At 39.3% G+C, this 72089-nt stretch overlaps 1 protein-coding gene across 4 annotated transcripts; it reads left to right on the forward strand.

The window, feature by feature from the left end:
* The first annotated feature begins 17015 nt into the window (after nt 1–17015).
* LOC114310352 (increased DNA methylation 3) lies at nt 17016–29671 on the forward strand. 4 transcript variants are annotated; one of them, XM_028256320.2, is made up of 3 exons: nt 17016–17249; nt 20228–20576; nt 29100–29671. In XM_028256320.2, the coding sequence occupies exons 1-3, from the start codon at nt 17166–17168 to the stop codon at nt 29336–29338; spliced, it is 672 nt and encodes a 223-aa protein (XP_028112121.2). In that variant the 5' UTR covers nt 17016–17165; the 3' UTR covers nt 29339–29671. The 4 variants fall into 4 exon arrangements, with proteins under 4 accessions (XP_028112121.2, XP_028112122.2, XP_082729429.1 ...); XM_028256321.2 differs by having other exon boundaries at nt 20264–20576; XM_082873303.1 differs by lacking the exon at nt 29100–29671 and adding an exon at nt 28470–28673 and having other exon boundaries at nt 17048–17249.
* Nucleotides 29672–72089: the final 42418 nt, after the last annotated feature.

The following is a 72089-nucleotide window of genomic DNA, read 5'->3' on the forward strand; positions in this document are numbered from 1 at the left end:
CTTGATGGAAAGCGATAGTGAGACAGAAGGAGAAGTTGAGCTAGGCCAAAGGAAAGAAATGGATAAAGATGAGATATTTGAAGCCTTCATGGCTGAACAGACCTTTTTGGTCGAAAAGCCAACAGGAGCAGACCACAAACAAGTTGATTCGAAAGAAGTCACCGGTACTGAGATACCAGAGTGCAGCATGGAAGATGCTTCCGAAACAATTAAACAAGTTAGTTTGGAAGAGAAACAAGTACAGCCAGTAGTTCAGTTTGGCTCATTTCCTCCAGTGTCAATAAACATGGTATATTTATTGCCACAGGAGTTCCAGCTTAAAGATGGAAACCAAGAAGGTTAGGAAGATGACCTTATTCCAGTTTCTAGTGAAGATTCACAGGTTAGCATAATTCAAGATGAGTTTGAAGTATGAAAGTGAGGAGGTGAGTATTAATCTCTCGTATCCCTTCAAATACCCTACAACATCTATGACGTAGCATGTTAAGCCCGTATATATCAAGGCTTATTTCGATGGGATACAAATGAACAGGGTGTTAGTAGATAATGGGGGTAGCAGTGAACCTGCTTCCGAAGTCCTCTGTGAAGAAATTGGGAAAAAAAATCCCAAATTAATCCCAACCAGCACAACCATTGCTGGCTTCGCTGGGGATAAACAGATGGCTTAGGGCATCTTGCCCATCAACTTGAGTGTGGGAACCAGAGATTGCATGACAGCATTCTTTGTTATAGATAGTAATGCCAAGTATAATGCTTTACTTGACAGGGAATGGATCCACACCAACAAATGTGTGCCTTCCTCTCGACATCAGAAAATAATGATCGCCTTATGCAATGAAGAGACAGAGGAGATCAACACAGACCCTCAACTCTTTGTCGCTTGTGCTGACTTTGCAGAGGCTAAGTCATATATTAAAGGAGTGACACCACTCAGTAAATTGAGAAAACCTGATGGAACAGCCGAAATGACGACTGATAAGGAAGTAACACACCTAAAGCATTTAGTACAGGAGAGTGCTGATGAAGAGTTCATCACCAAGGATGATAATGATGCCTGGTTGTAGGCAAGAAGATAAGACCCAAGAAGCCAAACCCTTGGCCTTAGTCAAGTTTTCAACATTAGACATAAAATCAATAGTCCAGAAGGTTCAGAAAGAAGAGAGGGAAGCCATGGTGGTTGGCTGTAATCAGGAGCAACAGAAAACCAGGCTTTTGGCCTTTGATAAGTACTGTGCATTGGACATCGAAACAAAAGTCCAGGAAATACAGGAAGAATAAGCCTTATGAACAAATTTTGTCTATGAGGAAGAAGGCAAAGATGTTAAACCAGAGAAGGTGGGAGCAGGGCAAAATGAAGAAGTTGCTTCGAAGGCAGAAGAAGTCAATGGAGAAGCATTAGTAAGTGCTCAAGTACAAGACCTCTTGGAAAAAGTCAATTTAGGGGAAGGTTCTACACAGTAACCCACTTATATCAGTGCTTGGTTAAGTTCTCTTGACAAGAACCAGCTGTTGGTAGTCTTAAAGAAATTTAAGGATTGTTTTGCGTGGTCTTATAATGAACTGCTAGGATTGGATAGGTCATTAGTGGAACATAGGCTCCTTATGAAGCCTAACTTCAAACCACACAAACAGAAAACCAAGACGGATGAGCCTTAAAGTGGTTCAGAAAGTAAAAGAGGAAATTCTTATACTTTTTAAAAGTAGGCTTCATTAGAACAGTCAGGTATGTTGAATGGTTGTCTAACATTGTGCCTGTGGTTAAAAAGAATGGCAAGATGAGGGTATGCATCGATTTTAGAAATCTGAATTTGGCAACTCCAAAAGATGAATACCTATGCCTATAGTGGATCTATTGGTAGACAGTTCAGTAGGGCACATGATTTTGTCTATGATAGATGAGCATTCTGGTTAGAACCAGATCTGCATTACAGATGAGGATGTCCACAAGACAGCATTCAGGTGTCCTGCGAATATTGGCACCTTCGAATGGGTAAAAATGCCATTTGGTCTAAAGAATACTGGGGCAACATATCAAAGGGCAATGAATAATATCTTTCATGATCTTATTGGATGATACCTAGAGCGTTACATTGATAATATTGTTGTAAAGTCCCAGTCTATGGAGGAACACTTAGTTCACTTGGTAACAGCTTTCGAAAGAATGAGAAAGTTCAAGTTAAAGCTTAATCCTCTCAAATGTGCTTTTGGTGTATCAGCTAGAAACTTCTTGGGGTATGTTGTACACAAGAAGGGAATACAGATTGATCAGAATAAAGCCAAAGCCATCATTGAGACCAAACCTTCATCAAGTAAGAAAGAAGTACAAAAGTTTCTTGGTCAGGTTAATTTTCTTCGAAAATTTATTTCCAACACTGCAAGGAAAACTAAGTATTTTCTTCTTTGTTAAAGTTGAAAGATGAAGAGGAGTTTGTGTGGACAGTAGAGCATCAAGCTGCTTTCGAAAGAATTAGAGCCTACTTAGCCAAGCCTCCAGTGTTGATGCCGCCAAGGAGCGACAAGCCCTTGAAGTTATACATTGCTACAACAGAAGATTCATTAGGAGTTTTCCTAGCCCAGAACAATGAAGAAGGCAAGGAGCAAGCAGTTTATTACCTTAGTAGGTTTTTAAATTTTTGTGAATGTAAATACTCAGTAATAGAAAAGTTGTGCCTTGCATTGTACTTTGCAGTAATGAAATTAAGATATTATCTTTTGCCTACTGTTATCTTGGTAATTGCAACCACAGACTTGGTTAAGTACATGTTATCTAGACCTATGTTGAGAGGAAGAATTGGCAAATGGATATTAGCTTTATCAGAATTTCATTTAGAATATGTCTCCCAAAAGGTAGTAAAATGACAAGTTTTGGCTAACTTCTTGGCAGATAATCCATGTCAAACAGAAAGCCAAGAGATAATGGATATTGGTATGGTCAATGTTGAGCCATGGCAGATGTGGTTTAACGGATCAAAGGCCAATTGTCTGATTAGAATTGATGTTGTAATTAAGTTACCACAGGGAGGTAGAAACCACACATGGTTTCAGGGTTGATGAAACCACTTGTTCCAATAATCAAGCTGAATATGAAGCATTAATAATGGGACTGGAAATGCTTATTGGATTACAAGTTCATGCAGTTGATTTATTTGGAGATTCTCATTTGGTAGTCAACCAAGTGAAAGGAATTTTCAAATGTCAAAGTGCAAGCATGTTACCATATTATGTTGTTGCATTACATTTGCTTTCTCAGTTTCAAATAGCAAATGTAGCTTACATCCCAAGGTTCATGAATAACAAAGGCAATGATGTAGTTCGGAAGGTTTCGAATTTCAAAAGGAGGAATGACACTCAATTGAACATAAGTCAAGCAACATATTAAAAATTAATACCACCTTTAGCTAAAAGGAATGTTGTGTTGGAAGTCAATCATAATGACTTACAAGATCAAGATTGGAGGCATCCAATCATGCAGTACTTAACTGGCCTATCTTCGAAGGCCAACAGAAAGATTAAATTACAATCTATGCAATACACAGTGTATGGTAATGCTCTTTACAAAAGAGGAGCAAATGAGTTATTATTAGAATGTCTAGGGCCGAAGGAGGCATTGACAGCCATGGCTGAAGTACATGAAGGCATTTGTGGTTCCCATCAGCCTGGTGTGAAGATGAGATGGTTGCTTCGAAGACATTCCTATTATTGGCCTACCATCCTTAAAGATTGTATAGAATATGCTACAGGTTGCCAGGCATGCCAAAAGCATGGCATGATAAGACATGTACTAATAACTGATTTGCATGCAGTTGTGAAGCCTTGGTCATTTAGAGGTTGGGCTATGGATATGATAGGGAAAATACATCCACCCTCTTCGAAGGACCATTGTTTTATCTTAGTGGCCACAGATTACTTCACTAAGTGGGTCGAAACTAAACCATATAAAGTTGTGGATCAAACTAAAGTTATTGGATTTATTAAAGATCTGATTCATAGGTTTGGCATCCCACAGACCATAACTATAGATAATGGGATTGTATTTGATGGAAAGATGGTAAAATCTTTCACAGCAAAATTTGGAATTAGTCTTATTAATTCCATTCCTTATTATGCACAAGCAAATGGTTAGTCAGAATCATCCAATAAATCCTTGAAAAAAGGAATACAGAGAGTTGTGAAAAACAATCCTAGGGATTGGCATAACTTGTTGTTGGATGTATTGTGCGGTTATAGGATTTCTCCAAGATCAAGTACAGAGTCACTTCTTATGCCTTAGTATATAGGCATGATGCAGTGTTGCCTGTGGAGATTAACATTAGGTTCTTGAGGGTGAAATGCCAGGACTAGTTAACTTTTGAGCAATACCATCAGAGTATATTCTTGGAATTAGAGAATATAGATGAAACTAGAATTTTAGCATTAAATAATATTCTGTTCCAAAAGACAAAGGCAACCAAAAGCTATAATAAGAAGGTTAAGCATGTTAGCTTCGATGAAGGTGATTTGGTGTGGAAAACAATACTCCCAATAGGAAGTAAAAGTCATAAATTTGGTAAGTGGTCACCTAATTGGGAAGAACCATATCAAGTCCATAGAGTTTTGCTTGGGGGAGCATACCATCTAAAAAATCTAAATGGTTATGTACATCCTAAGAAAATCAATGGCAGATATTTGAAGCCTTATTATCCAACTATGTAGGAAACATAAGAAGTGTAAGAGATGCTAAACAAAAGAAGCACACTCAAATAATAAATAAGGATTTCATTTCATAAAGATTTAAGTACTTGCAACCATAGATTGGCCCAAAAATCAATACAATACTTCAGTTGTTCCTTTATAATTGATTCTCTACTTCTATAGGATGAGAACAATTGAATTGTTACAGCCATGTCTTGCCTACTGTCAGCTAGCCTTTGATTGGTAATCTGCAACTTTGTAGTAATTCGATCCAAGGCTAGGTTAACTGCTGCTAACTCCTCTTCTAATTGGGCCTTTTTCTCCAAGAGCTGAATACGAAACTGAGAAGCAAATGAATGTTGTCCTTTCAATTCAGATATCTCAGTATGTATATGGGAAACAATTTCCTTGTCTTTCAATAGCTTCTCTTCTGCAGCTTTAACAATGTGGCAGATGTTGACATAGAAATCTATGGTAGCTGCTGCCTGAGATAAGTGGCTTGAAATGGCCATATTGGATTGCTCAATGACTTTATAGCATTGGAGGAAACCATTCTTAAGTATGGGTCTTTGTAAGGCTTCGAATAGGATCCTTGAAAATGATGTTAGCAATTCCAAACAGGTACCTAAGTCCAATGGAGGCAAATAAACTCTGCTGTTGGTTGAAGAGCTCTCAAAAATTTCTAAGAGGGAGTCAGCAAGGGCCAATAGCTCAGTTTCACTGCTGGTTACTGGAGTGGTTAAAGGTGTGTCAAAAAGGCTAGCCAGTCGGGCTTCAAAAATGTCAATTTCTTCCACTGACATTGAAGGTGTAGAAAGGTCTAGAAGAGATGATTGCATAGGGGTAGGAGAAGGGGTTGAAGTGTCCTTGGCAGTGTCTATAGTCTTGGCGACCAGTAGATCAAGGGAAGAGGGACTGGAGCTAGATGGTGGTGGTGGATAAGAAATTGGTAAGCTACCAGTATCTTCTCTAGGAGCACTAGTTATCACTGATGAGGTGATAGCTAGGGCCTTCTTAGGTGATGAAAGAGCAGCCAGGACTGTAGGGGGAGTAAATTGGGCTGAGGTAAAGGTTATATGAGGTAGATGTGGAGTTAAGCCCAGGCATAAAGAAATAGGGATGCCTTGCCTCAAAAAAGGTATGGAAAGTGTAGAGTTGAGAAGTGGAAGTATTGTTTGGATGGGCTCTACACTTAAGGGCACTTCGGTGTTGATTTTCTTCCTCCTTTTTGAGGCTGCCTTTAATGGCCTTTCAAATTCAGACAAGATAGAAGAAGCCATTTTCAAAGGAGGATATAGGGTAATTGTTACTGCAAGACAAAAAAATAAGAAGTAATGGTAAGTTTTATTGCTGAAAACTTGGGAAAGGAAATTACCAGAGAAACTAAAGGAAATTAACAACCTCGGAAATGGTGGCGGTAATGGTTGGAGAACTACGAAGAGTATAGTGCTCGGCAGTTTGTTGCTTCCTTGCAGTTTCCCTTTGGAGTGCATCAGCAGCAGCGGTTTCATCCCTTAGTATCTGCTGCTGTCTCCTTCTCTCAGATCTCTGGAAGACAATTATTTCTTCGGATTGTTCTCTCTCCATTGCCTTAGCAGCTAAATTGTGAGTAGGGTCCTCAATAAAACCAGAAAAGGAGGCTGTCACCTTTTTCCTTTTCCTTTTTAATGGCACTTTTTGTTCCTCCTCTGCCTCATCTTGGTCCATATGAACTGCAGATACTTCTTTTTCTTCAGGATCAAGTAGGAGTTTTCTCTTCTTTTGCTGTTGTTACTTGTCTTTAAGAATGCTTAAGGCTTGAGCCCTCTGAGGAGAGTCTACTTGTGAAGCTCCTGCATAAAAAAGAAAGCTATAAGTAGATGATCAAGGCATTACAAAGAGAAGATAAAGGAAAAATGGAAGTGCATGCCTCTCTTTGAAGCAGCCTTGGTGGCTCTAGGAGGAAGAGGAGAGGCAACAGGAGCAGTCTCTGTGGCAGTAAAAGTAGGAGCTGGGATAGCAGGAGTAGTAGAATGAGTGATGAGCCCAGTCCCTTTGGACTTGGCCTGAGACACATCTAATCCCACTAACAAATCTTGAGGAGGCATGGCCAAGTGCACCTCCATATTGGCCATCCACCAATTCTGGTATCGTTTCAATGTGTTGCCTTGAGAAATGAAGGGTAAGTATTCAAAATCAATTAAATCTTGGATCAACTTGGAGGTTGCTTCCTCCAATATAGACCTTGGAACTTTTAGTTCTTTGCTTACAAGATTTGAGTTGGATTGGCTGCAGAGAGGAATAGGAATCCCTTGAGTAAATCCAAATTGCCTAGCAAATTGGGCAACGCAGTAAGGCTCAGAAATACATTTATAAGCTCTAGGATTTATAGTGCCAATGAAAAACTCCCTCAGAATCAGAATGGAATCCCAAATATTTTTGTGTTGAGGCCTAGAGCAGAACTTGTCACCCAAAAAGGCCCTTAGCTAGGCTGGTCAAATGTCTAAGATTTCTATCGCTAGACCCTACCTCTTATGGCATGAAGTTTGCCAGGGTCTCTCTTTACCCTTACAATTTTGCCTTCATCTTTTCTTTTTTCCATCGACTTCCAGCTTCCCTTTCTAGCCTCTTTTCTGTCCCTAGAGCAGGACTTGTCACCCAAAAAGGCCCTTAGCTAGGTTGGTCAAATGTTAGCTTCGAAGGGACAGAAAAAGAGGCTAGAAGGGGAAGCTGGAAGTCGATGGAAAAAAGAAAAGATGAAGGCAAAATTGGAAGGGTAAAGAGAGACCTGGCAAACTTCATGCCATAAGAGGTAGGGTCTAGCGATAGAAATCTTAGACATTTAGAGTGCAAGTCAGTGAAGTATGCAAAAAGCTAGAGTTGGAGTACCCAAAATGGGCCTCCTTGATTGGCATCCATAGGTTTTTCGCAAAATTGGGAGCAAGTTCTAAAGATATGACCTAAGACATATGGAGCTAAAGGTACCTTTTGATGCAAAACAAAAGCTTTGGCGAGGGGGGCAAACTTAGGCATAATCCTCTGAGAAGAGGCACAGAAGAGAAATTTACAAAGCCAATACAATAAAAAAGAAAAGAGTTCTCTATCAGTTACAGGACCTTCCCTTTTGTTTTCAGATATGACAAAGTCACTATAGGATAAGTTCAGAGGAGGGATAGAAAAAGAAATGTTAGGGTCAGGATAGTCTAGACCAAAGAGAGTGCCGATAGGGGATAACCCTAAAAGGTGGTAGATGCCAAGGACAGTAGGGGCCATCACACCACATCTAAATTGGAAGAAATTAAAAGCAGAGTTTCAAAAACAAAGATGAGTAGGTATTAAAAATGGATCCTCCGAAATAGTGAACCTGGATAGTTAAAGGGCGTCAAAGAGGCAAAGTTTCTGGAGATCCAATAACATAGCGGGAATAACTCGATCGTACTATTCCTCCAATTCTGGCCTTACTATGGGCCAGCAGCGATGGTGTCGATTCATCCTCCAACTTCCCCAATCCAGACCACCTTCATAGAGGAGGTAGTGATTCTCCAAATGCGGGTATAAAGTAGGAAGTTGAGCAGGGGCCTCTTTAAAAATGGGCCCAAGCATATATTCTTGTTGCTCATGACGACGGGGAATGAAAATGTGCCCATCGATAGCACTTTGTTTGCTAGCTTTGTACATCTCACATTCTTCAGCAATAACCCTCTTCAAAGCTACGGATGGGCTCACACGCTCCACAATTGGTACTTTTAAGGAGGAAGAAGCCATTAGCAGAAGTTTTCGAAGGACGAAGCTGAAAAAAAGAGTAAAGAGGAGGAGAAAGCAATAGAAATGAAGGGTTTGTGTTTTGGGCGAGCAAGTAAGTTAAAAGCGCGAAGGGAAAGGGTTTTTAAACCTTTTTGTCCGAAAGATGTTCAATCAGTCTAAATGGATAAAAAGACCCGAGATAATTGTTTGACTGATTTTGGAACCCATATGAGTTTAAGCCTTTGTCTTAAAATTCAAAGGAGTCCTGAAAGTATAACATGAAAAATTTCTTTCAAGGGTGATTGTTTGGGAGGGAAACGTATCTCAAACACTCAGATTGGTGTAGACACCCCATTTTTGACCGGCCTTAAGACTCAGACGTCATCGATTGAGCGCTCGGTGATGGTGCATGTTCCGCTTGTTCTGAGATTTCGAAGTTTTGCCTGAGAGCCTTGCCTCCGAGCCTCGGAACTTTTTGTGCTTTAACTCGGTCCGCGGACCAAGTTTTGTTTTCTCTTCTCGGAGGGAGGGAGAGGTCTTGTAGACAATCTCTCAGTGGTCATAGACTACTTTTCGTGGTCGTAGGCCATTGTTCCCGTTTGGAGACTAGTTTTCGGAGCCGTCGGCCGCGCGTCTCGGCTCGGGACCGCTTAACATTCTCCGTTTGGCACAGTTTTTGGAATACACCTTGTTTCCTCTGTCTAGAGGGACACTGTGGTCCAGGAGACCACTTTTGTGGTCGTACGCCACTTTTTGTGCTCAACAGCCAGTTTTCGAGGCCCCCGGCCGCGCGCTTTGCCTCCCGAACTCTCGTTTTGTATCCGTGTTGGTTCATTTTTGGCATGGACCTTGTTTTCCTTGTTTGGGAGGTGGTACAAGGGTGGGAGACCACCTTTTCTCCTTGGAGACAACTTTTCCCCGCCAGTCGATTTTCTTGTCGGGAAACTGGTTTTCTTGGTCTTTGGACCACATTTTCTGGTTTCCCACCCCATCATTGGCTTTCTTTCAGTGTGGAGACCACCATTTCTTTTGACCGACCACCTTTTATCTGGGAGACCACCTTTTCTGGTCGGCCAGCTCCCTCCTGTTTTGTCTGTTTGAGTGGGTGCCAGCTGGAAGGCACAGACTGTATCCTCCATACATGGAGGATCTTGAGCCTTGTTTTTTAGCTTCTTGAAGAATCTTTGGCCTTGTTTGTCTATAAAAGAGGCCCTCCACCTCCTTGAACCAGGTTCAGAATTTCTCTAAGGCAAAATAATACATATCTCTCTATATCTCTATATTTTGGCTCATAAGGTGCATTGTTTTTGACCCTTTTACACTACACCTCATAGCCATACACTTCCACCATTGATTTGAGGTTCTTGGAGGTTGTTTTCAGAGGTTAAGGAGCTGGTTTTTGGTCCCAAAGTTTGCTGGTTTTGCTGAGCTTCAAGGGTAATCACTTTTCCCTCTTTTAAGCATTATTTTGATCCTTCTCTTAGCCTCATTTGCATGCTTATTTGAGCTTTGTTGTCAACTGAAAAAGGTTCATATTTAAGTGATTTTCATGTTTGTTTAAGGCTCTTTGGTGTTGGGGGTCATCTACCTTCTTGCATGCTCTATTTAGCCTTGTTTTGAGCCATGCCATGAGACCTTTGTATTGAGCTTTGCTTGGCCCTTTAGCCACTGAAATCCAACAGATTTTTAGTGGTTGGCATGTGGTTTTGAGGGCCAAAATCAAGAGGGGTGACCCTCTCTCTTTTGGCCTTGTTTGCTTACATTTTTGGCTTTCCAAGGGAGCATATATTTCCACACTTCCTAGCCTTGGTTTAGGCCCTTTTTAGTGACTTTTAGGACCTTTCTAGACTCTGTCTATGGCTGGTTTGGTCATCTTTTGTTTGCCTCTTGCATGTGTAGAACAATCCCTTGCATAGCCTATCAAAGTAACACCTCATTCTTGCATGTATTGGTCATGTTTCAGTGGGTTTTTGGCCATCATTTGGCATGCCATGATTCTGTTTTTGGCTAATTTGGTAGCCTCTCATATCCTTCACATGCTTGTAGTGTAAATCATGTTCACTAACTTATAATGCATGTTGTTTTGGCCCTCTATGCTAGCATATTTTGGCCATGCTCCAAACTGATTTTGTTCATATTTTGGGCTTTCTTAGCTCTGTTTTGAGGTCCCTTGGTCGAATGATGCTTGCCATGTATGGTTGTAGTGTAATAGCCTTGCTTAGCCTTGAGTTTTGAATCCTCTTGCATGCTTAACTTGAGGTGTTTGCATGTTTTAGCATCATTGAGCATGATATTTGAGAGTTTATTTCTTGGCCATATTCTCATGTTTGTCACTCTTTCAATGTGTTTGAGAGTTGTATCATTATACCCCATTTATGAGCCTTTGCATTGAGCTTCATTCTTATGCCTTTCAAGCCACCATCTTGGCTCATTTTGCCACTGTTTTGGGCCTGCTTAAGGTCTGTTTGGAGTTGGTTTTGTCATTTGAGCATCGCCTTGCATGCCTCTAGTGTAATGTGCTTCACTAGCTTCGGTACTTGAGCCTTTCAACATGCATTGTATGAGTTGTTTGCATGATTCAGAGCCATTTTGTATGTCATTTCAGAGCTGGAACATGTGTCATTGTATGCCATATTTCATCCTTTCAATTATTTTGTAGAGTTGCATTTTATGCCCTTGGGCTTAGGTCCTTGCATTGTGTATGCTAGCATGAGTTTTGGGAGTCTTGTTTTCATCATGTTTGGCCACTGATTTGGGTGTGGCTGAGGCCCATTCATTTCAGTTTAAGTCCATTTTACATTAAGTATGCCATTGTATTCCATAGCATTGAGTATGCCACATTGTCGCATGATTGATCATTGCATTGTGCATGCCTTGTTCATCTCATTGTGTATGTTAGTTTTTAGGTGCATTGTGTATGCTAAGTACCATGTGCATTGAGTATGCCATTGTTAGTTCATAGCATTGTGTATGCTAGTTGCATGCTTGCATGTCATCCTTTGCATGTTTGCATCACTTAGTTGCAAAGTATTTAGGTTGCATACTTAAAGTCGCATTGTGCATGTCATTGTTTGTTGCATCGTGTTCGGAATAGGAGTTAGTCCGAACACGGGAAACGAGGGACGTTTCGTACTCAAAGTGACGAAACGTGCCTCGATTCTCGGTCGCTGACACTCTTGCCTACCCATGACGGAGTTGTTCGCTTTAGGTGCTTGTATGTGCATTCATTTCACATTGAGTCGTGCAATTCGACTCCTCGGCCATCATGCATCGAGATGCGCGACCGGTGGCCCGAGGGTCGAGGACTACACTCTCTAGAGCTTATGCAATGATGGGGAGAGTGGTCAAGCACACATGTGTTGCAAATACCTTGTCGTGCCTCTCTCTTTCCCTTTGTTACAGAAAAACAGAATCCAAGAGAAGAAACTGGTCGGCCGACCAGGTTTTTTGGCAGGCCGACCACCTTCTTTGGTTTCTACCACAAAAGGCGGTCGGTAGTTGGTCTCCCATGCCTATAAGCTGGTCGGCAGCCTTCCCACAGTTTCCCGGAGTGGAGTTTCATCTTTCTGGAGCTTTGTGCAAATTTCTGAAATCAATTGCAAACAAAGGTAAGCCGGGGCATCGCGATGGATTTCCCGACAAGGCGACTCGAGCATGCATGCATCATTTATCATTCAAGGCAGAGCTGAGGCAGTCCACATTCATATAGTTTTCATGCTAGTGTAATTGCTTACCTAATTAGTTTGTTAATTAATTAGAATTGTGTAATAATTAGCTGTAATTTATTATTCATTTTGGTTGTGTAATAACTAACTTAATTAGATTAGCTTAGTTGGTGTTGTATTATTTATTCAGACTCTCCGTCGAGAGGGCCAACTGTTGTAATAAGTGTGTGTGTGTGTGCTGCATGTCTTCCAACCCCACGTCTTTCTCTCTTTTATTTACCAGCTTATGATGGTTAGTTTTAAGGCATGTTTCAATTAGCATCCTTATGCTCGCATGATTGCATCCATTCATCTGTCTTGCATGCACCGGTCTCGGCGCATCATACTAACTGCATTGTATTTCAATTCCAAGTTGAATACATGTTATCTGTAATATCTCATATGCTATTTTAGAATAGCCGAGCCTATCTTAGTTGCATCCTGCATGTGTTGCATTAGGCATCTTAGCATAGTTAGGATTCATGCATGATTTCTAATTAGCTTCTTTCTTTGGCTCGGAGTACTCGGTGAGTATTTATGCTTTAGCATCCTTGCATGTGTGTGAATGATTGCCATGATAGCATGCTTGCCATGAGGCTAACTGATTATGTGATATACCTGCCTGAATGCCTGTGGGTGAAGGTTAGATTACTTGAATTTGAATAATTCATCAATTGCGAGTTTTAAGCCCACTTGAGAGTGGCAAATCACCCTGTTTTCTAAGCCTCCTTGAGGGTGGCAAATCCACGTCTTAGCCTACTTGCGAGTAGCACCATCAAACCATTTTTAAATAAACAAACATGAAATATTTTGTTCCAACTCAGGCGATCTAGTCTATACTTGTATGTTGTGTGCATCACATAGTAATCCTAGGCTAATAAACCGGAATAAGAACGCATGTGTTTTCAAAAACTCGATATCATGTTTAGTAGTGGCCGATCTTTGATCGGGCGAGCAGGGGTGCTCATTGCATGACCTTCCCCAATCGTACCCAAGTTCCCGAGCCGAGGCAACTTTGGTGGTGATGGACACGTGGCCTTAGGCACGAGTCAGGGTTTCCTAAATTCCCCCAAAATAAAATATTTAGGTGGTGACTTTGTATCTGGCAAAGCAGTCCATGTTTGGCATTTCTTTCTAAAAATCAGTTTTTCAAAAAGATTTGCCAGATTTGAACTCTTTGGTGATTTATCAGCCTCGCATTGCACTTTGCGGGATTAGATTCAGAATCGTGACATCTGAGTCTGAATTGTAGTGAGCCCCATGAACAAAACGGGATTTTCCCGGGACGTTCGGAGACGTCTACAATTGGCTTCGAAAACAAATATTTGGCTTTGAAGCCAGGATTTGGCTCCAAAGCCAGATTTCAAACATCCAACTAGGGCTTCAAGAGCAGGTAGTTGACTTCGAAGCACATTTTATGCCTAAGAATGGAAGAATGTTTAGATTTGATCTGCTTCGAAAGAATTGGGGACTTGCTCTTAGGTTTTTTGTAAAAGATAAAATCCTTCGAAGTGAACTTTGAAGTATTCTGTAGCTGGAATTTGATTCTTATTTAATGTTTTAGACTTCAAAGTTGCAAAGCCAGTAACAAGTCAAGTAAAGGATCAAAATCCAAAAAGACTTGCCTGAACATGAAAATTCCTTTTGGGATTTTCTGTCAAAATAAACCCTTTTTTGGAAAACAGGATTGTTACTTTTAAAAGTAGTTCTATATTTCGAAGCACTTAAAAGTAACTTTGATAAAAAGGTTGGTTAATTCAAAGCTGTTAAATTATGTTGACCATGTGATTGGAATGAGAAGACCTAAGGCAAAAATTGTCAATTGTATTCCATACTTTGGAGATATTCAAATCAGGTTCCAAGTATTCCATACTTTGGAGATGTTCAAATCAGGCTTCGAAGCAAAAATTGGTTAATTCGAAGCTCTAATTTTATTTGAATTGTGTGCATAAAATGGTCACAAGCATGCAATTGGAACATAAAATCAGATCATGCCACATAGGGAAAGAAAACCTTAGCTTTATTTATATGTAAGTAATTACATTAGAAAAGCCTACTTGGTTATGAATTCGATTTCATAATAATAGGGAATAGAAAAAGTAACACGTTCATTAAATTTAACCCAATTGTGTTCAATGAACTTATGTTATTTCTTTATTCTATCTTCTATCCTATCAAAGTTAGGTTGTTGCAGCTGGTATGCTCTTATTTGGTGAAAAAGCTGTTCAGCTTTCACCTCGAACTCTGTCTCTTTCAAGCCTTGCTCCATTTCGTCCATATTTAAATCATCCCAGTACGTGAATCCTTATTCTTGAAGTCATCATATTCTTCAATAAGGTTCTCTGCTTCGTACTGAGTCTGAATTCGATTGGCTGTGATTTTGTCCAAAGAGTCACTAGTAGTCAAAGAAATTTTGTACCAATGAAGAAAGAGTGGAAGTTGATCTGTGAAAGCTTGAAGCTCTGTCTGGGCAATGGGGTTGAGAACATAACCCCGAGTCATAACATCACATGCCCATTGGAAGTTCTTGAGAGGAATCTTGTCTCCAAGAACATTAAAAGGTAAGTAAGAGACGCAGTAAGCATAAGCTAAGCTTTGTATCACTCAAATGCAGTTGGAAAAGCTGGAGGTTGGTATGAAGGAAAAAACTGATTCTCGAAAAAAGTAAGTTTCAATTCCTTCATCCAATAAGGATTCTGAGGGAGAGGAGGTACAGAGGGATTCATCCCGAAGGAAGAGGGGAACTGGGGGTCATTCACGCATTTGAGCCAGTCAGAAGGGCAAAGTTTTTCCTTCTTAGCCAAGAATGACGAATTATGTCCTTGTGCTTCGTCTGGATGAAGAGTTTCTCACACTATCTTCGCTGGCATGGAAGACGTATACCACGCCACAAGCAAGTTGTCTTGCAGACTATGTTGGTGATCAATGGGTACACATGAGTAAACCACTGAGCTCCGAGCAGAAGGAGGAATAGAAAGGGGATCATTGAAAGGGGATCATTGAATTCAACAAATCAATGATGAATCTGTTCCCTTAATTGGGGTTCATCAGGTTTTGACCAACTTTCCCGGCCAGTGGACTGGGAGGAAAAACAGGCGGCTTTGTCCCGTGCGGAGAGTAGTGGGGCAGAAGAGGAGCTTCCAAGATCCATTCCTGTAAAATGCTTGGTCCAAAGGTTTGTAGTTGGTAGATTTTTGGTCTAAAGGTTGGTAATTTGCAAAAGTTTCCATGACTTGTATAAATGGAGGCGAAAATGATTACAGGCCTCGAAAGAACGTTAATGCATTTATTGTCCTCGTATGCTCGATCAATGTAAGAGAAGGTGTGATTGGCCATTGGGGATGTACTAGTCTTTTCGTTTACTCAAAGAATGAAAGTGCAAAGCACCAGGATTTAATGAAGTTCACTACTTCATTATTCAAAATGCAGTTATACTTCTAGAATATATAGAGTCCATGCACGTCCTAGAACGTTGGTAGGATACACTAGTCCACTAATATCACCAAGTATTGGGTACATTAGTACGTGGGGTAATGTTGGTCGTATAATTTGTAAAAGCCAATCGTAGAGTGACACGTGGCACGTAAAGGGCAATGGAGGGAATTAATGCAAGTCTCCAATCAAAGACAGACACGTGGCAGTTTGTATTGGTAGTATCGGATCTGCGTAACACTAGAACAGTCGAGAGATACAAGATGATGTGGCTTAACGGTTACTCATAAATTTAAATTAAAAATTCAGGAGGGAAGCCTATTTGCAAAGAGTGGCGTAGTGGGACTGACTGTGAGATAACATGTTTAGCAATCATGGGAGGACTATTCGACAGTTGGAAACCCACTTCGACGGCTATCATTGAAGAGTATAAATAGCAGAGAAGACCCCAGAATGAAGGACCCAGACTCAGATCCAGAAACCATTTTATTTACTTTATTTTCTTTCAAGTTTTATATTTCCAGCACTTCAATTCCTGTACTGCACTTCATTTCCTAGGGGTAATTTTTCAATAGTTTGTTGTTGTGAATCTCGTCGAAGCTGGGTCATTGTAATTTCATTGTAAGTTTTCATTTGCTTAATGAAATTCAATTTCTGAATTATATTTACTTGTTACTATTCATAATTTTCTCTTAGCAGGCTACTAATAAAAGTCCTCTTCATTGAGGCTGAAAGAACTTCCACACAATCGTTTGATAATTGGTTTAATTATAAATTTATAAGGATTAATTGATCCTTGCTGGCACAGTTAAATTTACATTACTAACTCTCGAAAGCCAAAAAAGCCAACATCAATTGATTTTGATCATCTTCATTCCATATATGCAGTGGAAAATTTTTATTACATATCTAATAAATATGAAATAAAAGTATAAATTTATAATTATTTTAAATTAGAAAAGATTATTACACCCACTATTGAATATGTAATGAAATTTTACCATTATAAATATACAACAGAGAGGGTCACAACGCTTACCGAATAACCATAGGTAGGGCTACATAAAATTCACCCAATTTGTTAAGATCACACACAATCCGTACTATTCTATCTACTAATCGCGAATTAAGCTTTAAAATTTATAATTCATCTTTGAAACAGTTCCGCTCTATTATAGTTAATACATATATATTTTTCGACCTCTAATGAAATATCAAAATAAAAATGAGTGTGAAAGAAATTTAAAAAATGAAATTTGTTACAAATTAATAGTTATATATATATATATATAATATTATGTAAAATAGTATTATATATTATATAAATATTTGATAATTACTTAAAAATATTCTTCAACCTGCCCCAAGCCGCCTAAACCATGATTTGATTATTTATCAATCTATCAATCTACGATTTTAATTAATAATTTTACTCTAAAACTGCTGAAATTGCACCAAATTCTAACAACTAAGTATACATTCACTAAATTTATTTAATCCCAATTCATAAATAAATATCTTCTTGGGAAGAGTCACTCACAAATTCAGATTCAGGTTAATCCAAAAATTATTGTTATAATTCTCGTTGATTTCTAATTGCCCCAAAAATAAAATTTAAAGCCTTGCTCCACAATAATGTGTACGTGCCCAAAGCAAAGACAGTGCAGCACAGGCAGAAACAGATCGATTCTTCCTTGGCTTTCGGAGACTTACGTTTTGGTAATTAATCTTTTCTCGTTTCCATTCTCACTCTCTGCCTGCCATATAGTTTTCATTTTAGTAGAATTAATTGTTTCTTTAACCCTCGTTGATGATCTCATCATACTTCAATTGTTCGCTACACGTCGCCATGGATTAGGGCTTTTTCTGTTGACAATGAACCAGATAACAGTTGAAGTAAAAAAAAAAAATCAACCAATTATACACACTTCTTTTGGTTTGAGTGATTTGGAGAGAAAAGAAATGAAATGGAGATAAATAGATTTCAATCACTTGTTTGGATTCTCTTATCAAATAGGAGAGAAATGGAAAGAAATACAATTCTCTCATCACTCTTTATTTTCAATCTCTAGGAGAGAAATGAAAACCAAATATTATTTTGTTATAATATCAGAACTAAATTTCGAAATTTAAACTAAAATTTATTATTACATAATCAGCTCGATTATTCGTTTGATTGTTTATAGATTGATGTAGAAGGTGATATATTGCACTCTTTTTATTTTTTTGTGAATTAACTCCATTAATTGTATATTGGGTGGCTGGGATGGGTGGAAATTTTGGTGACATTAGAAAAGAGAGTACAGAAGAGTGTTATGAGCAAGGATTTGATAATGTCCATGGTTCTTGATTTCATAATGTCCTTAGCGTGTTTGTTTATTTTAAACGACATTGAGTTAGATGGGTCATTCATGTGTCTCTTTATACTGTGTTTGGTTGAGAGATTTGAGGAGAGATTTGGAAAGGGAAATAGAAAATGTAGGTGAAATGTGAAAAAAATATACTTACATTTCACATAGTTTCACACACCTTTTCCCTTTCCCTTTCTAAATCCCTCCCCAAATGCCCCCAACCAAACATAGCATTAAGGTTGTGTTTGGATCATGAAGTTGAGTAGAGGTTTGAAAAGGGAAAGGAAAAATGTGAGGCAAATGTAAATAAAATGTAAGTCAATTTTTTCTTCATTTTCCTTTCCAAACTCTTATACAAATCTATGATCCAAACACAACGTAAAGGAATGACATGATTTCACCATTTTCTGGTAGTTCGCACGTTCCTATGCTTTCTATCGCTTGCGCTTGTGCTTGCTTTTCACTCTCAAGACAACGGTCTCTCTCCTCTAATAAAGGGAAGCAATTTGCATGGCTCTAAAGTAAAGAAAAGTTTAATAAACACACAAACACAATGCAAGGTATTGCATAAATAAGGCTGTGGAAAATATATCCTCTTTTGAGTATTGGACTGTCATCTCCATATTAGACTGAAAAAATTCAGAAGTTCTAAACCATGTTGATATGGACAGTCATCTCCATATTAAAGAACACTTGTAATTGGCTAGATGATCATGTGATTTTTGGTTATCCCTTTATTGAATTAGAAAAATTAAAAAATCATAGTACCTGGTCGTCGTCATATGTTACTTTATATGAGAACTATGATGGCTTGTGAACAATTTATATCTCACATATATTTGTACTTTGAAAAAAAGATGCAATATCCTATAATTTACATCATATAACCTGGATGTATATATATATATATATATATCTCTTTCGAATAAGCCTTTCCAAAAGTAATAATGCATTTGTTAAAAATGAATTCTTTATTGGTGTATGATTTTATCATTATATGGTATGCTGTCATAGTAAGACGTGGTTGAATGTTAAAATCTTTGGAAAATTTGATTTTGTTTCAAACTACTTATCTATTTGCATATCGTGAATTTAACCTACATGCTCTGAGTCTTTACACCTTCGTTATGTCTTCCTTTATATGTGCATCTGTGTATGCATGTATACACCCTTGTGGTCAAGTGGCCCGAGGTGGGGATTGGGCAACATATGTTGTTTGTCTCCAATTCCCCTTAACTAAACTCACATGCTCTTCTCTATGTGGTTTAAATATTTTTCTGCTGATGATGAGTTTCACTTGTTCAAAATTAAAAATTTCCTTGACATACAACGTTGTAGGGACCTGAGTTCATTTATTATTTTATTTCTGTATCTGTATTTCAGTGTTTGTATGTTGGCCCAAGATTTATGGCAATTGTTATTATTCATGATCAACTTATGTTGTCAGCTGGCCAAAATAATTTGAAGTTGAAATTCGATCCATTCCATAACTCTAGTCCAGAGATGTAGAGGTGGTGGAATGGATTATATAAAAAGGTTGTGTGGAGGAGAGACAATGATGTGGGACGAATAGGGATTACTTTCCCTCAAGTAGTGAGCACGGGATAAATACACTGGCAGCAACAACAATAGATTTATAGGGCTGGATTTAGTGGGATTTTGTGGCTGCAAAAGTATTAAAAATATAGGAGTTTAAGGGTTTGTAAAAAGGTAGGATTTTGGGAATGAAAACACAAATGTTTCGTGGCTGTTGTGTGGCTGTTGGGTGTCTGTTCTCGGTACTGTGAACAATGATGTGAGAAGAAAGAGAAGTATTGGAAGAAGAAGACAGAGAGAGAGGTGTTTCACCCTCACAAGGGTTAGGCCAATCACACACAAACACAATCTCAAATTCTCATAACATCAACTATTCTATTAAATCATTGAGATTATACATATATTTATAGGCTAAAGACTCTCCTAATTCTATAAGGACTAAAACTCAAATTTAGAAACTAAAAATATTTGGCAACTACTAATATTGTAGACCAACTATGACTTTCAATTCTACCTCAATCATAGTAGGAAACTTTAATGACTTATAATTCTACTTCAATATCAAAATAGAAATTTTGATTTTTTGACCACTAAGATTATTCTAGATATAATAAAACACATATAATGATCCAATTTAATAACTTGGCCCGAAATAAAATCCATGGGCAACCCTACAACCTATGTCCGGCAATGTTGAAATTACCATAATACCCTTAACTACTAAAACCTACTATAATGATATAGAGACTCAAAATTATTCCAAATCTTCAATTCTTGATGCCCTAAATTGTACTTCATGTGAAATTTCAGATTTGCTCTTTTTTTTCTTTCCATGATTTTCATCAGAAAATGGAAGGAAAAGATTCCCATGCAAATGGCAACTTGTCAGTGGAGTTTGAAGGTGAATTGGAAAGAAGGCAGCACTGTGAATCTTTTGAAATGTCACAGGTCCCAAGGACAGATGGTTTGGATGGGCCTTTCATGATGCCCCTTTTACCAGCTCCAAATGTGGATCGGTTTAATTCAAAGGCATCTGTTGTCTTGACTGGAACAGCTACAAGAGGGGGAACTGGGCCAGCTGTTGGAGCTGTGGACATTGGAGTCGGCAAATCTGCATATTTTTTTCGGGTTGCTCTGCCTGGGGTCAGGAAGGATCCAGGTTTGTTGCTCTCCCCCTGTTTAATGATTTTGCTATATAAATGTTTGTACTATTTCTTACCAAAAGGCAACTCCTTAAGTTGCATGGGATTAAAAACCCAAATTTCTCTGCGTTGCATACTATAATAGAACTGTGTTAGGGACATTCAATTCAAGCTAAGGATGAGAATCCAATTTAAGGATTCCAAAACATTGGGTTGCACTTTGTGTTTTTGTATTTTCTTGCATAAGTATTTGTGTCAATGAAGTATACATGATTCATTGATATTATATAATTGTTTTTGGTTATATTTTAACACCCTTGAGTAACTCCATGAGCTTTAAGAAGTACTAAATAATACATTATAGAGATATATCATTAGCTTAGAGTTACCTATATGACACATGAGTGGGGTACTGAAATGCATTCAAATAGACATCAGAAGGCTAGGAATTTGTGTTCATGTTGTAAACTGATGTGTGTATTCAAGATGGTGTGGCCATATGTTTTTTCCATCATATGACTTTTACTCACTCTTGTTACATGTAAATATTGATAAGCAACAATTTTGCTGAAGTTCTTTGGAATACTGCTCGTCTATCAGTTTATGATATTTATCTCTCCTCAATGAGATTTTGGGAATACCTTACTACATATGCATTCACACAATAGTATGTATTTTTTTTTAATGAAAAGACAGAATTGTCTTTTATACATGGTCCACTCACATATTGAACTCGTTTTATTCTCGATGTCTTAAATTCTTAAAATAAAATATGTAAATGATTTTTATTTGATCTTGGGACAAACAAGGAGCTATTCCTAAGACCTCTGCATTTGCGACTGCAAGCTTTGCAATAATGGGCAGTTGAATCCTAGGTGTAAGCCACCATAACTCGTTGCACCAAGTCACGTATTCAAAGAGGTGTGATCTACTCTTAACGACAATGAATACACATGCCTTTACCAATAAGTTTTTTTTTTTTTGTAATTTTTCATAGTTCAATTATTACAATTATCTATAGGATTTCATCTAATTTATATTAGTTATTTTTTTAAAATTTTTTTTAGTAATAATTCAAACCGCTGTTTTACTACAGTATGCATTATGTTACAGATGCTTTTCATTTTAACCAAGATTATAGATGGAGGAAATTAGGGACGGATCCAAGATTATCACTATAGGGGTGCAAAGTATGTTTGGGGGTGTAAAACCTTATAATTTTAAATTATTTTAAATTTTCTAGTATAATATATGATATTTTTCAAATTTTTAGGGGTCCCCTAGATCCATTCTTGGAGGAAATGGGTGCATGTCTGGGGATTTTGGCATTTGTTTGACACCAAGAGACCATGTACTCTTACACTTGGACCAATTCAATGTAAAGCTATTGCAACCAATGCATGTTGGCTGCAGCAGTATAATTCTTACAAGAGTTTTTATCTCAGATAATGTGTTTCCCTTTCTTTAAAGAATTGCCCAGTCCTAGAAGTTTTGAAAACTTAAGATTGATTGCCTATGAGGCATGCAAGACCTCTCATGCAACATAAACCTACACGTGCTGAACAAGTTGTCCAGGCAAACCATATCTGGGCCTGAGTATACCTATGCACTTAAAGGACCATATACACATTATTTTATGTGGTGTGCAACTGCATGTTATAGAGAACACCTATACATCTTGTAAAGGATCTTACAATTCACAAAATTACATGTTTGTCAAACATATCATATATGGAACACGCTTGTCCACATGTTGGACACGCCATGTGGCTTGTCAATTTTTTAAATTACTATTTATTTATTTATTTTTTTTTGCGTGACACTTTGGGGGACACTTCACGAACGTGTCTAGTGTTTGAACACGTCTCAGGACACCTTTGGGAGGGTTTTTTTTATATTTATTGTTATTTAATTTAAAAAGATGATTTGACTAAGGTAAAATATATGAAAATTAAGAGGAATGAAAGTGGAAAAATAAGAATACACCCACATATACATTGATGCTTCTTATTTTTTTGTGCCCTAAATTTAAATTCATATGCATAGGAAATAAAAATATATAAAAAAATTATTTTTTTGCTGTACTTTGCCGTCTCTATATACTTTTTTTTTTTCCTTCCAATTTTTCCGTGTCCTGGGCCCATGTCTGTGTCTATGCTTCTTAAGTCTAGAGCATGCTTATGAAAGGAACTTGGTTGACCCTATTGAACATTGCTTTGTTTTTTTTTTTTGTTAAATTATACTTTGCACCCCTGCATTTTGTACCAAATCTCACTGTAGTCCCTACACATGAAATCATGACAGTTAACTCCCTGCACTTTTGGTCAAATCTCACTTTAGTCCTTACACATGAAATCACGACAGTCAACCCTCTGCACTTTTACTCAAATCTCATTTTGATCCCTACACAAGTGTAAATGTCTCTCTTCTGTAACTTCATTTTTAAATCTTTAACAAAATCCAGTAATGTGACAAAAATGTGACTATGAAATAAAGGTAAAAGACGAAAAACATTTATGTTTCTCACCAATACACTTTGTCCTACGTGATAAGCACATAAGAGTTATATAATACAATATATATATATATATATATATATATATATATGTTGAATGTATAGATGAGATGACGAAGAAGAAGAATAAGAAGAAGGAATAGAACAAGAGAAAGCTACTGTAGATTATTGATTCAAAAACTTAGGGTTTCCCCCTTACACACAACTACTTATACTAATAAGAATAATACACAAAGACCAAACTACCCCTAACACTTAACACTCTCCCTCAAGTTGGTGCAAAGATGTTTCTTATGCCCAACTTGCAACAAATATGGTGAAAGACTTTACTACTAAGACCCTTAGTAAAAACATCCACTAGTTGATCTTCAGACTTAACAAAAGGCACACATATCACACCCTTATTCAATTTCTCCTTAATGAAATGTCTGTCAATTTCAATATGCTTAGTCCGGTCATGTTGAACAGGATTGTGTGCAATACTAATAGCAGCCTTGTTGTCGCAATACAAAGTCATGGGACCACTCCAATCAAGCCCTATATCACTCAACAAAGATTGAAGCCACATTAGTTTACATGTTCCATGTGCCATAGCCCTGTATTCAGCTTCAGCACTAGATCTAGAAACGACCCCCTGCTTCTTACTACGCCATGTGACTAGATTTCCCCCTACAAAAGCACAATAACCGGATGTAGAGCGTCGGTCATCTATAGAGCCTGCCCAATCTGCATCTGTGAATGCTTCCAACCTCAAGTGACCATGATTAGAGAACAAAATTCCTTTTCTAGGGGCAGATTTAAGGTACCTCAAAATGCGATAGACTGCATCCAAATGAGTTACACGAGGATCATGCATAAACTGACTCACTATTCCAACTGCATAGGCAATATCTGGACGAGTATGAGAGAGATATATCAGTCTTCCCACAAGTCTTTGGTACCTTTCCTTCTCCACAGGCTCACCAATTCCACTACAAAGATGATGATTAGTCTCAATTGGTGAATCAGCTGGTCTGCAGCCCAACATGCCCGTTTCCTCAAGAAAATCTAGAATGTACTTCCTTTGAGAAATAAAGATGCCTTTGTCAGATCTAGCAACTTCAATCCCAAGAAAGTATCTCAATGGACCAAGTTCTTTTATCTCAAACTCCTTGGCTAACTGCATCTTGAGATGGGTCACCTCCTCCTCATCATTACCTGTCACAACTATGTCATCCACCTATACAATAAGCACTGTTACCTTATGTACATTGCGTTTGACAAACAAAGTGTGATCCGCATTGCTTTGCTGATACCCAAATCCCAGCATTGCCTTGAGGAATCTACCAAACCAGGCTCTAGGAGATTGTTTCAAACCGTACAAAGCCTTCTTTAATCTACAAACCTTTCCAACTGTAGACTGAGATGAGAATCCTGGAGGTACATCCATATATACCTCCTCTTCCAAATCCCCATGAAGAAAAGCATTCTTCACATCTAGTTGTTGTAGAGACCATCCCAAATTAGCCGCACATGATAGAATAGCTCGAATGGAATTCATCTTTGCTACCGGGGCAAAAGTTTCTTAATAATCTATTCCATATGTTTGGGTAAATCCCTTGGCCACTAGTCTTGCTTTGTACCGTTCAATCGTCCTATCTGCATTGTGCTTAATGGTGAACACCCACTTACATCCGACTGGGTGTTTCCCATTTGGAAGTGACACCAACTCCCATGTGTTATTTTTACTCAAAGCTTGCATCTCTTCTACCATAGCTACCTTCCACTTAGGATCTTTGATGGCTTCTTTCCAACCCTGCGGAATACACACAGAAGAAAGGGACGAAACAAAAGCACGATACGTAGAAGACAACGAATCATATAACACGAATTTAGAAATAGGGTGTTGAGTATAAGCTCTAACCCCCTTTTTGAGAGCAATAGGAAGACTCAAATCATCCGTAATAGGACCATCAACAACAGGTGAAGAAATGAGATGAGGATTATTACCTGAAGAGTTAGTGGAAACTGGGTGTGGAACTGGCATAGGAGATGATGATTGACTTGGTGGCACAAGAGAAGCCGGCTCTTTCTGACGCCGTGAATAAGTCTTAAGATCAGCTTTGTCCAAACGACCACCGATATCCGACTCCTCATCAACAGAACTCCTAGGCTCCCCCTCACCACAAATAATGGCCTGTTGAGGAGGAAGGAAAAAAGACAACTCAACAGAACTCCTAGGCTCCCCCTCACCACAAGAGAGAGCGAGCAACCTCAAGTAGATGGCCATTCTTACATTCAGCAACTCCATTCTGTTCAGGAGTGCCAACACAACTAGTCTGATAAAGAATGCTATGGTCGTCGAGGTATGCCCGGAAAGCGCCATCAACATACTCAGTCCCATTATCATTCCTAAGAATTTTGATAGTAGCATTGAAGAGATTGGATACCATTTTATGAAAACTTTTGTAGCATGAGAAAGCTTCATTTTTTGTACGAAGTAAATAAACCAAGTCACACGGGAATAACAATCAATGAATGTGACAAACCATCGATAACCAGAGGTAGAAACAACAGGGGACGGACCCCACACATCGGTATGAATAAGCATAAAAGGAAAAGTACTTCTTTTATTAATTGAAGGATAACAAGTACGTTAATGCTTAGCAAGCTCACAAGCATTACAAACAAAGTTATTCCTAGGACAATCACGAACTAATAAAGGAAAAAGTTTCTTTAAAATGCTAAAGGAAGGATGCCCCAAACGGCGATGCCACTGATGAAGGAGACGAAGGGAGGAGCCAGAAGTGCATTGAAGAGCCTGAGAGGACAAAGGTGAGGCAGGTATGGCATCCAGAAAGTACAGACCACTTTGTGCTTTACCACTGCCAATCATTTTCCCCGTAGCCAGTTCCTGAAAGACACAATGAGTCGGAAAAAAGGTTATAGAGCAATTGAGAGCAATAGTAAGACTACTAACAGAAAGTAAGTTAGTTGAAAAATTTGGAACATGAAGAACAGATGAAAGCGAAAGTAAAGAGGTGCAACGAACAGAACCCTTGCCGCAGATAGAAGATAAAGTGCCATCAGCCACTCTAACCTTATCTCGCCCAAAACTAGGTGAATAAGAATGGAAAAAACTAGAAGTACTCGTCATGCGATCGGTAGCACCGGAATCAATGATCCAAGGAGACGACGAAGAAGCACTGAGGGCACTAGCAGAAATACCTGTGTGAGCAAAGTTGGAAAAGGCAGAAGAGGAAGAAGCTAAGGCAGATGAAGAAGCAAGTCGAGCCATCAAACGTCTGAGAGTGTGAAGCGCATCCGGGGAAATAGAACTAGCATCATTCGAGGCACTAGCAGTAGTCTCAGAAACATGTGCTTGAGGACAAACACCACCACCACGACCACGGCCTCGAGTAGGGCGGCCATGCAACTTCCAACAGTGGTCTTTATCATGTCTATCTTTCCCACAATACTCACACTTCAACCGGTCTCGATCAACCAATGGACCCTTACCACCACCTGGAGGCAGAAAAGGTGGAGTATCACGTGACTTGGGGCCGACAACCATCGCTGACCGATCCAGAACAGGAGCATGCACCATAGCACTACGACGACTCTCCTCCTGCTGAACCAGGGCATAAGCCTCACGCAATGTAGGAAACAGAGAGCGACCCAACACCTGAACCCGTATCTGATCATACTCCAAATTTAGACCAGCAAGAAAGTCATACACCCGCTCCTTCTCCACAGCCTGCTGAAACATAGTGGCATCCTTGGAGCAAACTGGCTGGAAACTCTGGTAGAAATCTAGCTCTTGCCACAAACCACTCAACTCAGCATAGTAGACTGCCAGAGAGCGATCCTTCTGATCCAAACCCCTAATCGTCTTACGCAATTCATAGGCCTGTGCATCATTCCCTTGTTGAGAATACATTTGAGAGGCAGCTATCCAGATCTTGTGAGCAGTATCCATCAAGAGAAAAGTCCGACTAATGGTAGGCTCCATAGAATTGATGAGCCAGGTCATAACTAAAGCATTCTCAGAAATCCATTGAGCAGATAAAATACTATCCTCAGTAGGTGGCTGGGTACTACTACCAGTAATATAGCCAGTCAAACGCCGGGCGGCAATGGCAAGACTACAGGAGCGGGACCAAATCAAGTAATTAAGACCATTAAGTTTGACCGGACTAATCTGGAGAGAAGGACTATCACCAAGAGTCAGACCACGACTCAGTCCACTCTCCTCCTTGACCTTAGAGTCCTGACCCAAGCTGTCAGCCATGAGATGAGAAAAGAGGATGCAAAAAACACAAGCCGGATATCAAACAAGTTCACAAATCACCCAACTAGCACACCAAACACCTTCTAAGGCTAAAACAGTCCAAAAGAAGCCCAGAACAGAGCAACCAGATCAACTATAAGTCAGAAAACCGAAGCAGAGCATCTGAACAGCGATAAAAATCCAAGATAGGGCCAAAATACATCAAACCAGGGACAACAAACCCCTCTAAGGTTCCAGTCGGCTCCCAAGGATAGGAGAAGAAGGGACAAAACCAGAAAAAAGAGGGTCAAACAGTGATTTTCGAAAAATCACCCAATTTTGACGAAAAATCAAAAAAATTAGAAAATTCAATCAATAATGACCAAATAATCAAAATGAGATTATAGGGTGATTACCCATTAAATTTCGAGCATACTGTAATTTTTTTTTTTTTTTTTTTTTTTTTTTTTTTTTTTGTGTGGCTATGACAGACGTACCAGGAACTATATGGGGCTGTAAGGAACAATCTTCAAGGAGGAAGATAGTGCTCTGATACCATGTTGAATGTATAGATGAGAAGACGAAGAAGAAGAATAAGAAGAAGGAATAGAACAAGAGAAAGCTGTTGTAGATTATTGATTCAAAAACTTAGGGTTTCCCCCTTACACACAACTACTTATACTAATAAGAATAATACATAAAGACCAAACTACCCCTAACACTTAACAATATATGTTTGTATGGTAAAAAATGGGATAAAAGGTAAGAAAGTAGAGCTTTTGAAATAAATAGAAAATTGTAACAAAGAAATCAAAGAGAAAGAAAGATGAATAGACAAAAGATTGTGTTACCGTGAAAAATTGAGCTTCGTGATTCTAATTTATACAAAATCCTAGTTCATCTTCTTAATTGTTCACAACCTGCATTTTGTTTTAGTTTAATACAATCATATTTTGATGTAAATTTTGGGATAAAGTGTGTATTGGTGGAAAATGTAAATGATTTTCTTTTCTTACCATCATGTCATAACATTCTTATCACATGCTAAAGATTTAAACAATTGAATAATAGAAAGGGGACATTGACACTTGTATAGGAACCAAATTGAGATTTATAGGGGATTGACGGTAACAATTTCATGTGCAGGGATTAAAGTAGGATTTGACTGGAAGTGCGGGGGATTGACTGTTATAATTTCATGTGTAGGGGCCAAAGTGAGATTTGGGCCAAAGTGTAATTTACCCTTTTGTTTTGGTTTGTTTTGTTCTTTGAAGAGGGTGGTAAGAACACTATGCTGCACCACATGGGCAAATATTAAGTAAAAAATGATGGTCTTTTAATGGATCTGCATTGTTGGAAATTATGGTGATTACCAATTAGTTATAGGTATTTTTTGGATGGTGGGCAATATCTAGATAACCTTTATAAAAGATAATCATGAGAGCTTGTTGTGGTCAGCTAGCTTCCTAAATTTTTTAAAAGGAAACTATAAATAAGATAGCTTGAAATAATTTGCTCAGAACATAATTGATTCAAATAATGTTATTGGTAGATCCCATCAATAATTTTCAGATATTGAATAGAAGTGCTCGAGTTATGGCATTTGTATTTGGAGTCAATACATGTAGTTAATAACAGTGACTATTGTTTTGCTTCAAGAAACCTGTGAACATATGATTTTCTATTTGTATTCTTTTTGAGTTAAAAACAGAACGCATCTTACATTTGGGATGGTTTAATTCTTTTTCATCTGACTGATAACGTTTGTTGCTGCAGGTCAGTTCAGCTGTGCTATTGAACGTGATGGAAAGGTCCACTTACGAGGTGTGACAACGACTGGTGGAAGAACTGTTTTCAGACATTCTCGTGTTTATGAAATGAAATTCCAGCAACAATGCCCACCCGGACCATTCACACTTTCTTTCAGTCTGCCAGGACCTGTTGATCCAAGGCTTTTTTCACCCATCTTCAAATCTGATGGAATTCTTGAAGCTATCATCATGAAATATGAGTAATACATCATGTTCAGGTATCTGTTGGTTGAGTCTATAGCTCGATGTTGTTAGAGCATAACCTAGTTGAACACTATGGCATACATCCCGATGTTGTTAGAGCATAACCTAGTTGAACACTATGGCATACGTCTCTCTCTCTCTCTGATCTGGGTGAACTACAATGGGGTTGCTGTCTTGACAGCCCATTTCAGAAAACATCTGAGATGTGTACATATTGTGTATGCTGCTTGGTCTGGTATGAATGGTGTTCATATTTTACGCAGATGATCTGTACATTGTAACATGCATGGATGCTGAATTTTGGAGGTTATTATTGTTTACAAATTTCCTGAATCAACTTCCATTAATTTGACAGGAATGTTGTGTTTGGTTGGGGGATTTGGGGAAAGATTTGGAAAGGGAAAGGGAAAAGGTGTGTGAAACTATGTGAAATATAGACATGATTTATTCACATTTCACCTACATTTTCTATTTCTCTTTCCAAATCCCTTCCCAAATCCCCCAACCAAACACAGCAGAAATGTCTCGATAGCATTTCTTATGATGTTTAGTTGCTGAAAGAAATTTCAGCAACAATACCCACCCTCTTTCTATCTATACAAATTAATTTATTTGATGAGATAAAAAAAGTCAGTTTGAGTCGGCTAAAATTTTACATGATACATGGATCATGAATTTTATGTTTTTCAGCTCACATTTTCCAAAATTTCCAACCAACCATTGAAATCCAGATGATGTGGAAACAAAGTAATACTGACATTAGAAATACCACTTTGCTAGACCCATATGAAAATGATTGTTTTTAAGGACGATATGAAAATGATTTATGGGTTAAACAATTAAATAGTATATATTTATTTCTCTGAGTCAAAAACAGAAAAAAAAAAGAAAAAAAAAAAGGTCAATTTATCATTTGAATTTTGAAATACTATATATCTATCTATTACTATTTTCAAAGTTTGAATAGTTTGTCATATTTTTTATTTTTTTTAAATCTTAATTTTATCCTCTCAAATCTATTATATTTTTTAAAAGTCATGAAGAGTTTTATATAAATCATCTCTTTGTTTTTGGAGTAGCAAATATGTCTACTTTCAAGAGTCTTACATAAATATAAATAACTTGTCTCCCTTCTTATCATAAATAATAATTTTTTAAAAAAAAACTCTATCTCCTTATTTTTTCCATTGATGATAATTGAAGAATAAAAAATAATTACTCTTTCTTATTTCCTGGGGCGGCTAATTTATTTTAAAGAGATTGTGGTATCACACAGGTTTCGGTTTGCACTTCTGTCCTTATTTTTCTTATATGTTTTTCTGTTCGTTAAATTGTATGTTATAATCCCATGATTTCATTTACTGTAAATCAATTTCATTTCATATGAATCGGTTTGTGTATTTTATTTAATTACGCAATTGGTACAACAAGTAGCTCATTTTTCTCTATTCTTTCTGGTTTTGGTTTATGAGTAGCTCAATTTTTTCTGGTTTGTTCAAATAGAGAAAATTATGAGCAATTCAGACAAAATTGGTCAAACCACAAATAAATTTGAAAACACATAGCAAATTTGAAAACATAGAAATTTCTTTGGTTTGAAATTTCTTTGGATTGAAATTTCTCTGTAAAAATTTAAGGGACCCCAACTCCTATGAAAATATTTCATGTCCTTTATGCTATAAAATCTTAATATAAGGGATTCTTTTATTTTTATTTTTATTTTTAAAGAAACTCAAATATTTTAGGAAAGTTGTAATTTTTTCCAACTAAACAGGGTGATTTTTAAATAGTTTGATCGCGTGACATCTTAGCATGCTGTCACTTGTATGAGCCAACAGAACAAGTGTAATCCATTTTTAATTTTATTTTCTAAAGCATCTACTATTTCAAAATTAGTGTCATTCATTTTAAGGAGAAAATTAGTGTGTCATTATAAGGGTTCTTCCCGTTATATTTGTGGGACTAGTATCCTCCCAAGGATGGACTAGTGACCAATTTGTCTTGTGAACTGCTATGATTACTTTTTTAAAAAAAATATATCACCAAAATCACTAATGTGAGAAAAAATATTTGCATTTATAGAGGATATCAGTGGTTTTGGAGCACAAAAAATTTAATTTTTGTATGTATATACACGATGTCAAGGAATGAAAATGATATGACTAGATTAGATTAGTGAAAAAGAGAAAAATTATTGTAAGATTGTTAAAAGTGTCATATACACAGAGGATTCAAGCATTTGGCACCTCTCCAGTTTGCAATTAGACTAGAGGGTACTGTTGGGCCGTAGTGAGTCCAAATGTGGACTCATATCGATAATCTAAATTGTTCAATGTATAAATCTTGTCGATTGTATCATTTATGCAAAAAATTACATTGGTCAGATATCGATAGATATTTAATCGAATCATATTTTAGTCAAAATATATTGTTGCTAGAAATGTGATATGATTAAGAAGCTATTGATATACGATTAAATTTATTTCTTGTAAAAATAATATACCCGATAATCTCTATACATTAAATGACTTGAAGTACCAAGATAGGGTCGAATTTGGGCCCACTATGACTTACTAGCATCCACCAATCTCATTATAAACTACAAAGAAACCGGACCCAAGATTCAAAATAGGGTCTTAATCACTGACTTGTGATTCTAAAATCTGACTTTTATATCATTATTATTAAAAGAACCGTAAAATATATCTATTTATTTACACTATAAAAATAAAAGACGGCATGTCACTGCTATGTGAGTCATTTTCCAATTTAAAAATAGAAGGTTACATATAGAGTGGCATCCGTGAATTTTTCATTTCATTATTTGTGTTAATCAAAGTATAAAACATGCAGCGGAATAAAATATTTAGATCATACCTTTTCTTTGATCTAAAACTTTGTGGATAAATCACGTGCTTCCTGAATCTAATCAATCAACCCAGCAGTGAAGTGATATTACAATATTGAATATCACCCACACAAACCACAGTGCAAATGGCTTTGATCGTTATTTTGGGAGAGAGTCAATATCTTGAAAAAAAACAAACATACGTTGTTTTTCCACTTAATCATCCATATCCCATATATCAGATATATAATCTATTTATCTCATTTATCCATTTGTTAAATGAGATAATATCTGATATCTATATCATCTATCCATATCATGATATGATAGATATATATCCTGAGTGGCTATCCAAATAGGTTTGAATTCAAATTCAAAACCCATCTGGATGAGGTTCAAAAGGTTCTAAGGGTCATGCCACATGGGCGCCCAATTTCTATCATCTCCCACTCGGACATGAGTTGGCATGACACTGCTACGTCTCAATCTCAATCTCCCAAAAAATAAGCAATCTCATACTAGCCACTGCACCGTGCGACTGCTGAGAACACCTGCATGTGGGAGCTCTATACTAGAAACTCAAAATGAGCCAGCATAGAGACATCAACCCAAAAAGAAAAGAAATAGTGTCTCATTTACCTCAGACCCATCTAATTACACCGGTCCAAAAAACATCTCTAATCCCTCAAAAAGAGCATGTTTGACCCTCTCAATTCTTTCAATATATTCACACTCAATTCGCCTCTCATACAGAGCGATGTGAGTTGCCGACAGTGAATATACAACAGTGGTGTAATATTAGATGATCTTCCCTTTGCACTCATGCCATTTAGTTTAGGATTGACTGCTTTCCCAGTGATGTCCCTTAAGGCCGAATCATGCATGACCGCAGGCAACATACCAAAGTAGCAGAACATCAACCCCTTACCTTATGACATAGTCAAAAGTCACAAAAGGGTACATAAATGAAAGTCATGTCAATAATGACACGTAAGACTCACACGGTGAGGAAGCAGGGATCCATTCTCTCACCTCATTACTCGGTCGCCAAGCACATATAGTATGAATACATGTTACGGTGGAGTAACTCTTCCATAAAGAGTGACGTCATACTCGATACACCGTACAGATATTAGTCTAGTCGCTTTCTAGCGCCTAACCTGAATTCTCTATTTGCTCGCCTTCTAGGCGTCAAATGAGATCTCGAATCTGGCTAATCATAACAGGCACAACATGGAAAGTGGGTACTAACATCCATGTTTGGTCCTTAACACGACCTCATCTTGGTTATAACCAAGGCGACATACATAGTGGATGATTTAAGCCTCTCTTGGCTCCGAATAAAAATAAACCACCAGTCTCATCCTTGCTCGCTCCCAAGCACCAAGGGCGATTGCTCGTGTGAGTGAGCCAATCTTGCCTGCTGACATCATCATTTGCTAATCATTATGACACAAACCATAATAGTGTCAACATCCCATCATCTCAAAATAAGTGATCGATTTAAAAAAAAATGACCACAGCTTGCGCAATTATAGATTCCAAACATAAGCCTTATCAGCACCTCTTGCAATAAGTATATACAACGGAATCCACCATGTGCACCTCACATGAAATGATTTAAGATCACTACCTCTTGCGCAATAACCTCTCTAAAGATATTTTTGGTGACTAATTTGCGTTCATTCTTAATGCGCCCAACTAGCGCAGATGCGCCCAACTAGCGCATTGAATTTTACAAGGAGCAAATTAATATGCTTCTAATAAAGCATTTTATCCACAGTCTAATGAGCAAGGTCAATGTCTAAACAACTCAGTTGACCATTTACCAAAGATAACACTTATCATGCCGAATACGCCCACATAGCGTACTTTAGGCTCCCACAACAAAGAAAATCAAGGAATATAGGTCCTCCCAAAGACAATCCGAGGATTCACTCAATAGCTAAGGCTCTGGCTTTTACCGATAGGTAAGTCAATGGATTTGCAATTTTGCATCTAGAATCATTCTAGGATATTCTCTATGTAAGTCATCGAAGACAAACCGAGAATTTTCCTAAAACAATCCCTAAGGATCGTACATCCGAGCATATAAATTACATCACCCATGTCCATCATATCTAAAATAGAGGACTGCCCACCCTAGGTGGCGACAACCTTATAAATTCCTGGCTTATAATGACTAAGTAAGGAAAAACTTCTTTTGGACCATTGATCATGCCTCAGTGGTCTTCATCGATCATCGTTGGCCTATCATGGCTTGACGAAATCTAAGAACCACTATTTGGATACCTGTTTTAGGCTGTAAAAGATTTATTAGAGCTAGCAACCTTTTTGCGCTCCTAACTTTTCACCATAAAAGCAGAAGGTAAATCCCTACGGATCTACTTATCCAATTCTCTAATGAAAAATCGGGTCACAATGTCCACAAATCAATGTTCCGAACTTATGTCAATCATAGCCTAAGTCAAAATAACCTCACTCCCCAGGAGGAAGTCTTCTTATGGTCTACACTTTCCTCAATGGTGCGACCATTCGGTATCTAGCGAGCCTTATGCCTCAACAATGACTATCCAAATTACGCATAACTTTATAACAGTTTTGCGTCATAATGGAAAGTCAACCAAATTATAAAAATGGTTAATCCTCAAAGACTTTGTCTTAAACTGCGCAACATTGATCCACTTTCTAAAAACAGGGGACTAGAGCCTTTGGCATTATCCTAGGCTCTTTATCATCTTGCGGAGCAATCATGAATGTTTCCCTCTCAATCACCCAGTGATGACGTGGAAAATTTTCACATTTGCTACCACGCAACTAAGAATGTAGAGTATTCTGTTCTAATGGAGTAATCCATTAGTAGGCATATCGCTCCCACTGTCCCTAGGATATTAGAAATTTCTTTCCATTCTCAACTAGGCTACATAGAGCGCTATGCTTGGAATTCTCCATCTTATAGAGTTCCAAAAACTCTATTCACGTCACCTTTACTAATAAAACTTTATGTGACTTAGTTACACTACCACAAAGCTGCTTACCTATATGCACATGACCCGGAGGGTTTGCATGACTGCATACAATAATGCGCCACACGACCCTTTGTGTTTACAAGACAGCATACAATAATGCGCTATAGAACCCTAGGTCTGAACTTCGCAATCTTATGAGAAGTAAGATAAAGATAAGCTGCTTAACGGTTACAGATCGCCCATAGATGGCTCTCCGCTAACCCATTACTCAAATGGAGTGTAAAATCTGATATGGAGGGCACTTAGTTAGGGATATAGGCAACAAACTAGTGCAATTTCCAATTGGGAAACATTTTGCGCCATTATCCACCTATCATTAACAATATTTAATTCCTTATTCTCTACTACACCATTGTGTTGTTGAGTACTAGGAATAATCAATTTTCTAAGCATCCATCTCTCTTCACAGAGTTTTCTAAAAATAACTCAAATAGATACTCGCCACCTTGGTCAAAACTAAAAGCACAAAAGCTCTTATCTAATTGATCTCAACCTCATATGTGCAATGTCAAAAATCATCTCAAAACCTTTGACTTATGGGAGATCAAATAGTCTTGACTCAGATGCGTATCGTGATCTATAAATATGTCGAGATTGAGACTTAGCTATCATACCCTTACACATATCTAGTCACAAATATCATAGTGGACTAAATGCGCCAAAACAAATGACCTTCTACGGCTTTCCTACTCACTTGTGCGCACCCATTGCGAACAAAGTTACACATTCACATGAGAGCAGGATGTCATAAGCGAGTAGGCTCGAGAAGGCCTACTCAAACCATCGTGTCATCATCTCATTAATGTGATTAAGTATAATAAGCCACTGGTTCATGACCAATGTCATAAACTAATTCCAATCATCTTAATGTGTGAGTTCTCAAAGATAAGTTTAAAAGGTTTAGGCCCAACTAGGTAATGACTCAGGACTAATTCATTTTCATTAGATCATAAAAAGATGTCATGGAGATATCAACTGCACCTAAGTCGCAAATTTAACTAGTAAGTGCTAATCCCCTGCACCTTCAAGTCAATTTTATTCTCCATTCACTTTAATACATCTAGTTGAAAGATGACGATACTCCTCTTGCCATATCTATTTCTCGCTTCATAGTTACTTGCAATTAATTCTACTATCCACAAGAAGGAGAGAATAAGCTATCAACTATGACAGCTACTGAAGTAACTTAAGCGCGAATTAGGCTAAATAGTCTAATTCAACACAATGCTCTTGCTCTCACGAGCCATGCGTCAAATTCTTAGAGTCATAACAACCTTGTCAGCCTTGACCTTTTCATTACTATGTTGCAACGTTTGCGCTTAGTGGTAAATGTTATTCAAAACGTTAGCCTAGTAAAGGAATCACACAAAGAAGCACCTCATCCATGTCTCACACTTAAGTGTGGAAACAAAGTGTCCAGACTTAGACAAGTTAGCAATGCTAATAGATTTTGCAGCCACTTGGCGCTAATCTTTTCACTTAGTGTTAATAGATTTTGCTGCTACTAAGCGCTAATCTTTTAATCTTCAAGTGATACTTCAACGCACACTATTATAGTGCATAAAATTTTTTTTTATCCACTCCCAATAATTGGGTAGAGAGCAAAACACTGCTTAAACTGGCTACTCGTCTTACACTTAATGACTAATTTATTTAAGCTCGCATTTCTTGGATGACGTGACTCTTGAATGTTACTTCATCCAATGATGTAACATTATTTACAAGTCAAATTACAAAGTCAATCCGCGCAGCTCATTAGTCAAGATCATATACAGATCTATTGAGGGCTTACTAATTTCATAACTCCAAAACTCGCCAACCAAAACTATGTAGCGTGCCGCTAACTATAGCGCACACATTAGTTTTTATTGTGCCGAACAAGGCAACAAAACCACGACGACTTTGAGTCATGTTTCCTTACTTTGGCTCAATTAAGGTTTGACCTAAAGTCTCCAAGACTTTTGCTCATCTAAAGAATGGGATTAGTTTGTTCACTTTTGAACATCTCTACTAAGTCTAGGTCAACCAAATTAACTTCCATAAGCTAAATCAATTTAGAGAGAAATTCGCATTGGGATTAATTTGATTAGCATAATATAATTTTGCCGCAAAAATCTAAATTAAATAGTGACAATATTACACAAGTCGCAAGATCGAAAATCTGCGATGCTCATAATCATCTCTTGCGCCACAAGTGACAATTATTCAAAATTTAGTTTAATTTATGCACAAAATATTGGTTTTCGGGAGTTAATCTACAAAGATTTCTCTCAACCGAATAACCTCCCACTAACTATGGCATATACAAAGTATGATAAATTCCATACAATAGCATTTTAATGTAAATATACAAATAACTCATGCTATATTTATTTAATAATGAAATTCTAATATATAAATAAATAATCATGCTCTTCTAATTTGAACATATTACAAACCCAAAAAAAAATATGCTGTATTCAATATTCAGATTATGCCATAATTAAAGTGTACATCATTTTGGAATTTTCTGGAATTTTTCTGAAATATTCTGGAATTTTAAATAACTAATAAACACACATAAAATTAGAAATAAAAAATCCAGAAACTGATAAACTGAGACAATATTACCAGTAGATAGTAAAACATTTCAGAAGTCCACAATAAAAATTTCAACCCCAGAAAATTATTTATGCAATACCAGAATCATTTTAAAGCATAAAAAATGAATTATTAACACAGAAAAAATATTTTTTATTTTCGTAAAATTTTCAAAATTTTACAGAAGATATAAAATTTAATTCTGAGTATAACGGTACCAACTATGCTTAAAACAAAGCTATAACGAATAAATTATGGCCAATTAATACAATTTAGAATTAAAAACAAACAAACAGAGCCTTAGAGCCAAGCCAGGCGTGAAAAACGGCTCGGCTCGGCTCACCGTCGCTCAGCGCAACTCGGCGCGAGTCGGCTCAAGGAGCGGCTCGGCGCGGCTCGGAGCGCGGCTTAGCCCGCGGCTCGGTGCTCGGCTCCAGCACGCGGCGTGCGTGCGAGGCACGGACGGCGCGCGTGGACAACGCCGCTGACGTGCGCGTGATGGCGCGTGCAGGCGCGTCAGCAGGGCATCCGGCGCGTGGGAGCGCGTGGCTGCGCGTGGTGGCGCATGGCGCTGCTGGGAGGCGTCATACAGCGCGTGAATCACACGCGCCGCCTTCCCGGGTGTTTTCTAGTCCGATTTTTGTACTGCCGGACTCCTTTTTTCAAAATAAAACCGTTTATGGTATGAAAAAAAGACATTAATGAACATAAAAAAAAATATTTATGCTCTTAATCTAATCAAAGTAGATTTTTTTTCTCCTTTACAAACATTCATGTATATAATGTAAACATACACATGTAAAAATATACACATGATTAAAGGAAACACGAAAATATCTATCAATGGCTCTGATACCAATGTAAATCAAATTATAAAACATGCAGCGGAATAAAATGTTTAGATCATACCTTTTCTTTGATCTAAAACCTTGTGGATAAATCACGTGCTTCCTGAATCTAGTCAATCAACCCAGCAGTGAAGTGATATTACAATATTGAATATCACCCACACAAACCACAGTGCAAATGGCTTTGATCGTTATTTTGGGAGACAGTCAGTATCTTGAAAAAAAACAAACATACGTTGTTTTTCCACTTAATCACCCATATCCCATATATCAGATATATAATCTATTTATCTAATTTATCCATTTGTTAAATGAGATAATATCTGATATCTATATCATCTATCCATATCATGATATGATAGATATATATCCTGAGTGGCTATCCAAATAGGTTTGAATTCAAATTCAAAACCCATTTGGATGAGGTTCAAAAGGTTCTAAGGGTCATGCCACATGGGCGCCCAATTTCTAACATTTTGAAAATAAAAAGTTATAAAAAGAGAAGTGAATAGGACTCGAAACCAGGACTTGAGTCTGGTAAAAAAATTCTTATTACTTAAACAATAAATATATTATAATATTAATTATTTTATTATTATTATTTTTGTACAAGTACGAAATGATCTTCACTCATATAATTTTATTGATCAAACTTGCGCTCCTCCAAACATCGTCATAACACGTGAAATCACAAACGTGAGTTGACGGGCGGGTGTGTACCGGAAACCTCTCCGATACCTAAGTCAACAAGTAGACTAAGGAGATAAAAGCTGTGTGAATTTAGGAGTAATCATTGCAATACCTGATATGAGGGTTTGGTTTGAACTTTTGTAGATTCTGCATGGCACCATCGTAGTGGGACTCTAACTCTCCTTTGTAGAGTCATCCTAGGAATCACATTCCTAAGGGATAATACTTATCCTTTAACTCCCTTCTCACTGCAAACCAACCAAGTGAGATGGCACGACTCTTAGCACGGCTTCCTGCCGAGTAGCCGAACTACTTTACTCTGTCTGCCACTGACTTAACCGTGTAACACATAGCTCCGTGCAGGGTTTGCACGGCACACCACCATGCAGATATTGCGCGGCTATTCTCCTAGCTCGGTCAAACCTTTACTTTTAGTTGGGTTTGACCATCTTTCCTTGTAGCTCAGTCAAAGCGTTGACTATCTCTAGGAGGTAGCTAGGTCCAAGAATATAGGCATTTACTAGTCCGGTCAAACATCTTTGACTGGCTTAGCCTTTGCTCGGCCCAAACCAAGTTATCTCCAAAACATAGCTCGGTCCAAACCAAGCTATCTTCAAAACATAGCTTGGCCCATCATGTGGCCCAAACCTTAAAGTTGCTTCCAACCAGCTCGGCCCAATTTAGTTACACAAATTACCCTCTTAATTCCATCTGCAGCACATGATTGGGATTACTCTCTAGAGTTGAGCTACAATACTCATTCCCGCCGAGCTAATCAAGGTTGCTCGGTCAAGACTCCAGCTTGGTTTAAAGCGGTCTTTTCCTCCGTACAACACATTCTCCAACTATTCTAACAACGCGCCTTTTCTGGGACACGTGGCTCACGATGATTGAACCTGTGCACTGCACTAATCGTTATGCTGGCTTCTAAATTTGAAATCATTGCTCCTTTTTGCCTCCATTATATATATAACTGATACACACAACTCTTGGCTTCCACTTTTCATCTTCTCCAACTACGAACCCTAAATCAGACTCCAAACCCTTCAGATTCCACCATTTCAACCCCAGATCGGAGCATACGCATTGCTACAATCAACTCGCAATCACACGATGACACTTTTCCACCGATTGGAATATGCTTTTAAGTCCCAATTCGTAAGTTTCTCGAACCCTCTTCTGCATTTTCCATAATCTTCGCATTGTTCTTCATGTTCCTTGCATTTTCATGTTGTCATACCAGTATCCATGTCCACGAATAACATTATAACACTTACAATCACTGAAATCTGTATAAAATTAGGCTTGGAACTGAATTAGGACTTTAGATGACCTTTAATATTCCATATTCTGAGATGAACACCATATAACTTGGGTAAGAACTGACTAAGGGTTGCGATTTCGATCCAAAACCCCTATGGAACTGAACAAGCCTCCTGTTTATGGTTTCTTAGAGAAACCAACCGAGCTATAGATTCGCAATAGAGCTGTAGCCTAGGTACAATATGTAATTGAGCTAAGGCATTGCTCAGACTTTAAATCGAGCTAAACCCTTGCTCGAATTTCTAGCCGAGCTAAAACTTTGCTCCTTAATCCAGTCGAGCTAACACCTTGCTCGCTTATTTCCGCTGAGCTAAAACCTTGCTCTATTTTGGGACTGAGCTTAAACACTGCACGTTTAGGAGGCCAAGCTACCATAGCTCAACACCCCCAACTCAATGATCGAGCTAAGAGCAATATTCGGGTGCTCTCTCAATCGAGCAGCCTGCTTAGAGCTTTATTACACTATATACTTAATTTACACTGTTGTTTTAGCTCGGTCAATCAGTTGGGCATAACACAATTCATTTTTGACCGTGCAGATTTAATTAGGACTTGTCAGGCACACCTTTGCAATTGCCTCTTGGTGAAGCCATTCGACTGAGCAAACACACACCAACTTGTGGCCGTGCTAAGAAGCCGAACAAACCTTTAAGTTATTAATTTAAGAACAATTTCCATGGAGAAGTACCGCTTTATGGTTAGCTCCCTAGGTGCCATAACCGAATTCCGTAAGGACTACGATGTCCCAAACGACGTTCGTTTCAAACTGGCCGAGCCAAACACACTGCCTTGGGACCAAACAGGGTTTTGCTCTTTCATCGTGCTATCCATAGTCGAAGGCGGACTATGTTTCTCGGTCCAACCCCTTTTATGTGAATTCTTTAGGCAGACAAGACTTTGCCCCATATAACTCTCCACAAATACATACTGAATAATAAACGGCATAGCCGAGCTTAACCGTTGCCTAGGCCTCAATTTAGGCCTAGCTGAGCTATTCCACCAATATTCACTCGGTCAGACAAACGACGACTGGTGCTATTACCTAAAAGTGAAAAAAGGCCGTGAGAAGATCGTCAAAAGAATGCCGAACAAAGACTTGCATGGTGACGACTTCTTATGGGTATTTGGCAACTATGAAGATGTTGAGACTCTGGTACTGAGATGGTACATAAATTGTAACGAAGGGATCAGCCGGTATGAATAGCACGATCTTCTTTTTCCTTAATAGCACGGTTTTCTTTCCTTATGCACACACCCCCAAAATTTTAAGCAATAAATTAGACATGATAAAGATACCCAATACATGATCCTTCCTCAACCAACCAACTTCCTTAATTAGTATTTCATTTCATAGAAGAAGTATACAAAAGTGTTCACATGGAATATATATTCAATCTCCTAAAATGGTGAATCTATAGCATGTGCAACAATAATAATGAGGAATAATTACAAAACATAAACTCAAATGCTACAACTTCCAAGGCTTAACCCTGGTTACACAAAAGGTTATCAAACTCAAACATAAAAACAATTTCTATAAATTAGTTCACATACCAACTGCAACATCCAACATTAGTGTTCTTGCTTTCTATAATTACAGAACAAGTTATGGCAAAGTATCGTCAGAAAGGAAGACGGGGGGAAATCATTTACACCTGAGTAAGATGTTGCAATCTGTAAAGGTTGGTTGTCTTTTACCCTAGATAGTGTAATAGGTAATTCACAATTTCGTGTTATAGGTAATTCACAATTGCAATCAAATTTTAGGAATTGAATTTTTCAAAATTAGGTTGACAACATGGATGATGATGTCCGTACACAAGTTTTTATTCTTCTCGTTGAGATTTGATCCTGCAAAGTTGTAACAAAATTTCTTGTATTCCTAACTCAGATAAAAAATTTACATAACTAATCCAGTAAACAGATTGTTAAATTAAATAATGAGGAAATATTATTTTGCCTCCCAAACTTTTACACTTTTTTTAAATTGATCTCCAAACTTCGATTAATATCAATTTTACACCCAAACTATCGAAATTTTGATCAATTTGGCCCCTGTCATCACATTCTATCTACAATTGGATGGGATATGTTAACGTGGTACCAAAATTCATTTAGAATTTCATTTTGATCCCCAAACTATACTTTAAAAATCAATCTGCCCCCTAAATATAAAAAACTTAAATTTAAATTTAAATATTTAATAAATAATTTTTTTGTCTCAATAATGAAAAAATTAAATTTTTAATAACATGTACTTTGCAAAAAAATAATAAAAAATATAAAAATCCTCATTTAGAATTATCTTGAGATTATGAAGCATTGATATTCGACACACATGCTGTACCTGTACTGGACACTTACTGATGTATGGTATTTCTACATACGTACCGAGTATACAAAACACGTACTAAAATTTTTCCTTCTTAATTTTTGGTGTACCTAGACATATCTAGTAAATACTCAAGCCGTGTTGTACCTCAGTTGAAATAATATTTTCTTCTACTACAAAGATAAAATTCTTTTTATTAGATTTCTTTTTTATTTTTAGTTTTGTACTTAGCATGGTTTTAAAATTAAGTTATGGTTTGTAAGTTATTTAATATAATGATATTTAATTTTAGTTTATCTCGTACAAATACTTTTGGCATTAAATGTCAATTGTATGTTGAATTTAACAAATTAAACTACTTAAATCAATTTTTGTATTATTTTAAATTAAAACAAATATTTTTTACAAACGTATTAATTCATACCTGTACTCTACTTTCTTTCTTTTTTTGGATTTTACCATGTCAACGTACCGTATCGTATCAATACTAATACTCATATATGTACCTGTGCTTCATAGGTCTCAAATTACCTCAAGTCAATCTTGGAGAAACTTGTTGAGCCAAAAATTTCTTGATTACTCTATGCGTGTGTACGTACACAATTGTAACTAGTTTATTATCTAAATTAATTCCAATAGAATTGATCAACTAATAGTAATTTTCAAATTGGGTGGAAATTTTTTTTCAAAATTCGACAATTACCCGGTACGGATACGACATGTTTGTCAAAATACCCATGCTTCATAGTCTTAAGATAATTATAAATGATGATTTTTATATTTTTTTTTATTATATTTTGCAAAGTATATATTATTTAAAATTTAATTTTTTTCATTATTGAGATAAAAAATTATTTATTAAATTTTTAAATTTAATATTTTTATATTTGGGAGGCAAATTGATTTTTAAGATACAATTTGGAGGGTAAAATAAAATTTCAAATGAATTTTGTTGCCACATCAGCACATTCCATCCAATTGCAGACGGAATGTGACAGCATGGGCCAAATTGATCAAAATTTTAAAAGTTTAGATATAAAATTAATATTAATTGAGGTTTGGGGGTCAAATAGAAAAATGAGCGAAAGTTTAAGGGGTAAAATGATATTTCCTCTTGAATAATAGTGATTGGGAGATTGGTAGTTGAAATTAAGAAATAAAATGAAAGAAAAGTTGGTTGAGAAAAAAGAAAAAAAAAAAAGTAATGGTTTAGCTAGTCACCACTAGAGCACCATTGCTAAAAAATAGTATTTTTACACAATTCATTACTAAAATATAACTGCATCTATTGCTTTTAGCTATTAACCACTGAAGATGCTGTAAATGTTTTTATATTCAACAAATATGAGCCTTTTAGACTAAAATGCAATATAAGGAGATTGTCATTCTAGTATTCTTATTTTGACAAAATACCAAATAAAAATGTTATTTGTAGTTCCCATTACAAGAGAGGGAGAAATAAAAAATTTTGATAAATTTTGACAATTACTCAATCATGTATTAAATTTGATACATAATTTGATAATGTTGTAATTTGACCGAAAGAATAACACACTATTCTTATGACACACCATAACAACTTCTCCAATAATGTTGTTTTTTTGTTGTTTGTTTTTTTCCTTTTATTGTATAGTTTGTGTAAGAGGAGTTTAGCTTGAACCCATTAAATTAATTGGGTCCAATCGGAGCTCAATCGAATAGTCCAAAAAAAATTGATGGGTCCAGAGAAATTATCACTAAGTGGCCTCAAATGAATTCTATTGAGTGGACCTGCAAGAAAGCCAACGAACTGAGCTGGAGAGGCCCAACAAGTTATATCTCTATGAAAAATCCAATAAGCCTATCTGAGGAGACCCAGATCATAACAGCGTTCGAGAAAGGTTAACCGTTACTTTTAGAAGAGATGAAATCCTCGAAGGAGATCCGTTCTCCGAGGTATTTGTTTAGTCTTGAAAGGGCTCGGAACTACAAACCTAGATACCTATTGAGCTTGGATTTGAAAGGGTTTAGATCCACGAACCTAGAGATCCAAAGTGCTTCGCTTCAAACGGATTTGAACGCAATCTAGAAGTTGCTCCGTTAATGAATCTCAGAACATTTGCGGGATCGGAGCTTTCCAGGATCGACGCACCAAAACCATGGGTATGATGGAGTCCGAACAAAGGACTGAATCCTGAGAACGGTGAGTGAAGATAAATTAACTCCTTGGTTAAACTAGCCTATACCTGTTGAAAAAATAATAGTTTTTTGTGACTTTAATGCAATATTAAAGTGGGTGCCAATCTTCAATTGAGATGGAGAAAATTGGATTTAGATTCTTTGTAATGAGGTCTTTACACCACAAAAAGAATGACTAAAAATCATTAAGAATTGAATGAGAAATTGACTCATTAAGTTGGCCTTATGAAAGAGGTGTTGGGAAATGTGTAAAATCTTGTATCCTACATTGATTGTAGAGGAGAGCATTGATGGGTATTGAAATCCCATTTTTTGCCTAAGGGTGTGAGCCCTTTAGGGTATCAAAATTTTTCGAAGGAAGAGAGTTATAGATGCTTTAAGAATGGACTTGGACTCAGACTATGGTCCAAGTTGGTTATGGAAAAATTGTCACACACGCGCGCGCCACCCGCCCAACTAGACCGGACCGGGCCGGGTCCTAGTCTGTGGTCAGTGGGTCGTGGGACTTAGGACTTGGGCTGAGGCTTGAGGCTTGGATTGAGTGTGGGGGATAGGCATGACCCACCCATCTTAATCTTTTTGGGCCAAGCTAGTGTTGTGGACCGCATAATTATACACATTACATAGGTATACAAAATGTGTGTAACTCCTCTATAATGATGATGAATTATTCTAGTAGTTTTACAAGTTTAACACAGAATTCATTTATGCATTTGTGATGGGCCTTGATGGCTGGCGACTTTTCCTCTCTCCCTCTATGTGTATAAAAGGAAGCCATCTCCTTCATTTTCATGCACTAGAATTTTGTTCTTCTTGTCTTCAATAGTTTTCTCCAATTTTATATTGTTGGAAATTGGGCCGGGTATTGGACCCGAATTTAGGCGCCCATGTGGTATGACCCATGACCAATTAAATTATCCATTTAAGTTTGAATTTGAATTTGAATTATTTGGATAACCCACAATTAATAGCTATATCTACCATATCTTATCAAGAGATATGGATAGATGGATAGATAGATATTGATTGTTATATATTTGATATATGTCATGTGTTTTTACCCATAATCTTTTTCTCAGACTCTCTCTCTAACTCTCTCCCATATTAAAAACAATAAGCCTTTGCACTGTGCTTAGTGTGGGTGATACTTATACTGTAGTATCACTCCACATGATTTACCCACAAGATTCTTCGCTTCAGGTTCTATCACCTAAGGTATGATCTGAATTTTTACCTGCTGTGTTATACTTGATTAACATATATTCTTCCTATTGAGAGACTGTTGTCATAGTTTTGTTCGCCATTGTTGTAGCTGGTCCAACCGTCGTATCTTGAGAGACAGACGTCGAGCAACCTCAGCACCTAACTGGTGAGATGATGAATTTGTTTTAAGGACACTGTCTAGTATAAGTTTCGGTTTGCTTTCCTTTTACCATTTTATTTTGTTATGTATTTCTGTTCTATCTATTTATAATTTTTAGCATGAAATTCGGATTGTTAAATATATGAATCTATTTATTTTATTTAAGTATACAATTTATACAACAAGCTTAAAACAGATTGATTGTGTTTATCATGAAATTAGATAATTAGATTCACATGAAATTAGTAAGAATTAGATTCTTGATTTGGTTTGTGTGTTATATATTAGTTATTTCATAATTTTGTTACCATCATAGCAGTAGGCTACTGTTGCTCATTCTTTATGAACAGTTCATGGTTTTACCTGTGTATTTAATTTTATGGTCTTTATCATGCTTGATTTGGTTTTTCCTCATACAAATATAGCAATGTCTGTTCAAATCAAATTGAAACCTTTTTCTGGATTGGAGTGATCCACTGCCTTTTATAATACATGATTGTAGATTAATATATGCAATGTTATTTACTTTTTCGCATACATGGAACTCATGATTAGGATTTGTTTTTTTTATAAAAATAAAATAAATTAAAAAAAAAAAACCGAAGTTGTTTCCATGTTTGCACAAGCCACTGTTTCATTTAGTTTGTGGATCCATTGATATTTATTTAATTAAATAGGATAATATATGGTGGTCAGCATATTCGTGCATGTCTTTTAATTTAATAATTTTCTAAAATTTGCATGCTCATAGATGTTGCAATTTTTGACATGCTAATTATTTTCTAGAATTTTAAAATTGTTTGCATGATTTTATTTCTAGATTTTTAGTGTAATTCGCATGATAATTGTTTTATAAATTTTTAGTTTAATAGAATTAGTTACATGTTAATTACTCTAGAATTATTTGCATGTTAATTGCTAAAATTATTATTGTGTAATAATTTCACATATAATTCTTGCCTATTAAATTGTTAATTGAAGTCTTTGGAGTTATAGAGTTTTGTAACTTGTCTAAATGTATTTGCATGTTTATTATGTAATAATTATATATATAACGCATGGCTATTATTATTTTTTTTAATTTAATTCTTGGAGTTATAGTTTTATTTTGTAACTCTTGCCAATTAAAAGTGTTAATTGTATATTTATTTACATGATTATTGTGTTATAATTTCTTATAACTCTTGTCGATTAATTTTATTTAATTTTTATAGTTATAAGATTTGCAATTTATTTGGGAGTTGTAAGTTTAATTGTATAACTTATCTAGCATTTTAATTTTAATTAATTTTGCTATTAAATTAATTTATTATTTTACAGTTTCTTTAGATTATTTGTTTTGTATGTTGTGTTTTTTTGCTAACCTTTTTTTACAGGAATACCTATACAAAAGTGAATGGAAACAAAAATACAAATCCAAATGAATAGAATTTGGGACTACAAAACAAAATTATGGACTACAAACCTTTTTTGAATAGAAATACCTAAGCAAGGAAAATAGTTTAAAAGATGGATAATCCTATTTGGATTAGTTTACATTTGTTTAGTGAAGTAATTTTTTACTTGGGTTTAGTTGGTTTTTATCAATTGTGTAAAGCAAGTTTTATTTGCTTGTATTATTAGAAGTATTTTATTTGCTTAATCATTGTTGTAACAATTTTTTACATTGCTTGTAATTTGATTATCAATTTTTAAATTGCTTGTAAGTTTGGAACTTGGTTTGGTTTTCTATAATAGAAATCAAAGTGTTTAGCCTTGGCTAAAGGTAGCTCTTATTTGTTCAGAAATGACAACTAAGATGGATTTGATTTCAAACTTTTGGGGTTTGAAGAAGTCATTGGGTTTAATCATTTTATTCCTAAAGTGTTGGAAAACCAAGTTTGGAGAAAGTCTTTGGTTATAATCTGATTATTTCCAAAGTGTTTTGGTATTGAGAAAAGAAACCAAATTTTAGCATTAGCTAAAATAGTTTTCATTTTTATTCAGAAATAATGGGCTCAGTTCCAGGAGTATCGGTTTACTTTTATGAGTGGTGTAAGTTTGGTAACAAATTTTATTTGCTTGGGAATTGGTTTGTTTTAACCTGGTTTATCCCTTCGAAAACTTAATTCTAAATTTGTTTCCCATAGATTAGGAGTCAACATGCTCTTGAAAGTTTTATCTAAGGTTAATTGGGTCTTAAGTGGGACCGGTGTGACCCTTTTAGTCTTCCTGAAAATTTTTCTAATTATGTTCAATTCTAGGGTAAGTGGTGAGATCAGTTTTGAATTAAATTTCAAACTTTGGATTTTCTAGTGTTAGTTTAGTTTCTGGAAAAACAGAATAGTGAAATTTTATTGTGATTTTTCAGAAATGGCTTCAAGAGGTGACAACAGAATTGTTGTTTTACCTGACAACCTTAAGCCTTATGAGGTTTTTAAAGGAAGATCTGGAGAGATCAAGTGTGATTAAAGGAAATCACAAGATTGCATGAAAATATCTTTGAATTAATCAAAGGCAATTAGTATGTTATTCTTGTGTCAATTATAGCATACATGATTGTTACGTGACTTTGCTTGAAAGCAAAGATGAGACAACCCGTTAGGGTGGGTGAATATATTTTTGAATTTTTTAAATTCGAAATATATTCTTAAATTGGTGATTCCTAATGAGTACAAGATCACTGATCATAGAGATAAAAAACTAGTTGTTCCTAGGAGGTGTTAGACCACTGGCTACACAGTTATGAGATTGTGGTTTCTAGTACTAAACAGATTACTGATTACATGTTAAGACATAATGGTTCCTAGTAGTGGAGAGTCTACTAGTCATATGTCAAGACATGATGATTCCTAGTAATGAAAGTGACTACTGATCACATTTAAAACATTGTGGTTCCTAGCAGTGGAGAGTCTATTGACCACATGATAGGAAATTAGTGATTTCTAGTGATAAGACTACTGGTCATGCTATGAAGTTTCGAATACTAGACTTTTGAACACTGGATCTGTGTTTCTTAATAGTAAGGCTATTGGCTTTAGAGTGACAAGTTGGATCAAATTTGTTTGGTGCTTTGAATTCGGAAAAGACCTAATTCGGTTGATAATGGTTTGGGAATGTGTTTTCTGTGATATGATTATTAGAGTCTCATAATCATTGTGGCACAAGGAATTGTTTAAAGACCCTGTATGAATTTTGGAAAGGCCGAAAGCCTTCGTATAAATTCTACAAATGTGGGGGTGTCATGCAAAAAGAGGCAAATGTGGGGGTGTCAAGTAGAATGTAGCAATACCTAAACCCAAGAGGGTTAGGATAAGCCTAAAAATTTGTTGACTTTGTATTCAACGGTTATGTACAATATAGTAGTGCATATCGATGTCCACATTTGATATTCAGATTTACACAACAATATTATATGAAATTGAGGAAATGGTTTTCATAAGAAAAAAGATAAGCCAAGAAGATGTTAAAAGGCTAGGACTTTAAAGTTATTCTATCTAAATCTTCTTAAACCTATGCAGTGGCTAGTGAGGCTAAAAACTTCTTTGAAACTGTGATTTCTCTAGAAAATTTAGCTTTATCTTGCATAGATAATAAGCCTTGGGATGCAAGTGAATGAAATTCAATGAGATAGGCTTGTTATCAAAGGATACTGGCAATGAGAATGCGTGGATTGCTTTGATACGTGATCATCTGTTATGGTGAGTGTGATCGCAATTGTGAGAAGTTTGGAGATACATCAAGATGGATGTTCAGATAGTTTTACTATATAAAGATTTAGTTGACCAAATCTTTATGGAACAACTCGAAGGGTTTGTGGGTTCCAGGACGAGAAAAGATTGTAAGCTTGAGAATCATTTTATGATTTGAAATAAGCACTGAAACAATGGCATAAGAAATTTAACTACACTATGTTGTCAAGTGGGTATTGACAAATGTGTTTATGTCAAAGACGCTGACAATATGCCATTTTGTGTCTGTGTGTAGGTGACATGCTCATTGTTAGTACTTACTACCAAGTGGATGTTGAACTCTAAGTTTGACATGGGCCTCTGAGAATTAAGATTTCCTCTAGTAGTGTACTTTTTCAGTCTCATTATTTTGATAAGAGTCTTGAGAAGTATAAGTCAGATACAAGTTTGTTAAAGACTTTGGTAGACTTTAGTCTCTGTTTGACCAAGAATATTGAAATATTCTCGAGTCATTAGAAGTTTGAAGTATTTGATGAGTTGTACAAGGTCGGATATAGCCTACTCTATTAGCAAGCTTAGTAGATACACGAGTAATTTGAATGCTACTCATTGGAAGGGCATTATACGGGTGCTAGGTTATCTACGCTACACTTGGGTTTATGGGCTGCATTATACCAGATACCCAGCGGTACTAGAAGGGTATAGTGACACTTATTGGATATCTGATATAAAAGACTCCAAATCCACTAGTGGTTATGTGTTTACCCTCGGAGTGGCAGCCGTGTCTTGAAAATCTTCCAAGCAAATGTGTATATCGAGATCAACAATGGAATCTGAGTTTATTGCTTTGGATAAAGCAATTGAAGAAGTTGAATGGCATCGCCAGTTCGTTGAGGATATTTCATATTGGTCGAAACCTGTACCAGCCATCTGTATTCATTGTGACAGCCAATCGGCTATTGGACAGACACAAAGTAATATGTATAATGGAAAGTCTAGACATATCTGTCGTAGACATAATTCCATACGACAATTACTCTCTCGAATGTAGTTGTCACTTTAGACTATTGAAAGTCTAAGGACAACATTGCGGATCCGCTAACCAAAGGGTTAAATCGAGTGTTAGTAGAGAAGTCGTCAGAAGGAATGTGGTTAAGGCCTTTAGTATAAGGTCTTACTGGAATGGAAACCCAACCTAGTTGACTAGAGATCCCAAGATCTAGGTTCAATGGGACAACCTAATTGCGTGTAATGGTGGTATGTCACTCGAGTGTAAAGGTTAAGCTAAATTTTTAATGACTCTGGTGTGTTAAGCTGTTGAGCTGAGTATAGCAGGATACTCAAGTAGAGTCATCTATGTGAGTGTGAAGTGGGGTCACTTCTATAAGAATTGACAAGGCCGAATTCTTTAAATCACTCACTGAACCAGGCTAGTGTTCTAGGGCCAAACCGGACACAATAGTGAGAACAGAACGATGGTTGGAGTAATACCTGTGTGAAGTCTATTGTCTTGGTTTACATAAATGGCAGAACAATTCAAGACTTCGTGTTCATTGGGCTGCCAGTAAATTTGATAGATTTCACTAGGAGTGGCTCAAAGCCAAAAGCTACATTTTCTGATGCAGGGGTTATTCTGTTGCACTTTCTCCAAGTCTTTATTGTTAAGCATTGTCCGTTTGTTGTTATTCGGTCAATTTTTATTCATGTGGGGGATTGTTGGAAAAATAATGGTTTTTTGGTAACTTTAATACAATATTAAAGTGGGTGTCAATCCTCAGTTGAGGTGGAGTAAAGTGAGTTTAGTTTCTTTGTAACGAGATCTTTACACCACAAAAAGAATGATAAAAAACCATTAAGAATTGAATGAGAAATTGACTCATTAAGTTGGCCTCATGAAAGAGGTGTTGGGAAAGGTGTAAAACCTTGTATCCCACATTGATTATAGAGGAGAGCATTGATGGGTATTGAAATCCCATTTTTTGCCTAAGGGTGTGAGCCCTTTGGGGCATCCAAATTTTCCAAAGGAAGGGAGTTATGGGTGTTTCAAGAATGGACTTGGACTAAGACTATGGTCCAAGTTGGTTATGCAAAAATTGCCATATGCACGCGCCGCCTGCCCAACCAAATTGGACTGGGTCGGGTCCTGGTCTGTGGGTTGTGGGTCGTGGGACTTGGCTTGAGGCTAAGATTGAGTGTGAGGTTAGGCTTGGCCCACATATCTTAATCTTTTTGGGCCAAGCCAGTGTTGTGGGCTACATAATTATACACATTACACAGGTGTATAAAATGTGTGTAACTCCTTTATAATGATGATGAATTATTCCAGCAGTTTTACAAGTTTAATATAGAATTCATTTATGCATTTGTGATGGGCCTTGATGGCAGATGGATTTTCCTTTCTCCCTCCATGTGTATAAAAGGAGGCCCTTTTCTTCCTTTTCATGTACCAGAATTTTGTTTTTCTTGTCTTTAATAGTTTTCTCTTTAATAGTATTCTCTAGTTTATATTCTTCTTAGTGAGAGACTGCTGTCATAGTTTTGTTCGCCGAAGCTATTCAATCAGTGCATTGTTGTAGCTGGTCCAACCGTCGTATCCTGGGAGACAGACGTCGAATAACCTCTAACACCCAACCGGTGAAGCGGTGAATCTGTTTTAAGGACACTGTCTAGTGCAGGCTTCGATTTGCTTTCCTTTTGCCATTTTATTTTGTTATGAATTTCTATTCTCTCTATTTAGAATTTTCAGTATGAAATTCAGATTGTTAAATATATGAATCTATTTATTTTATATAAGTACACAATTTCTACAATAATACCCAAGTCGATGTGGCACTATCAGACTGAGCAATATTTGTGTTAGAGTGTTCTCTTGAACTACCCTTGACCTTTTTGCGGTAGGGCATCCTTTGAAACTATCTCTGATCCTTTGGGATGATTGGAGATCATTGGTTAGACGTGGCTAGGAAGAATGGTTTACTGAGAGGTTAATCTTCTCTTCTGGATTTTTCTCATCCTTGGAGAGGTCGCCTCATTGGAAAAAATGGTTAGAGGGAATATTCCCCATGTACCTTGCACATGGGTTTCATCCTACATCAAAAGGTGTCTATAAATAACACCAACCCATAGCTTTACAAAGGAGTGGATTTGGGGGGAGAACTAATTACCCTTCTCCATTATCTACCTTGAGAGTGAAAGTTAGAGATCAATGGCAGAGCCTTGCCATTATTCTCTCTCTAACTATTTTTCCTTTTTCTTCACCCAATTTCTTATCCCCTAATCTCTTTGCTATTGCGTTTCTAGTTACAATCATTGAAGAATCTAAGCCTCTCATTATTTTTAGAAGATTCAAAGTTTTCAGTGACATTCGCATTTTTCGGCAAACATTTGAAGATTTCGGCAACCTTCGAACTTTCTGGCGACATCCCCAGACCCTCTCATACATTTTTGGCGACTTTGCTGGGGAGTCAAATGGTTATTGGTGGCAATAGGATCCGAAACACATACTACACTGACAAAAAATGACGGATAATAAGACCCACCAACAAGGCTCTTCCAATGGTGGTAATGGACTTATGCTCAAGACTCACCTCTTATCCTTGAAGCCATTCAAGGACTCCAACATACTCAACAAGATATTCTCCTGACCCTTCAAAATCTCACCCATACCATGTTGGAGATGGGTTCAAATTTCGTATCACCGTCAATAAATGAAGGTCAAATCAGTGCCGACAAGCATCAACAACTTCATGGTGATATTGGAAATGGTCAAAACCATCAAGACACACCCATAATTTGCCTTGAAGTTACTCAAAATGGTGTGCAAAATCAAGTGCTAGGAGGAACAAGCCATGGCCAACATGTGGCCCGCAAAGTGCAAAATCACGTACTTGGGGGATCGAGCCACAGTCCATCGGTGGTTGGAGGAGTCTTCGGCGCAATGAATAATGTTCCTGCGGCGGTGGGTGGTCAAGCAAGGCCCATGAGAATTTCTCTACAAAATGGTGCTTTACCCATATCTAATTTTGTTTCACTAGTTGTAAATTCTACCCATGTACCAAACGGTCTCCTTTGGTTTTGACAATGGCTTTCCAAGCCCAACACGGAGTACCAACTACGTAAAACAACATTTATGGACCCTAAGTCTACGTCCCTTCACCAAATGGTGTATCCATAGATGCTAACGATTAGTATCACCATGTTCCTACATCGGTGATAAATTCTCTACACCCAAATGGCCAAGTTGCTTCAGGTTCGATCTATGGGTCTATAGGTCAAGTCCCCAAGTACCACCTTCAAGTTCTCTCCCTTAACAATTTCTCACCCTTGTAGATATCCAAGCCATGTTCGATTCAGAACGGAGCAAGAGAACTCTGCCTTTTTTGCCGGACCCGAACATCCAACCTCCATACTCGATCGAAGTGTGGAATTGCCCACACCTAGAGGGGTACATTGTTCCGAAGTTCACCAAGTTTGACGGTAAACAAGGAAATACTCAAAAACATGTTGTTTAGTTCATCGAGACTTTGGGCATCCATGGTTCGAATCACGTCCTCCAACTAAGAGAATTCTCTAAGTTTCTCACCAAGCGGACGTACAACTATACGTCAACTTGGCCCCGAATTCTATCAAGAGTTGGGAGGGGATGGTCAACAAATTTCATGCTAAATTCTTTCAAGTAGCCGAGAATGTCACAACTTTCACTCTTTATAAGGAAAAACAATGGGAGGGTGAAGACATTCTCGAATATGTGAAAAGGTTCTAAGGCAAAGCTGTGGACTGTTACGAAGCCGTAGAGGAAAGCCACTTGGTTCAAATATGTGTTGAAGGAGCATTGAATGAGTACAAGATGTTTCTTGTTAATCACAAGCTATCAAACTTCTTGGCACTAATTGAAGCAACTCGGAACATTAAAATACCTCAATCTCAAGTGATCGGGTTCAAGACTAGTCAAGACTGTTACGAAGCTGTAGAGGAAAGCTACTTGGTTCAAATATGTGTTGAAGGAGCATTGAATGAGTACAAGATGTTTCTTGTTAATCACAAGCTATCAAACTTCTTGGCACTAATTGAAGCAACTCGGAACATTAAAATACCTCAATCTCAAGAGATCGGGTTCAAGACTAGTCATTAAACCAGCTTCAAGTCAACCCAAGGACCTTCTGCCATTGCGACTTCTATGTCCTCTACCCGAAAGCCACAAGGAGAGGGACTCAGAGCTCAGAAGAGGAAAAGCTACGAAGATGACACTCATTTTTCGTGTGGTATTGAGGAGGTGAAGGCCTTATGTAGACACGTCCGCGAGGGACCCCGCTATAGTTCGGACTCGTTTTGTGTCGCGGTTCTTAATCTTGAACCAAAGAGTCCAAATCTGGAAAATCGTTTTGAGAAACAGATTTTGAAAAGAAGTGCCAAACATAGACTGCTTCGCCAGATACAGAGTCGCCACCTAAATATTTTTTATGGGGAAATTTAGGAAACCCTGACTCGGTGCCAAAGGCCACGTGTCCGTCATCACCAGAGTTGCCTCGGCTCGGGAGCTAGGGTACGATTGGGGAAGGTCAGCTATGAGCACCCCCTCTCGCCCGATCCGAAGATCGGCCTCTACTAACCGTGATATCCGATTTTGAAATGTTATGTGTTCTTATTCCAGTTATTAGCCTAGAATTACTATGTTATGCGCACAGCAAACAAGTATAGACTAGATTGCCTAATTTGAAAACAAGCATTGCATATCCGTTTATTTTGAAAAGCGCTTTGGAATTTGCTACTCGCAAGTAGGCTAAAACACGGATTTCAACGGGTTTTTCCGACTCAAACAATCCAACCTTCACCCACAGGCATTTAAACAGTTTATCTCATATAAGCACTTAGCCACATGGTAAGCATACTATCATGGCCACATTCACACGCATGCAATATGCTAAAGCGAAAATACTTACATCGTACTCCGTGCCAAAACAATAAACTAGTTAGCCAACATGCATGTCCTAGTTTATGTTAAAATGACTAATGCAACACAAGCAAAATGTGTTTAGGATAGGCTCGGCTAATCTACGATGACATGTGAAATGCTACAACTAACACGTATTCAATTTGGAAATTAAAATACAAATGCAGTTAGAATGGTGCGCCGAGCCCAGTGCATGTAAGACAAATGAATGAATGCACGCATGCATTGCATGAGGTATGCTAATTTAAACGTGCCCTAATACTAACCATCAAAGCAGGTAAATAAAAGGGAAGAAAGAAGTGGGGATTGGAAGACATACACACCACTCACACACACTTATTACAGATTTACCCTCGCCCGGAGGGACCAAATAAATAATACAAATTAATTAACTACGCAAGCTAATTAAATATTACAAATTGCCTAATCAGCTAACAAACTAACTAAACTAGGAAAAGCAGTAAACCGCCTCGGGAGGAGAGCCAGATGCAGCGCCTGCTCGGGTCCCGCTCGGAAGTGCACGGCCATGCATAGTCTGCCTCTGTTTTCCCTGCTCTGCCTCTCTGAAGACTGCCAAAGTCTCAAGGATGCCTCTCTGGATATTGGGAATCACCACCGGCTGAGTAGAATTACCACCGGCAGTGAATTGTGGTCACCGGCACAAAATGAATCCATCGGCTGGTGATTTACCGCCGGTCGGCAATGTATACTGCCGGCCGGCAAAGAATGCCTGCAGAACCTGCAACTCACAGCAGCAGAGGACAGAACTTGCATGGCAATACAATTCAAGCAATGTATGCGCCAATCATGTCCCCTATCATGTTTGTGACTCAAAAGGGCATGTGTCTCGATTCTCGGACCACCAATCACGCATTTCCATGCATGATGGCCCAAAGAATCAAGTGTGCAACTTTCATGTCAAATGAAATGCAAACCAAACAAACGAACCAAGGCCCAATTCCTATCACCAAGTCAAGGAACAAGGCATGCATGCAAGATGCAATGCAACCTAGGCATGCAAGCTAAGGATGCAACATGGCATGGCAAGACACTTATGCAAGCATACAAGCAAACACGAGGCAATGCAAATTGATGGAAAGGTGGACTTATACATGATTTAGGCAACTCTAAATAGGCCTAAAACAGTGGCCAAAGTGACCAAAATAAAGGACTAGACACATACACACATGCACATGTTAAAGGGGCCAACACTTAGGCACAAATGTGACAACTCTCAAACACATTTGAAAGAGGGTAATCATGGACATATGGCATGCAAGGTAAGCATTGAAAATCATGTAAGGATGGTGCCAAACCAAGCAAACAAAATAGACTAAGCATGCAATAAATGGCCTAAGTACTTGAAGCAAGTCAAAGGGGCTTGAACCATGACCAAGTCAACCAAGCCTAACAAGGCTAAGAGGACTTAAAATAGGTTCAAGGCAGACCTAGACCATGCAAAGGGGACTCTTAGATGGCATCTAAGTGACTCAAATTCAAAGGCATGTACAATAGCCAAAACATGGAACATGCTACACAAGCTTTCAAAGTATTAAAGAGGTGTCCAAGGCAAGCATATAGGCATGTTAAAGGGACTGAAATTACATAACAAATGATCCCAACCCACTAAATCAATGCAAGAATGTCATGCTATACATTCATACACTTAAGGCCAACAAGCCAAAATGCAAAGGGGCTATACTAAGCATGCCAAATCCGACCCAAACAACCTAGGACAGACCTTAAACATGGCAAAATGAGCACAAAACCTTCACAAGGCTAAGCCTAAAACATGCTAGAACAAAGGCTAACAACCTAAGGCATATTAAGGCAATAACATGGCATTACGTGGTAGGTATGCTAAGCATGCATGGTGTACCAAAACCAACACACAACAAGGTTATATCATGGCATAATAAGCATGGAAAACAGCCAAGACATGATCAATACACACTATAACATGATGCTCTCTCAAGAGGCCAAAAAGGGTCCCTTTCAAGGACAACAAGGAGAGGGGGTGGCCCTTCCCTTTTGGAGACTTCAAGGCACCATCTCCGCCACTGAAATCCCTCAAGATTTCAATGGTGAAGAGGCCCAAACACCAAAGTCTCGAAACTTGCACAAAATAGCACAAAATGGGGTCTTTCAGGGCCTAAGAGGGGTCAAACACCTCCAAACCACAAAACACTCTAAACAAACAATTTAGAGGGCCTAAAAACAAAACTTTTTTGTATTATACACTAAGCTCAAAAACGATTTTAAGACAGGTAGAAAAGCAATGCAAAAATGAAGAATAAAAGGGAAGTTTCTCACCTTTGTAGACCACCTTCACAAATGATGCTCCAACAGCCCCTTTTAGGTTGAAAACAGCACCAAAACTTCAAAACCAACCTCTTAGAACCTCAGTAGCTAAGTGAAGGTGAAATACTATGTGTTTTTGTGCAATAGTAAGACACAAACACACTTAAGCACACACAAGAGGGAGATATTGAGATAGAAAGTGTGTGGACTCTAACCCTAGAACTCAAAACCCTAAAAATGGCTGTCTAAAAATATATAAAGTGTCTCAAGTGTCTAACCCTCAAACCAAGAGAGAAGGCTCTCTCTTATAGAGCCTTTTGTCTTGTAAAGCTTACAAGACAAGCTTCTAAAGAGAGAGATCCCTCCATACACGTGTATAGAGGGGAGCCAAAAGCAAGACAGCTGTGATAAAATATCTGCAAAAGCAGATGCATAGTAGTCGGCCGGCCAAAGATGCCATTTTGGCAAAAGAGAGTGCCGACTGGCAACAAAATGTGCCGACCGGCAAAATAGATTGCTGATGGAAACAAAAACCAGCCGGTGGCCTCTGGCCATGGCCAGTGGTGTGTGGGGATGCCTCATAAGGCATTTCCTGTCCCTCCAAGGCAAAACACAAGTGTTTGGTGCAAAACCAGACACAAAACGGTCAAGTTCGGAGATCCTGAGGCAGGGCGCGTAGCCGAGACCTCCGGGAACTCCAAACGAACACAAACAAGGGTAATCACCAAGTGTTCCAATGGTGACGTCCAAGTCTTGAGGACAGTAAAAAATGGGGTGTCTACAGTTGCCCCTCTTTGACAGAACTCGAAAGTCATAACAATGACGGGAGTGAATGTCAAAGCCCAGAGACGACCCATTTTTGACAAGGCCGAAGACTCAGACAAACATGCAAGACAAACAAGATACGCGCCCGAAGGCAGGGGCAAAATGCAAGACAATGCACAGAGCCGGACATAACTTATGATCATGCAATAAATACAAAACAATGTACAAATAATGCAAACGAAAATGAAAATGCAATGTAATATAAAATAATGCAAACTATATTCAAAGCAATTGAATCATGATCCAATCACGAGTGGTTCGGAACCACACCTATGTCAAATAGATTGATGGAGGTAACAAGTCTGTCTACCATAGAACGGTCTACTGAACTATGAGCAACGTAGACAGACACAAGAACGAGTATTGGGGTGGAATTGACACAAGTGGGGAAACGACCCGTTGGAGAAAGGACAATGATCCTAATGCTGGATGCATAAATTACACTACAATGCAATATATATATGTGGATATGCTGGGGAGATGGCAATGGATATGGCACGCGGGCCAAACCAAATCTTGCCTAGGTAAGGCATGTACACATACAAGCCACGTCTAACATAGAACGGTCCACTGAACTATGCTTTGACACAAGAAGTATGGGCACATACCAGACCAAGCTCAACATGGAAAGGCACAAGCCGTAGATGGAAGGGATGCAGTGAATGCATGCGATCTATAATGCAATGGAAATGGATACAATGGATATGGCACGCGGGCCAAACGAAATCTTGCCTAGGAAAGGCATGTACTCGTACAAGCCGCGTCTAACATAGAACGGTCCACTGAACTATGTTTCGACGTGAAAAGTATGGGCACATACCAAACCAAGCTCAACATGGGAAGGTGCAAGCCATAGATGGCAGTGATGCAGTGAATGCATGCGAGCTACAATGCAATATCTACAAATATGCAATGATGCATGACAATGCAACTATTTACGATGATGCATGACAATGCAACTATATTTTTGTTTTGTTTTTGTTTTTGAAATGCAAATGATGTATAAAATGTATGTTGCGTGAAATGCGCGACAACACGCGGCTTAAGATATGCACGACAATGCAACTTATCAAAAAGTTGTTCGGGCACGACAAACACCGAAGGACTTGCACCTTCAGAGGATTTAGGGTCTCCTAGACCGTCGGAATACCTGTGCGGTTCGTCTGGTTGCTCCAGCCTCAAATGAACCGTACATACAATATCGCGCCTGCAAAGAAAACAAACTTAACAGGTACAGCAACATGCATGATAATGCCAATGAAAGCAAGACAACGCAGGTCGCAATGAATGTAAGACAATGCAAATGAGGACAGTCATGCTAACGAAAATGTGACACGAATGCCAACGAAAATGTGACACGCATGCCAATAGAAATGAGACACGCATGCTGATGAAGATGGAAACGTGACACGCATGCCAATAGAAATGTGACACGCATGCCAATGGGAAGGTGACACACATGCCGATGGAAATGTGACACGCATGCCAATGGAAATGTGACACGCATGCCAATGGAAATGAGACACGCATGCCAATGGAAATGAGACACGCATGCCAACGGAAATGTGACACGCATGCCAATGAAAATGTGACACGCATGCTAATGGAAATGAGACACGCATGCCAATGGAAATGTGACACACATGCCAATGAAAATGTGACACGCATGCCGATGAGAATGTGACACGCATGCCGATGAGAATGTGACACGCATGCAAATGGAAATGTGACACGCATGCCAATAAAAATGTGACACGCATGCCAATGGAAATGAGACATGCATGCCAATGGAAATGTGACACGCATGCCGATGAGAATGTGACACGCATGCCGATGGAAATGTGACACGCATGCCAATGGAAATGTGACACGCATGCCCATGAAAATGTGACACGCATGCCAATGGAAATGAGACACGCATGCCAATGGAAATGTGACACGCATGCCGATGAAAATGTGACACGCATGCCGATGAGAATGTGACACGCATGCCGATGGGAATGTGACACGCATGCCGATGGAAATGTGACACGCATGCCAATCGAAATGTGACATGCATACCGATGAGAATGTGACACGCATGCCGATGGAAATGTGACACGCATGCCGATGAAAATGTGACACGCATGCCAATGGAAATGAGACACGCATGCCAATGGAAATGTGACACGCATGCCCATGGAAATATGACACGCATGCCGATGAAAATGTGACACGCACGCCGATGAGAATGTGACACGCATGCCGATGAGAATGTGACACGCATGCCGATGGAAATGTGGCACGCATGCCAATGGAAATGTGACACGTATGCCAATGAAAATGTGACACGCATGCCAATGAAAATGTGACACGCATGCCAATGGAAATGAGACACGCATGCCGATGAGAATGTGACACGCATGCCGATGAGAATGTGACACGCATGCCGATGGAAATGTGACACGCATGCCAATGGAAATGTGACACGCATGCCAATGAAAATGTGACACGCATGCTAATAGAAATGAGACACGCATGCCAATGGAAATGTGACACGCATGCCAATGGAAATGAGACACGCATGCCAATGGAAATGTGACACGCATGCCAATGGAAATGTGACACGCATGCCAATGGAAATGCAAAATAGTACAAATGAGACATGCATGCCTCATAAGATGCAAAATGATGCAAGTGTGACACGCATGCCACACGGAATGTAAAATGATACAAATGAGACACGCATGCCTCATAAGATGCAAAATGATGCAAGTGTGACACGCATGTCGCACGGAATGTAAAATGATACAAATAAGACACGTATGCCTCATAAGATGCAAAATGATGCAAGTGTGACACGCATGCCGCACGGAATGTAAAATGATACAAATGAGACGCGCATGCCTCATAAGATGCAAAATGAAACAAATGAGACACGCATGCCTCACAAGATGCAGAATGAAACAAATGAGACACGCATGCCTCACAAGATGCAAAATGAAACAAATGAGACACGAATACCTCATAAGATGCAAAATGATGCAAGTGTAACATGCATGCCACACGGAATGTAAAATGATACAAATGGGACACGCATGCCTCATAAGATGCAAAATGAAACAAATGAGACACTCATGCCTCACAAGATGCAGAATGAAACAAATGAGACACGCATGCCTCACAAGATGCAAAATGAAACAAATGAGACACACATGCCTCATAGGATGCAAAATGAAACAGATGAGACAGGCATGCCTCATAAGATGCGAAATGAAACAGATGAGACACGCATGCCTCATAAGATGCAGAATGAAACAAATGAGACACGCATGCCTGACAAGATGCAAAATGAAACAGATGAGACACGCATGCCTCATAAGATGCAGAATGAAACAAATGAGACACGCATGCCTCACAAGATGCAAAATGAAACAAATGAGACATGCATGCCTCATAAGATGCAAAATGATGCAAGTGTGACACGCATGCCACACGGAATGTAAAATGATACAAACGGACTTAAATGCGTAACAACGCACGTGTTTCGGAATGCATGACAATGCATGGTAAGGGAATGCACGACAACGCGAATGATGCGCGAGGCGACGTATGTATTGAAATACATGACAATGCTTGTAATAAAAATGCAATGACAATGCATGAGAGATGTGCATGACAATGCAAGGGGTGCGTGTTACAACGCATGTAGTATGTGCATAACAATGTTGCTGTGAGGCGCATGATAGCGCGATGTAATGCACCGAAATAATGCGATGAACGCGTGCAACGCACACGGGGTAACTTTTGGATCTTGTACAAAAGGAAAAAAGGATACCAAAGGATACAACATTGTATGAGTTGGAGTGCTACGCATAGAAGATGCGGTCCGAGGTCAAAACGGAGGCCGGTTGAGCGTCGGAGATACACTTTCTTGCACTTTCTTGAGCTATGAAGACCCAAAACTACTCATATGGCCTAAACAAGGTTGTGGGAACACCACCAGCCAGGAGGGGAAGCCACCGGCTGTCCACCGGCTGAAAAATAATCTCATCGGCACAATATTCTGCCGGCCGGCACAAAATGTTGCCGACCGGCAAAAAGTTCCTGAGTCGGGGCAGATTCGACATTTCACCATGGGTGTTTTAAAATAGGGTTTCTAAACCCCATTTTTCACTTCCTCTTCCGCCGAAATTCTAAACCCTCTCTCTCTAGAGTGTTTTCCTCTCCTCTTTTCTCCATTTCTTCGCGTTCTACGCCCGTTTCATCGTCGGATTCGCGATTTTCTTCGCGTTTCGGACATTTTCAACCGAACAAATCTTTGTTTCGGTGCCTCTTTTGCCGTTCCCACCTTTTTGGGGTTTGTTCCCCTCGCTTTCCTCTTGATTTCCGTACCCTTTTCACATCCCGGCCTTTTCGGCCATTTTCGACCTTCTCGGGAGTTGACTTTTCGATTGACTTTCCATATTCTAGCCCGGTTTTCCTCCCTCCAGCTATTTTCTCATCATTCTTGACATGGCGGATGACATTCCACGTGGTGGGACTCCCCCGGATCACGAGATGGATCCCGGGGTCGAGCTCCTACCTTTGAGCGAGTGCCCGTTCCACCCGGCGACCTACCGGCCGGCGATTCATGTTCTGCCCCCTGACGGACTGCGCCAGTTTCGGAGCTTCGAGAGGCACGTGCCACCCGAGCTATTACTGCGCGAGCCTACCTCCCACCTGTCCTTCGGTGCTTCCGAAGTAACTCTCTTTTCTCTGCTTTACTTTCTGCAATGTAGAATACAAAACTGTCGTAGCTGGTTGTACTCTTTAATTGCTTTAGCTCAGATACCCTGTATACTGTAGTTGATTGTAAACATTCGTACAACTGATACCTGCTTGAGACTGACACATGCACACACACTGCACTAGCCCTGAATCACCCAAACACACGGCGCACACTATATTTCACTACATACCCACTGGTACCCAATATTTGCTTGAGTCTGGAAACACGCACACATGCTATACTGTACTGAACCACCCGAACACGCTGACGTATCACACGCCGTAGTTCACTGTAAGCACACCGGCACTCGGTATTTGTTTAAATATGTCAAACTTGCACGCATGCTACATCTGCTCTGAACCACCCAAACACGCTGACGCATCACACGCTGTAGTTCACTATAAGCTTTTTAAAACTGCATTTTGAATATTGCCTTGCAATTGTTGTTTTCTGTTTACAGGGGGATTCCCATACCATCCGTGGGTATGGGAATACCGGCGCCCGTGACTGGTATGCCGAGCTTCCCGATGCAGTCCGTCGCATAGTGGACCAGGCGGGCTTCGGCGCATTCTGCAGAGGACTCTCCAGGCTCACTACATGCAGACCTCTCCTCGCCGCTCTGGTGGAGAGGTGGTGGGACACCACCGATTCATTCCATTTTTCCGCGGTAGGGGACATGACGATGACCCCTTACGATTTCTCGATGCTCATAGGCATCGGGGTAGGGGGTAATCCGATCCCCTTTGATATTAACATGGACGAGTGGATTGCTGCTCAGATTCACTTGCTCGGTGAGGTGCCACCTCTTGCTTGTCCAGGCTACGTCCGATATTCCTGGTTCGAGGTGCAATTCCGGGTCCAGCCCACCCTTGTTGATGCAGCCCCGATGACTCCGGAGGCCGTGGAGAGGTACGCATGCGGCTTCCTCATGTTCTTGTTTGGGACGACCATTTTTGCCGACCGGGCCAACACAGTGCCTCTCTGCCTGCTCAGCGCACTGGTAGACGTCAGAGACATCCTGCATTACGATTGGGGTGGCGCCGCTCTAGCCACCCTTTACGGATATATGAGCTCAGCTTCCCGCGGCAGTGGACAGTTGCTCGGAGGCTACTAGCGGGCTTTGGAGGTACATTTCTTTTTCGCTTTTCATTTCTGTTCTATATTTTCTGTACTCTGTACACTGCACACACTGTAGTCTGCTTTATACTTGCTGTATACTGTACACGCGGCACACACATATTCTGCTTTACACTGACTGCACACTGCTTACACTGCACACTGTACACTGCTTACACTGTACACAATATACAATACACTGCACAACACACGGCCCTGCCATTTCTGCTTTATTCTGTATTTTGCTTTATCTGATAATCATATTGATGTTTTCTCTGCAGTTGTGGGCTTACGCCTACTTTCCCAGGCTCGCACCCGTGCCAGTCACGGAGACCCCTCTGGTCGTCCCTTTTTCGCGTCGCTTTGACGGGAGATGCACCCGGAGGCCGCGAGAGACTTTCAGCTTCTTCCGCCGCTTCTTCGACACCATCACCCCCGCAGAGGTACGTTTTACTTGCAGTTCATTTAAGCTTCGCCTTTCCACTGCATATTTCAATAACAGTAGATAACAAACTGTATTGCATTTTCAGATCACCTGGCAGCCTTGGGCTCCTTTGCCAGCCATGATGCGGGATCGGTTTGTCGGTGCCGATGAGACCTCGCATTTCTGGATCTTACTGGAGGGCCCAGTCTGTCGGGCTTGGTACCTGGGTGAGCGTTTCCTATGCCAGACCCTAGGGTTACCAGAGCAGATAGTCCCGGTTCACCCTTCTGAGGACATGAGGGAGACCGAGAGGCTCACCACCGAGCAGATAGCCGATTATACCATTGGCTGGGAGGCGACCCGCTTCAGAGGCATCGGCGACTACCGAGAGTACGTGCAGACGTACATTATGCAGTCTCTGAGCGGCGGTCGTCGAGCTGAGGGAGCCAGGCCCGGGGCGCCAGCGGCTAGGACAGGGGCAGGAGCTGGAGCAGGAGCTTCGAGGAGGGCCCGAGCTCGCGGCAGGGGCGGAGTTCAGGGGGGACGGGGGACCGGTTGGCCTGTTCTGCCCACTTCATTGACTTTCCGAGGGCAGGGTGGGGCGACCTATCAGGTCCCCTTCGCCCCTCCGCCGGTTGATCACGAGTTTGTCGGTGTCCCCGACTTGCCTCCGGTATGTATTACTGCATTTTTGTACAGTCATTTCATTTCAGTTTATTTGACATTCGACAGAATATTAATGCATCTGATACTTTTGCAGGCTTCTTCTGAGTACACCCGGTAGTCATTGGAGATGAATGCCTCCATGATGGGGATGCTACAACGGACCTTTGATCTCCTAGCCCTCTACAGCATTCCGGTATGTTTTTCTGATCACGGCCTCAAATCACTCACAAGCTGATTCACGTAATCTGATGCACGGCACAACACCTGATATACTGCATACACTGCATTCTGCACTGTACTCTGCACTGATAAACTGCTCACGGCATTCACACACTGTACTCATACACTGCGTTCTGCACTGATAGACTGCTCACGGTATACTGATGCATTTGCCTTTTATGTACTTTTTCAGCCTCCCTTCCAGATTCCCATGGTAGGAGGTGCTCCAGCTGGACCTTCCGTCCCCGCCCGAGGGAGAGATGAGGAGGGCAGAGTATTCCCCCGCTCCAAGGCGGGGCGCACTCATGCCGGGAGTAGTTCGCGGGGTCCCGTCCCTGATGATGACGATGATGATGATGACGACGAGTCGGAGGCGGAGGCAGAGTCGGGGGCGGAGGCATCAGAGGAGGAGACCGGAGGCGGCACTAGCTCGGGCTCTGATGACGATGCGGATGATGCTCCTGGACCTTCATCCAGGAAGAGGACTAGGACAGACTGATAGCCCTCGGAGCCGCTTGACATGGATTTTTGTTATTTTTCTTCTCTTTCTTGTACTTTTCCTTTTTGTTGGTAGTTAGATTACCTTGTACTGCCGCAGGCAGATTTTTGTTTTCCTCAAAACTTTGTACTTAAAAAAGATTATGAAATGAACAAAATTTTTTGCTTAAAAAAGTGTTACATTTACATATCTCATGTATTGCATCGCACCATGTTACACCTCAATGTAAATGGAATTGATCTGTTGTCTGAAAATTGAACACTTGCACTGTGGTAATCAGATAACTAAACAGCCAACACAAGCAGCCCACTGCCTGATTCTGGACACACACAGCCCTTACTCTACTGGGGATTAATCTGCATACAGCCCATAACACAGCATTCGGTTCATTCTGCACACAGCAAATCCTGAGTGAACGGCCCAATCTGACAAGACGGAGCTCAAAGATGGAACCGGTTGGAGTTGAAGTACGCTCAAATATAGAGAATGGCACCGCATTCTGAGTATAAACGATTTTTGAAATTAAATAAGGGTTTTTCAAACCGGGGTATCGAGCCTACAACTGAACACAGCGGGGAGGACTTAAACACAAAGGGTACACGACCTAAACATAACGAGACACGCTCGGAAAAGACCTAAAACAAAGGTTGAGGTAAACAAAACAAAAGATACGCCACACAGATACGTTAACGAAGGCGGGGAACCTCTGATCACGAAGAGCCAGTTTCTCTGGGTATCGTTTCCCACCCTTTTCTCATTTGTGATTCTCCCATCACTCGGCTCTCGAGTTCGGATTTTCTCTCAAAACCCTTTTCCTCACTTTTCTCTCAACTCACACCTCTCTATTCTTCATTCTCTCATTTTTCGTCTCTCCCCAAGGTGATCAATGAATGAATAGGAAGTTGCGGGTTCATGCCCAATGCCGTTAGCTCACGGCTATTTCTTCTGGTGGGTAGAGTGCCCTTCTGGCAAGTATGTTGACGACGGGGGGGAGACAGAACACCTGGCTCAACTGTGCCCCTAGTTCATCATTTTAACCATTCTTTGTTTTTGCTTTTTACTAAAACAGTTTTGATCAAAATGAGAGTCGGATTAACGTACTTGTTCGATTTTTGATTTGAAAATCATGCAAGTTAGGCTGTAAGCACTGAAAATTTTCCCTTTTGGGACCAAGACAATGGCCCAGTTTTGGAAAATGGAATAGTTTTTGAGAAAATAGTCAACCTCAGTAAAAATTTTCAAAAACTATTTTGCAAACAGTCAACGCTCAACGAGCATGGAACTTACTCGTTGAGATGTGCAACCTCGGATCAGAGGCAATGGAAAATTGCCCCTGGTTTAGAGGGGGCGGATGGCAATGGAAAGTTGCCCCTGGTTTGAATGGCGGCTCACGGCGACTTGTGGCAACGGAAAGTTGCCCCTTGTTTGGATGGTGCCGCAGCAGTCCGCAAACAGTCTTCATTGGCGGTGGCCGAGCTCTTGGACACAGAGATGATGAAGACGGTCACAACAAATATATGGACACAGTCACCTTGGAGGCGTTGGCGACTGGACTTTGGGATGAAACTGAAACCATTGCATAGACTGAGACACTATGAAAGCGTTGGGGGCTGGACTTCATGATGAAGTTGCCTACGTATCCCAAACATGGGAATCAATAGTTCCGGTTAAGGTACACTCGGGTATTTTAACCTTCACTTTTCAGGCTCTAACTTTTGCCAAGGCGCCCAATGCGGGTTTTCGACCTTACGAGCTTCTTTTTATTCATTTTCTTTTGTTCATTTCTTTTTCTTTTCTTTTTCACATTTCTTTTGTTCTTTTCTTTTTTTTTCTTTTTCTTCTTTCTTTTTTTTTGCTTTCTTTTCTTTTCTTTTCTTTTCTCTTTTGTATTTTTTTTCTTGCTCTAACTTTTGCCTGGGTCGCCCTTCCGGGTTTTCGGCCCAGCGAGCCTCTCAAAGGGTAAAAGTGTAACAAGTCCATGCCAAATGGTTTTTTTGAAGTTGAAGCCTCTCTGTGTCTAGGAGAACGGCTGTTGCAATGATTTGTAGGAGAATCTATCATGGTTGCTCCACGAGCTTTTTTTTCCAGGTGAGATCTACTCTTTTGATTCGGCTTTGTTGCCTCTTGTTCGAGGGCTGCTTCAAAACTAGCCACACGGGCCTTCTCTAACAGTTGACTGTGGAATGTTCTGAATGAGTTCGAGGTTCGAAACAACAGGTCGAATCTTGAGGCTCAGAGCGATCCTGGGCTGCACAATCTCAAGAGTGGTTCCACACAGGTCCTCACGGGGTTGCATAAAACATTTGTTTTTGAAAGTTTTTAAGAAAGCGACAAATCGCTCGTGCCGAAGATAGTGTGGAACCAATCTAGATCAAGCCAGGGTCCTTCCCAGTACTCATGCTGACAAACATGACTTCATTCATAAAGAGGTTTAGCACGCCTCTCTTTCTCTTAAGATGATCAAAATTTTACAAAACCCGAGGAATTCCTTCCCCTTCGTTTTTATCACCGCAGTGCTCAAAAGAGGTTTTTTTTTTTTTTTTGAAAAACTTAGGTTAATGCAATGAGTTTGGCGCGCAGGAGAGCAGGCGAGATGTACAGTCAGCCCAATCAAATTCTCTGGCACTTATACTGAAAGCAAGCATGAAAGTGAGATAGCAACAGCTGTTTCATTCAGGTTTGTTGGTATAACTGGCCCCTCGGCAAAAACAGACTCAAAAAAAAAAAAAAAAGGTAATTACAAGACAAAACGGCGTTCGAGGCAACAACCCCAGAATCACCTGGTATTCTATACAAAGGGGACTGACTCGATACAACAAGACAGACCCTTAAGCAAAAAGACTGACTCAAAACAAAGAGACGGACTAAAAACAAAAAGGGTGACTCGATACCCGAGTCAGAATTTACAAAGTTAGCATTCATAGATGCTCAAAAATGCGTGTCAAACGCCACATTCAAAATATATCCAGATCCCGCCCGCAGGTGGTTCACTTTCTGATTACATACTTGCAGTATCTGTGTCCTCGAAATCCAATAACTGGGTGGTAACAGACTTGGCTGAGGTGGGCGGGAGGATAACCTCATTGTCAATCAAATCTTGCACCTCATGACGGAGGCGGAAGCAATTGTCGGTAGCATGGCCTGTCTGCTGGTGGTACGCGCAGTACTGAGCAGCATCATGTGTAGCAGGGAGATTCTTCGGGAGAGGCCGAGGCTCCAAGGGTTTAAGGTGTCCCCTCTCGGCAAGGATCTGAAGTGCCTTAGACAAAGGCATATAGAGAGCATGAAAGGTCCTGCGCCCCCGGGGCAGGTACTTTGGAGTCTGAGCGCTCTTACTAGCCGCACAAGCGAAAGGGTCGGCAGGCGCCACCTTAGCTTTCTGATCTTTCCCAGGTGCGGGGGCGGGAACAGGAGGAACTGTTCTGGCATGACGGGGCCTATCCCGATTTTCTGACTGGCTTGAACTACCCTCAGATGGAGTGGGGAAAGCATCCTCCACAGTTTTTGCCACAACCGCGGATATCTGTTGTTTGTTCATCCCCCCGGCTTTCAAAGCCTCGACTGCCCACAGCAGTTGTTCCATGGGATCGACATCTGCCTTCATTTTGTCTTTTCCTCTGGCCTCAGCCTGATTGAGGGTTTGAGTTGATGCTGATATGTCATTACCATAGTTGGAGGCCATCTCCGGTTGGCTAAGTTTAATCACAATTCGCCCCAACAGCGGGGGCTCCTGGGGTACAAAACTCCCGGCATATGGTGCTGCTGGAGGTGAAACTGACATTCCATAGGCGAGATCCGCCACAGACCTCTGGAGATCACCTATCATCCCCATTAGTTCGAATGTAGTAGGCTCGCGAGCCTGGTATAGCTGGGGGACCCAAACCGGGTACGCAACAGGCGACCTGGGTGGATGTGGCATATTAATATTGGTCTCACCTTGCAGAGCGATCCCTTGATCTAATGCAGCCGTCATAACCACGATCTCTTCTGAATTCTGCGTCATCATAAGTCCTGCCTCAGTAAGGGGGAGCACTAGCTATTCTGTACCAGCTGTCTGAACTAAAAGAGACAACAAACAACATTTCAGCCCAAACAGATCAAACATGGGTGTAGCCGAACGACTGCACTCTACTACTGATCACTGTTCCACAGAAATCACTGTCCCCAAAAACAGAACCTGACGCCCGCAGATAATTGGTTTCTCAACAACACTGATACTGGTGCCCTCAGGCCCGATATTCAAACTTGCAAACTGATATGTACGTTCCTGTAGAGATACATTCTAAAAGCACATAGCAAGTAAAGAGAGCCAAAACACCCCTATGTTGGGGTAGGGTTTCCCTGTCCTATTTTGTCAGGAGCTAGGGTTCCACTATGCACACAGCAGTTTCAAACAACCTATAATCGGGTAAGCAACCTTTCCTAGCTTGGAATGGTCACTATGGATTCCGAATATGTACTAGGTCGAATGGTCGAAAAGGGTGCCCCGGTAAAACCGGGGTTTGTGTTCCCATACTGTCAGAGCCCATAACCGGTCAGCCTTATGGTCATGCCTTGACAAGACAAGCCTCCGGCAAACCGTTCAGGAATGGCAGATGGCAAACACTGTGTTCCTAGGCGCACCAATGCACATGCAATGCAAAGAGACACATAAATGAAATCAAAATAGGATATCACGAGTTCGAGTCAAGCTCTCTAATTCCCCAACAGAGTCGCCAGAAACTGTAGACACGTCTGCGAGGGACCCCGCTACAGTTCGGACTCGATTTATGTCGCGGTTCTTAATCTTGAACCAAAGAGTCCAAATCTGGCAAATCGTTTTGAGAAACAAATTTTGAAAAGAAGTGCCAAACATGGACTGCTTCGCCAGATACAGAGTCGCCACCTAAATATTTTTTATGGGGGAATTTAGGAAACCCTGACTCGGTGCCAAAGGCCACGTGTCCGTCATCACCAAAGTTGTCTCGGCTCGGGAGCTAGGGTACGATTGGGGAAGGTCAGCTATGAGCACCCCCTCTCGCCCGATCCGAAGATCGGCCTCTACTAACCGTGATATCCGATTTTGAAAACGTTATGTGTTCTTATTCCGGTTATTAGCTTAGAATTACTATGTTATGCGCACAGCAAACAAGTATAGAC

The sequence above is a fragment of the Camellia sinensis genome, chromosome 6 (assembly GCF_055761805.1).
Source record: "Camellia sinensis isolate YWXY chromosome 6, ASM5576180v1, whole genome shotgun sequence".
Taxonomy (NCBI): domain Eukaryota; kingdom Viridiplantae; phylum Streptophyta; class Magnoliopsida; order Ericales; family Theaceae; genus Camellia; species Camellia sinensis.

Bases quoted from the DNA above. Each gene is read 5' to 3' on its own strand.
- LOC114310352 (XM_028256320.2), top strand. From the start codon at position 17,166: ATGTGTACGTGCCCAAAGCAAAGACAGTGCAGCACAGGCAGAAACAGA. The intron at 17,250-20,227 runs GTAATTAATCTT...GTGAAATTTCAG, and splicing joins TTTCGGAGACTTACGTTTTG to ATTTGCTCTTTTTTTTCTTT. The intron at 20,577-29,099 runs GTTTGTTGCTCT...TTGTTGCTGCAG, and splicing joins TGGGGTCAGGAAGGATCCAG to GTCAGTTCAGCTGTGCTATT.